Consider the following 71,225-nt stretch of genomic DNA (forward strand, 5'->3'; position numbering starts at 1 on the left):
GTCATCTTGAAATGCTATATTTCATAATTAGAATTTGCATGGTCATAATTGAATTGGTTGTTATATAACTTATATTTTCTTAGAACTATATTTTATGGGCCTTGTCGTGGCCGTTACCTCCTTGGTTCAAGGTTCTAAAAGACGCTAGGCACTAGTCGGGGGGCAGGCTGGGTCTTAATGCGTATTGCAATATATAAATTGCAAAATAAAATGACATATAGATTATAAAGTATTAAAACATAATGAAACCGTGGGGAACAAACGTATAATGATTGTTCATCCAAGTATTCAATAGGTCCCTTACATTTAAAAAAAAAAAAAAAAAAAAAAAAAAAAAAAAAAAAACAAGATATAAAATGCACAAAGAAATTTATCAATCTTTTGTCTAAATGAGAGTCGCGGCCTAGGAGGGTGCCTAGGTGAGCCTAGGTGGGTTAGGCGGACACCTAAGCAGGTCTAGGTGGGATAGGCAGCCGCCTAAGCAAGTCTAAGAAGGATTGGTAGACGCCTAAGAAGGTTTAGACGCCCTTTCTTAATTTTCAAACCCTTAGGGATTAATCGGGGTGGTGACCATTTGCCTAGCGCCTAAGAGGGGATTTTTAGAACAGTGCTTGGGTTAGGCTTGTTTGTTGGAATCAAACCAACTCCTTAAGAGGCAAGTTTTTGTTTGTAGCTTGGTCATCTTAGCCTTTGTAGACCTAGAAAAACTTAAGCAGTCCATTAGCATGATTAATAATTTGTTACCCATTTCACCAAGAATGACTCATGCTTGATCACTGAGCTTAGGTGTAACGAATGGTACGTCATAGAGGTTGAACCTTCCAAGATTAGGTTAGAGCAAGGCTAGAGCGAAGACGGCTCCCAAGAAATTCAGCAAGAAGATTTCAATGACTTGCACCGGACTGAAAAAATTTTTAGAGGATGGAACACGAATATGATGCCTGGAAAATCTCTCAAAATTAAGCCCTCCTCTTGAAATGCTATATTTCATGATTAGAACTTGCATGGTCATAATCTTAGGAAGACCTATTTTGTCAACCACCTCTAGTTTAGAGTTATCAACAACTTCAGTTATTCACTCATTTAATATTCACCCTATCATACACTAGGAAAGGAGTTGGAAATTTTTATAATGGAGGCAACATTAACCTCTTGTTATACTTGAGAAAGAAAAAAAATATACCACAACCCTATCTTTCATAATTTCATTGCCTTTTCTTTTTTTTATTGAAAAATAACATGAGAATTTGTATTGAAGCCGAATAAAATGGATTAGAGGCGAAGCTACAAAGGGACAATGAGGGGCGGTCGCCCTTCTCCTCGTTGACAATGAAGCCCATGACCGACAGTCCACTCCTCTACTCTCGTCGGAGAACCTGCAAGTCGTTAAGCCCCTTCCTAATCGGCCACAAAATCGAAAAGCACATTAGCACCTATCCAAGACTTGAGGAACTAGGCGAAGCTAGACAGGTATGGGCGGGGACCGGAAGGGCATACATGAAGACGTCGAAATCTGGAGAAAAAAAAAATTCACACTGACAGCCTCTCTCAAGGAAAAGGATGAGGTCACCGCCATCATTTTAATTGTACGATTTATTTAAGATGGTCCCACCATCTTTTTAATCCCTATGTGTTTTCATTTAAATAGACCGCCAATCTTCGTTTTCGTACTTCTTATATCCTTTATTTATTTTTTTTCTCTTAACCAAAATATAACTTATTAGAGAAAAAAATAGAGTTAATCTCAATTTACTACACTAAAGTTTCTTGGTTTTCAACATTTCATACATTTAAGTTTTTTTTCATTCTAGTCTGGTATATAAAGTCATAATTCTGAGACACTTTCATACATTGGTTAAGTTTTCCGTCATAACCTCTGTAAACTGATGACATGGCACCCACGTAAACAACGACTGCATGCCACGTGGATATTAAAAAATTATAAAAAAAATTAAAAAGTTTAAAAAAAAAAAATTATTTCATCTTCCCCGCACATCCTCCCTCTTTCCTCCTTCCCTCTGGACTCCCCCACCCTAGTCCTCACCAAAGCACTAAAATCTCCCCTTGATATTTATCTATAAAATTGCAGGAAAAAAAAAAAAAAAAACAAAAAAAACAATGCTCTTCACTATGATCATCCAAAATATCAAAACTGAACAGAAAGCGGAACAAAGTGAAAATATGGTCCTCTGTCCACAAACATAAACTCAACAACAAATCACGGAAACACCGAGTATGAAGTACGAAATTTACACTAAAAACGAACATCACATGGAATCAAATAGGGTGAGTAAAACCCCAAATCTTGAAATCCCAGCAACTAGTCTAAGAAGCCACATCACATCGAGTGTGTAAAACTAAAACTCATCATAAATCCATGGATATGCCTGCAAACAGAGTTACAGGCCAAGACCTAGATCCATTTAAAAAGGACGGCGGACGGAGGTGAGGTCCATGGCCTCGGTGGGGGAAGGGTGAACCCAGCAAGGTAGCGATGATGTGCGTGCGACAGAGTGGGTGTGATGGCATAGAAGCGACGACTTGCGTGCCACGGCGTAATCAATCAGTCTTCACGTCTTCACCCCACTCTCTCACCCCCTTCTCTGTGATCCAGCAATGGCGGCTTTAATTTCCAAGCTTTCCAATCCCACCCCAGCTTCGTCCTTGGCCTCCACCTTCAGCCCCAAAACGTCGCAACCCAAGTGTTCAATCCGCCTCTCCTCCAAGCTCTCCTTACGAAGCAAGTATTCTCTCCGTCTTCCCCTCTCTCTCACAATGTCTCCGGAGTTAAATTTTTATTTTTTTTGGATATGATGAGAAAAGAATTTTTCTAAATGTTTTTAATTTTTTATAAAAATAAAAAAAAATATTTTTTTTTATTTTTTTTTAATATCCATGTGGTATAAAGTCATTGTCCATGTGGCTGCCACATCATCAGTTAATGGAGGTTCAGACGAAAAATTTAACGAATGTATGAAAATGTTCCAAAATTATGACTTTAGGTACCAGACTAGGATAAAAAAAACTTGATGTATGAAATTTTGAAAACTAAGAAACTTCAGGATAGTAAACTGAGATTAACCCAAAAAATTTCTCTTAATCCCAGTATAACATTATTTTTTTTCTCTCTTAACCCCAATATCAATTTTTATTCATTATTTTTTTTCTCTCTTAACCCCAATATCAATTTTTATTCCTATAGGATCACACCGCATATTTTTATTTTGTACCTAAAACTCTCACTTTTTTTAAATATAACATATTATTTAGTTTAAATTTAATTAACTTGTATAATAGATAATAAATTTGCTTAAATCTGCCTAATTCGTCTAGAACCCGCCCAGGCACTAAGCCCTACCACCCGACTAGCGCCTAACATTGTTTAGAGCCTTGCCCACAGTCCCCTTCTCTAAATCTCTGCCTTGTGTGTGCCAATGATTGGCTGCAGCCTGAAACATTCAACCGACAATAACAGCCTTGCAGTTACGTACGTAATGGAATGATACTATAAGAAACCGTACTTAAATCCTTCTTCAAAATCTTCAAGTGGTTGGTTTAATACTTATGAGTCATTGGAATATAGTATGGCAATAGATGTTGCATTTTGCCGTTACTGCTATATTTTCAAATGTGATTTTGATAAATCGAGAAATGTTGGTAGCCTAGTAGTGATGTTTTCACTGAGAAAGGGTTTTCAAATATAACCTAAATGTATTGATAAATTAGGGCAACGTTATAAAAAGACTTAGCTATTGTCATTTTTTTTAACTTTGCACTCTTTTAAATTCTCTCTCCCTCAACAGTTCCTGGCTTCGCGGCTGGGAAGGATAAACCTGCCATCCCATGTGGTTGACATTTGAGTCAATATCTGTATGAAATTGTAAAACAACCAGATCAAAGATTTGCTATATTTGGAAACAGGAAAAAGATGGCTAATGGGGCCCCACTTGGGAAAAACCTTAGGTGCAATTATGAAGCCCCATATCGACTTCCCTCCCTAAAATTAAGGATCCATGCATGATCCATCCCATTGATTGGAACAAAGCAAAAGGTCCCAAAAGCCATTGCTAAATTTAGCAAAATCTTTATTCTCCACCCCATCTTCTTCCCCGCACAAAAATTAGCTCATGAAATTTTGGTCTTGGAAAGATGCCCCCATGAGATTTCTCACCACTTACCAGAAAATCGGTCAATTTCGGCTAAAAAGACCTACAGCCGTACAATACAAACATGGATTCGGGTGTGCGCTTTCCCGAATCATGACTCTCCATCCCTCCAAGCAAGGCAAAGAACACTATTATCCCTTGCTTTATAGGCTCAACAAGTTCCTTAGAAGGATTAAATTTTCCTTTTGCAGTAAAATGATTAACCAAAACAAGGGTGCGTGCTCTGCGATGTGGCCTTGGATGGACCTGTCAATTTCTATCAGTTTTCCCATTAGAAGTACTGCTATGTTAACCTCAGAGCTGTCCCAATGCACAGAGGTTAATTAAAAGATAAAAATGCAAAGGGGTCTTCCTACTTTAGTATCGTAATAATTTGTTTTTAATAAATTAATGAAATTAGAAAACTTTCCAATTCGATCTATTAATCAACTCACAACTGTATAAATTTGAGGCACATCATATAAGATTTAGGAGAAAAGAATTTGGTTCTTTTTTTGTTTCTCTTTTGCCCATAATATGAAGAATGAGAAATTTTTTAAGATAAATGTAAAATAAGGTTATGAAAAAGGATATGAGGCTTGGTTCAAAGTGAGGCTCCAGGCACATGTCTTGTTCGCCTTACCTCTTCGGGTCGACTCTGCTAACCTTTTGCTCATCCAGGCCAATAGAACCTGACCAATAATGAAAACATGTCCAAGTCTGTAGAAGGAAGCTATATTTGTGTACGTTGGACACATAGAGTGTTCACTACTTATATATTTTGTGTGACTGTTTGTACTTTCATTTTTTTCATTAGAAGCGCTTGACTCAGGAGTGTAAATTCCACGCTGGAAGTTAAAGTCTTACATCATAACATAAGTGATTTTTAGGTATTTTCACCTTTTACCACTTAGAGCATCTTCAATAATATAAGCATACTGCACACACATGTGGAGAGAGCAGGAACTAGGTTACCTACTAAATTTGACTGCAACGCCATGGAGCAAGATTTTGCTTATGTAGCTCATCAAACCATGTTTGCCTAGTCAACTGTTGTACCATAGATAATCATAGTACCAGAGCTAATGACCATCCTTGGTCTCACATAACACCATATATATATATATATATATATATATATATATATATATATTGTCCAAGTGTTTGAGTCAACGTGCTCTTAATTTGCAGCTAATAGATTTGGAATAAAAATTTAGAAGTGTTTATGGCTCTTTGAAGCCCTTTATGAAGAAGCATCTTTATATGTTCTCGAATCCATTGAAGCAGCTTTTCCAATAAAAATTTGAATTTTTAATAAAGTTTTCACGTTTTTATAATATTTTTTTTTAACCAAAACAGTATTTTTTTAGTGAAGCACGTTATGTCCCAAACAAAACCTGAATGACCAGCAATGGAAAACTTATTCATACTTGTTTTACATAGCTTTTTGAACAACCAGATATCTTCTAAAAACAGCTGCTTCTTTTTAGGGGTGGAAAAAAATACCAAAAATTCCAAACCGAACTAAAAAAATCCTGATCCTGAACCGAAAAAAATCTCAAACCGAAAATCCCAAAAATTTTGGTACCCAATACCGAACCGATCCCAAAATTTCGGTATGGGAATCGGTCTCACACTTTCATTCATTCGGTAATCCCAAACCGAACCGAAATAAAAAAAAAAAAATTATTTAATTTTAAATATATATTTGGAATTGTAACAGCCATCCGATTTAGTTGAGATTTAATCTCAACCATTGAATACAAATCAAAGTTCAAACCCTCAGAGAACTCAACTCAGTCACTTTATCTCTCCGTCTCTTCTCGACTCGACAACCTCACCACCCTCCTCGACCTCACCTCAAACAACCTCACCTTAGAATCCGGCCACACCCACATCACACAAATGACTCACCTCTCTCTCTCTCTCTCTCTCTCTCTCTCTCTCTCTCTCTCTCTACTTCTCATCCCTCAGACCTTCACTGTGGAGGAGCCTTCCTTCACGGCACATAGGCAGAGCCACGGCCACCGGCGCCACTCACCTCTCTAATCTCTTTCCCTCGACTTCTTCATCCAAATTCCAATGCACTATGCATCAATTCTCTCCCCCAAATTAGGTAAATTTTGGAATTAATTTAGAGTTTGAAATTTAGGGTTTGTGAAATTTAGATTAGGATTCATGAAATCTAGATTAGGGTTTGTGAAATTTAGCACTTGGAACTGATATGGAGGTAGAAGATATGTAATGGATGAACGATAGTATTAGAAATTTTAATGTTTCTACCCTCTGAGCATGTTCTTCTCACCAATGTTTTTATTGCTAGTTTTGGAAATTGATTTATTTAGTTTTTTCTCGTTTTTGAAAGAAATGAATTTGAGAATGGTTATTTGTGATTTGGGATTGACATTGGCCATGAAAATTGGAATTCAGCTCAGAAATGTGGTTTTATTTTGGGAAATTGAGTGATTGTTTGTGATTTCGACATTTTTGCTTAGTTTGGTTGATGAGAAATAGAAAAGTAATCGAATTGGAATTAGAAATTTTGGTGATTAATATGGCCTGTGTAGTTTTGTTTTGTGATGGTAACTTAATAAGTTTTTCATTTGTAGTAGTGGAAATTAGGGGAAAAGTTAGTGAAGTTCGTAAATTCTTTAGCAGTCGGGTTTTTTGTTTACTGCATCATGAAACGAAAGGTTGGTATTTGATTTTATCAGTTCCGAAGAAACTATGATTGCTCGAGAATGCTGATTGTTAATGCATATCATATGAGGTGGTTAAAGAACAAAAATAGAGGGTGGCAGGGACCGGGTGGTGGTTGCGGTTAATGGACATAATTGAATCCAAGTTCAAGTGGAACATATAATAAGAAAATCGGTTTTCTTCACTTTGAAGCATTTCAAACTCTCGTTCAATGTCCAAAGTTGGAATCTTTGTTTCTGTGAACTATGAACTATGGTTTTTACTAGCCATTGTGTACTTGCATGCTTCAGTTAATGTTGATTTTTTAGATCTTCCATCTCAGAGTTTTTTCATTCTGATGTTCAAAAGTCCAAAACTATTTCAGGATTCCCGAAAATTTGGTTTGGGATCAGTCTTGAAATTAAGATTCCCGAAAACTTCGGTTTGGAAATCGGGACATGATTTTCGGTTCAGTATCCCATATCGAATCAGCCCTACTTTTTTCTACAAGGTATGCAAAAAGTAATACAAAAAGGAAAAATAAAGAACGCTGGTGGCAGGAACATCAAAAATAATACAACACACACATACGCACTTGATGAAACTTGGCAAAATCTAATAGCAAGTCTGAAGGAAAAATTTTGTCCTAGCTAAGAACATGCATGAACATTTGAATACATAGGCATACTAATAACACTTTAAAGTAGGCATGCATTCAAAAACAATTCATAAAACCCATGACTTTCAAAGCCTAGTATATGGTGAACCATAAGACTCTTTAACAATATTAAAGAGAATAAGAATTTAGAGATTCTTTACCCTTGAAGCTCATCCTTGATTGCACAAGGGATTCACCCAAGTGGAGGGCCTTCAAGTCACCTCCTTGCTCCTTGGATCTTCCTTGTGATTTCCTCCCTTTTAGTGCTCCTTTTTCTTCTTTGAGGATTTGAGGATTTGTTCTCCAAAACACCAAAAGTTTGGTGTCTCTAAGTCTCCACACCAAAGATGTTGTGTGAAGATGAAATGGATGACTTAGGGAAGAAAGATTGCTAGATGTTCTTCCCCTAAGGTGGCCGGCCTCTATGTAGAAAATGAGAGAATAGGTTTCACCCAAATTCAATTAGAAAACCCTTAGGATGAAATGGTTATAAAGATGTCTTTATACCACCTCACAATGGAGTGGCAAACTTGCAATTAAGCCAAGTTCACTACCCTCCACCCTTATGGCCGGCCATATGTTGTTATTGGGCTTAATTGCCCATTTTGTTTTAGTTGTCATACAACTTAAACATAATGGGCCTTGTGGACCAAAACGTTTTTGCGCCCCGAAGCCCAAAACTAACTTAAACGCCTAATACGAACGTTTCGTATAATTAATTAACTATTTAATTAATCTTGACCATTCTTCAATTAAACCATTTAATTGCTTATCCATTTCATATAATTTCTTCACTTATATCCTTACTCGGTGTACGATCCATTAGGTTCCAATTAGCGAGGTAGTGGGCGATGTTACTCTTAACGATCGATTGTGAATTGAAACCACATTTCAATTCTCCCTTAAAATTAGTGTTTGCTAATCTTTAGGGCTTCCACAAACCATGGGTGACGCCTAGCAGCATGTCATGGTTACCCAAGCTAAGTAGAAGTGGTTGGAGAACCTATCCAGTTACAACTACAATGCAATACGGTCCTTCTCTAATACAATACTCTTAATCACATTGTTTAAGTGATAGTTTGTTTCATGTCTACTATCCAATGTGATATTTCTCTATATGATTCAATTGAATAAGATTTGGAACAACCTTCCTTAGTCATATTCATATGCTTTGGCCAAAGACTCTCGAATCATATCTTAGAGTATTCTCCTTCCACCATGGAAGGTTAGAGATCCCTTGTTGTGCATTCATATGCCTACATGACTAGATAGCTTGACCCCAACAATGCCGTGGACACTCCAATGGAATGCCGTTGACATAATCAAAGATCAAGGACCTAACCATTAGACATCAATGATGCCTCAGGTCAAAGGACTACTTTGCATATTGCAACTATTGAGTTCTCACATGACATGTATGTTCGAACTCTCGTTTGATCGTTGTTCAGTGTACTCGATTACTCTTTCGAGCACCTATGTGTTTGCCTTAGTGTCCAACACCAAATGACTTGAGACTAGTTCATACTCACGCTTGAGTCGACATAACACATACTAACCTTAGCGGATTGTCAATGCCCAATTGGCAATCCTATGGCTAGGAACGTTTTAGGAATGAACATAAGAGAAAGGTCTCGTTAATTTAACTAACTTAAATCACTTGTCTCTTAGATCAAATACATTCCTTGGATTCCCTTATTGCTTAAACACAAGATACTATAAATAGTGATTAACAATAAGCTTTTGCCCTCTATTAAACATATAAAAGTTTAACACAATAAGTATTCCAAAAAGCTATTACATCAAATGAGTGGCTTTGTGGGCATACTTCCAACAAAGTCCACCAGGAGTAGATTGCCCGACCCAGCACCCAATAGGCTGGCACCCAGCCCAAGCCAGGCAAGAGATCGGCCCAGAATCGACAGACCAACATGCCGGCGCCAGCTTTTCCCATAACCTACAACCTCCCGCCAGAGGACTTAAACACCTCACGGGTGACCTTGGTCCCGCTACGCACGATCAATGTGTTGTAGAGCGAGATCTTAGTGCATAGCTCCTCGGGGCTGAGGTTGATTCCCGGTTCTCCAATCTTCTTTGAGACGAGGACGGTGGCCTTGGCTTCAAGGTTCGCAGCAGACAGCACCACGACCAACCGCGGAGGAGCCCGGCGGCGCAAGGCGGTAGTTGCTGGGAAAACAGAAAGGGAGGGCTTGGAGGTGAGAGAGAGGGCAGGGTTTGGGAAAAATGGGGAGTGGATTTAGGATGGCGACGGTGGTGTTTTTGTATGTATAGGTGTGTGTGGGTGTAATTTATAATAATATTTTATAAAATATCAAATATTAATATTTTTTTTTTTAATAAAGTCAGAAATTAAAAATAAAATTTTTATTATTTTATTATTTTATAATAAAAAATAATAATATTTTAATAAAATTGACTAGGCTATTTTTTGTTAGAGGTGGAGATGCATTTGGCCTATTACTGTTCATTGGGGTCTATTAATGTTCACTGAGTGGATTAAATAGGTGGGTGCTGGGGCATTTTTTTAGAGGCGAATTCGATCTTTACTGATCTTTCTTTCCTTAACATTTTAATAATTTAACCCATTAATGTTGTTCATTGAAAAGAGAGAAAAAAAAAAAAAAAGGAAAAGGAAAAGGGAGACACCTAAATTTGATCAAATAGAAAAGAAAAAGAGATGTTATATTTGACTTTGTTTATATTAAAGTTAGTCCCGAATAATTTGCATAATTAATGGCTCCCATTAAAGAACATTCCTTATTTGAGGGCAACAAAGATTCAGCCACCATAGGACCATACCCCTTGATTAATTATGACATTGGTAAACAGCTACATTTATTTGGGCTCTGCAGAATATGTCCAACTTGTCCATTGCTAATTCAATCGTACGGCTGCTGTTACTCACACATCACATAATTGTACTTCATAGATAATAGTAATCATCTTGATTATCCAACCCATTAATTAGTTTCCTAATATATGTCTTGGTAATGCTATTCGAAAAGGTTAATATTCTAGGGCACAAACCCAACTAACAAGATGTGCGTAGTTGACCTAAATACATTTCTAATTAAAAAAGTCAACCCAAAATGTATTCTTGTTCTTCATGGAGGTACATAGACATATATTTATATAGTTGGGTTCTAAATTACATATACACAACCGATTCATTGAATTTGAGCGGTTGTTGCCCTATCATTATCGTAATAATTATTTTGTGCTTGTCAATTGTTGCAGCAAAGAATCATTACTCATGTTTGTTTGCATAAATGACGTATTCTTTCCGTATACCAATCCTTTCTAAAGCAAAGTACTTTGTAATCAGTTCGTTGGGACTTTGATTTATAAATGTTCTCAACTTTAACCAAAAATAAATAATTAATTAATTAATTAAAAAAAAAAAAAACTGCTATCACAACAAATGAATAAATATGCGAGTATATACTTAAATGAGAAACCAAACAGAATTATAATTGTACAATTAGTATATACAACATGTTAGAGAAGGAGTCTTTAAGCAACGTTTTTCTCCTAAAGTTTGGAATTAATGTTGTAATATAATTCTGATTGTATTTCTGAAATTTAGGAGATTACGTTAGATGAATAGTGGTGTCTTATATGGATTCAAAAGGGCAGCCCTTGTCGATGCTATTTGGTTTTGCAGATTAGAGATTTTTTTTTTCCTTAATGTTTTGAAGTAGTGGTTGCCTATACAGAACCATATTATATATGTATCTTCATTTGCTCGTTTGAAATAAAATTGAAACGAAACGGCTTATTCATCTATACAATTAGAGATTTTCTTTTTCCTCAATTATTTTTCTAACCACAAAAAATCTCCAATCAACTCTCTAATCACATAACGGTTCTCTAAGTCCCAGAAGTTAATTAAGATGTGAGAAAATGGTAATCTAACATTACCTTACCACTAAACAACCCACAAAAGGCTATTTTCTTTTAGAAAATTTGGTTTAAGTCGAAGAATTTCATATTATGGCAGATTCATATTCGTTAAACTTCAAACATAGCTCAATAGGAATAATCTCTCTCTTCCATGTCATAAAAGCAATTTTCACTTTTAACTAAGGTCAATACCGGTAGACTACCAAAATACTACTATTTTATTTCTATTTTTTGGTGTAAATCCATACTAACTATTTTTATTAAAAGTTCTCGGGAGACAATATATTTGTATGATATAAGTGTACCATCTAGATGTAGTAAGTGATGTATACATACTACGTCAATTAATAAGTTTATCTTATTAAATATTAATTGTAAGACTTATCTCATTATGTGATACGTTAATTTGGTATAATTATGTGATCTTCCTATCATTATTCTTTTTTAATACGACAACCAATATATATTGACCATTCAACGTCCTATTAAATTATTGCAACCAATCTTTCATTACCGCCAAATACAATTTATTATTGTATCTGTAATTACCCGGTAAATTGCTACTATAAAAAATAATTCAGTACACGTCAAATAATATAAAGCTAGCCTTCTTGGTAGATGTCCAGATTAATTAAGCAGTTTCATTATGCATGCCTTAAGTTTCCTCAACTACTAACTCGTACGTGCCGATGAATGTTATAGTCACATTGTCAACTTGAGGATTAATTACATATCTGGGAATTTCATACATAATTAAACTTATAAATTACTAAACAATAAGAGTCAATGGCATATGTGTCATGTCAAAATATCGATCATGAATGTTTCAAGTGTTGGCACACATGTTTCAATGAAAAGTAGGGTTCATTCGGCATTTTATGTCATTTTCAGGTTGGAAATGTCGACTCAGCCACTGAAAGGATTTGGTGGAAACCCTAGCTACTTGAATTAATTTAATTAATTATGGCCTTAAATAAGCAGAACGGTGTCTCAATCACATTGTATAATTAATTGATTAAAAGTGTTTACTAATCCTTGGATGTGATCTACCTAATCCAAAAAGTTTTGTATCTTTCCTTTTGATTTTTTTGGTTAAAAAAAAGTTTATAGGGAGTAGAGGCTATCCCATTTTAGGATCAAGGCATATCATAAGTTTCTTTAAGAATTTGCAAAGGGGATCTTAATCTGTTTTTTTTTTTTTTTTTTAACAAATCACCTGCTAAGAGGGATTGCCAATAGCAAAACACGAACCTATGCTTTAGTCTAGTAAAGAGAACAATCATTCCTAACTCAACTACCCCCATTATTGGCTTGTATCTTTCCTTTTTATTTTTATATAACTCATCATTCATCTAAGTTTTGTGTTTCGAAAGAAAGGGTTGAGGCATGGCCAGAAGAGATTAAAGAAGAGAAATTAGGGGTTACAGACAAATTTATAGTTAAATAAGGAGGATTCAAAAGTTATGTTTTATATGATAGGTCAAAGGGGCCGAGGCGGTTTTGTATATATTTTTTCATGTCCCTCTTTATTTATCGATGAGTAATGTCAAGTGAACTAAATTTGTAAATTAAATTTATAAACTAAATAATGTATCACTAATAAGAAATAAGCACGTTAATCAACATTTAATTAATAATCTAATCATTGACTTTCAAATTTAATTTTCAAAATTTAGTCTACAAATTTGATCTCCCTACAATTGATATGTAAATCCTAAAACGTCTTTGACAATTATAGTCTATATAATAGGAACAAATATTCAAAATCTACTTGCGCTTAATTATATATAGAAAAGGTCCCTCCTAAGAGGAATCCTTTTTATATAAGAAGAGCCGTAAATGGCTCCATTGTTAGGGCAACTTCACATTGATGGAGAAAGAATTTATACTTGTTCCAGTTTTGCATCCCCATATAACAATCATTCTTGTAAAATATCAACAAATTTGAAACCTGTTTAACCATGATTTGATTCACCGTGAACATTTCAATTTCTCGTAGTTAAATGACTAAATGATTTCTGATATTACTCATGTGCATTAGATGAATAGAACAAATGCTATTACGCACGTACTGCAACAGCACCAAAGGGAAAAGAATATTTTGGTGAGGTAATTACTGTAAATAGGTGATCTAATATTTAGCATGTTGCATGCAGTCATGATGTTAAAACATGTTTGTGCAACAAAAGGTGTCATGTACAATAGGGTACATCTAACACAAAATAATTAAGTTGAATAAGTTTCAATTAATTCATTAAACGTGAGCCAAACTTTCATACTAGCTAGAATATGTGATATCATGCTTCAAATGAGAGTGGACTTCATTAGATGATTGTTTGACTTTAGATAACGAGATTAGTCCTCCCTTGTTTATACATATATATGATGGTATATGATGGTATATGATGGTATGAAATAAGAAAGGTCCTTCAAGTTAATGAAAGAAATAGAGTGAGGCCCTCATGACTTTTAGGTCAAATGGGGCATGGATGGCATGAGGGTAAGGGTAGACCTTCAGGGATTTTATTTCCTTGTATTAAAAAAAAAAAAACACCAGAAAATTAGGAAACGAAGCTCCTAGGGCAACTAGTATAGTTAAAATGTCACATACGCCAGTTTTATATCATATTTCCAAATAGACAAATTAACTGAGCACGTAACTTTAGGCCCAAACACAAACAAATTGGGGTAAATACTCAAGTCGGAACAAATTAAAGCAAACTTAGCAAGCGCATGTGTTACAGGGCCTAAAATTGTAGTAACGTTATGAAATAGGTTCAAAAATAGTTGGGTGAATCTTTACTGCTAAGTAAACACGTAAAGGGCAATAAAGAGGAAATATCTTGACCATTACATTGTATTGATTCATAAATTTATCTTTCGTTGGTTGTATGTGAATTGAGTTAGGATATAGAATAGGTTATGAATTCAATCCATTCCCAAACTCAAACGAAAAAAGAGCATGTCATCCATTCCAAATTACTCGATCATTTCTTCTATTCTTCTAGTAAAAGAAAACCAAAAGTTTCCTTACCATGAAAATGTGAGGGCTCACTATATTTTACTCCATTCATGCATTGGCGATGTCTAAAATATGACACAATATTTAAATTTCTCACATTGCATCTCTAAGTTATAAATTGCATCAATCTTTGTTCTCATCTATTCGATTGTTTGATTTTCTATTAAATTAATGACGTGACAGATGTTAAACTTATTTTTGAAAAATATAGAAGCCACTCTTAAACCATTAAGATCATCGATTGAGGAGATGCGGAAGCTCCAAGATGACTATTTTTGGCCCATACCGGTGCTAGTGTAGCTTCCTTGTTTTATGATTTTAAAAACCCTAAACCCACATAAGGTCAAACAACCAAAGAGGCGTAAATGGATATGATTATATATACAGCTTACAATGTGAGAAAATGAAACCATGTGGTCCATTCTAAAAAACTATAAACCCTGTACAATGTAGAATATAGTTACAATAATTTCTTAGTTAGTTTTCAATTTTTTTTGGGTAAATTGACTTGTACATTCTACATAATCAAACTATAAGGCTTGCTTTATGTCTAGCTTTTGAAGTTGATTCGTAAATTGTTATATTCAAGGTATGTTGAAGAAAGAAATGAAAATTTTGTTTTCAACTGTAGAAGATTGATTACTCATTAAAGAAACTTATTCCTTCAAATCTCAGCAAAATGGTAGAAGGGATAAGACTTCTTCATGTATAATCTGTTAGAATATGAGTATGAAATTGACATTGTGTCCAGTTGTAGTGTATGAATTGATATGGAAAAGTCTAAGTTCACAGGCTGCAAGTAATCCTAATTCTTGTAGGATTGAGAGTACTTATGACAGTTTGAGTATTGGTGACTTGAACATGGATTGAGATTGTGCTTATACATATGGAATAGATAATTAAGTCCTATACTAATTGTAGTAGGAGAACAGTAAGGATTATAGTGAGTATATAAACACTAGCCACTGCTCTTACAATACGCGGCTCATATTGATCTTAGACCTATTCTCAGAGAACGTACTGGTTATTGTTAAAGTTAATTGTTAAGAGGCAATATGGCTTCATCATCTTCATCAGCAGCTACAGGTATGTTTCTTGTGATTCTGTCTTTATTAACTATAATTGTTGTTCTTGTTCTCGTGACTTAATGGCATGTCTATAATCTTTGGTTCATGGTGATTATATATTGCTTGCATGTGGTATTAGAGCCATGGGTGATTATAGTTGTTAAGACCGATTGTTTTGATCAAGTACTTAAGAGTTTGGGTGTGCATTAAGAACTATCGAAACCCAAAACCAGAAAACATCACTTTTATACCTTGTTGACTATAAAAATAAATAAAAAATAAAAAATAAAAATGACGTCGTTTATTATGCTAAAACTAAAAGTGAAATATGACCATTAGTATAGTCCCCTTTTGGGTCTTTTCCAAGGTTCCTCACACATCATCGCGATTCTTGCCATTGAACACAACAATCAATCACCTTCTGCTAACACACTAAAACTTGTTGTCGATACTGTAAAGGTATGTATATTGATTTGAATTGATCTGTTGTTTGCTGAGATTTTCCTTTTACAATTTAAAATAATTCTAGGGTTAGATAGCAAGATTAAAGGATTGTGGAATTTAGGAACACGATTATAAATTGTTGAAACTTGCTTAATGTTTTCGTACTCTATGATTACTTCCGCTGCTATTGATATATGGTATCAGGAAAATCTATACGATTGTATAAATTGAGCTGCTCCAAAAGGTCGCATACATGTGCTGCAGAATTCATTGGCATTCCTTTTGAATATGGACTTATCTACAAAAAGCACAATGGGTTGTTTATTCTATATATGTAAGATTCATAGTGCTGATTTCATTGATGATGTTGCAACTTCACTCAAATCAATTAACTTGGCTTTAGTGCCAATACTCACTGGTGGAAGCAACTACAAAAACTGGAGAAGAGAGATTGAGTTTCTTCTGACACTTAATGAGTATGACAATGCACTTGATACACCGCAACCTGCAACTCTTACTGATAAGAGCACTAAAGCAAAAAAGGTTGATTTTGAAAGGTGGACAAGGGGCAAATAAGGTTGCACTTTCAATGTTGGAAAGTACAATGACAGAGACTGTGCAAGGAGGTACAAAGAGATGTGACCTTGCATCTGATTATCTCAAGGCAATTAAAGGCAAGTTCAAAATCATAGAAGGGAAAGATTGCTCAATACATGACTCTTCTCACCACTTATAAATTTGAAGGGGGGGGATCAATTAGGGATCACATCATGAAGATGACTGATGCAGTCGAGAAACTCAATTCACTAGACATGAAAATTTGTGAGAATCAACTAGTTTTTATGATCCTGCAAGCCTTGCCATTGAAGTTCAGTCAACTGAAGGTCTTTTACAATACACAAGACAAGACTTGGACAGTGGATGAGCTTATAGCTCAATGTGTGCAAGAAGAAGATTGACAAAAGCAGGAGAAAAACCAAGAAGCATAATCGATTAACCTTCTGTAATCTATCAAGGGGAAGAACTTCAATTCTGGTAAAATCTCTAAATTCAAGTCTAATGATAAATCTGATGTGCCTGCTAAGAATTTCAATTCCCCTAAACCTAACAATTTTAAAGTGAAGACTAAAAACATAGAGAAAGTTAGATGTCATCACTACAAAACCAAGGGTCATTATAGAAAGGATTGTAAAATTTTTAAAGAATGGTTAAGGGCTAAAGGGAAGGTTGATGTGTATGTCTGTGAAGAGTCGAATCTTATTGAGATTCCTATTAATTCATGGTGGTTAGACACAGGTTCATCAGTGCACATCACAAATTCAATACATGGTTTTGAGAGACAAAAGGAAACTAATTGTTTCAATGTTTATGTTGGAGAAGAGACAAAGGTAGATGTAGAAGCTGTTGGGATGGTTAGACTAAAGCTAAACACAAGCTTCATAATGCAATTGGATAGTGTCTTGTATGTCCCCACCATGAGAAGAAGCCTAATATCTGCATCAAAATTGGTTAAACAAAAAGATGTGTTCATTGGTGATGACAAATGTATTAAGTTTTTCTTCAAAGGGTCTTTAATTGGTAAAGCATTCATGTTTGATCACCTATGGAGATTACAGTGCACATTAGAAGTGAGTCACCTACAAGTTTTACATGTCACAACCAAGATGATGCACGGTTTTGATCACTCTTTCATGCTTTGGCATAAAAGATTGGGGCACATTTCAAAAGATAGGATTTCTCAGTTGTCTAAGTCAAATTTGATCCCCATCATTGATTTTAAGAATGCACCTGAGTGTGTAGACTGCTAAAAAGGAAAAATGACCAATGTTAGGAAATTGGATGCAAAGAGAAGTCAAAGTTTACTTGAAATTATACATACTAATATCTATGGCCCTTTAATTTCATGTCAAAACCATATATAGGGATTCATATTTTGTGAGTTTCATGGATGATTTTTTCCAGACATTGCCATATTTTTCTTATAAGTGAAAAGTCATCTGCCCTTGACTGGTTCAAAATCTTTAAAAATGAGGTTGAGAGAGAACTAAATACTGTAATTAAAATTGTTAGATCATATAGGGATAGGGAATATTTTGGCAGGTACACAGAAGCAGGTCAACAGAAAGGACATTTTGCTCATTTTCTTAAGCAACAAGGCATTATGGCTCAATATACTATTCCTGGAACACCCCAACAAAATGGTGTAGCTAAAAGAAGGAATAGAACCTTGGTAGGAATGGTAAAAAGCATGTTTTCCAAGTCAAAGTTACCAAGTTTTCTTTGGGGTGAATCCTTGAAGACAACCAACTATATTCTAAATCGAGTTCCTACGAAAGCAGTGCCTAAAACACATTTTGAGATGTGGACAAGAAGGAAACCAAGCTTTGAACACTTTCATGTTTAAGGTTGCAAAGCTGAAGCAAGGTTTTATAATCTGAATTAGAGGAAACTTGATTCAAGCTCCAATTCATGTTTCTTCAGTAGCTATTTAGAGAAGTCAAAAGGTTTTAAGTTCTATTGTCCAGAAGCACACACCAGGGTGCAGGAAACACACAATGCAGTATTTCTCGAGGATGAGGATGTGTCAAACATAGTGCAAGACAATTTTGTTTTTGAAGAAATTGAGCAACAGATTAACAACTGATCATAAATAGATTATGAGTCAGTCCAAATATTGCCAAGGGTGCATGGATCTAACAGTGATTCAGATTATGGAATGGATGTGAATGTAATAATGCAAGATACTAAACAAATAGCAGGTTAATCAAACATTGAGAACATTCAAGTTCAAGATCAATGTCTAAATGAAACAAATCATCTATTGGTCCAACTGATATTGAGAAAACTAAAAAGAGTTAGAAAAACCTGTTATTTCACAAGATTATGTATATCTACAAGAAGCCGAGTTCGATTTGGGAGATATAGATGATCCCATGACCTTCAATCAAGCAATGCAGTGTGTTCAAGCAGACTTGTGGAAGAAGGCAATGGTAGAAGAATTGGATTCTATGAACAAAAACAATGTTTGGACATTGGTTAATGTAACAACCTAAAATTTCTAATTCAAAAGCTAATTACTAAGATAGGCCCCAAATTTATTTTCTTAGCTAAATTTCAAGAAAAGATTAATCTCGGTTATTTTATTATGGATGCATCTAACTTTCTCGTTAGACTGCCTACATACCCTACTAAGAGATCAAGACATTTGTAGTTCACATTACGCTTCTAGAACAACATACTAAAATTTCATTTCGATCCAATGATCAGATCTCCACCAATCACAACATTCGAGTGGCGATTGACGTTTTAATTTACTAACTTGCAAATCCAAATTCAAGAAGATCCATACGTCGGCTTCCTGATCCGTGAATTCCTAAGGTCCTCAATATTATGTACTATAATGTCTCAAAGTTTGGTGACGATCTAACTGTCGGATCGTCGATTCCTAAATTAATCAAGCACTGCATCGGAATGAAATTTAGGTTCATCCAATCAACCTACGTCATACGATTATCAAATTTAGACCCAATACATCTAATTTGGCTTAAAATAATGTTTATGGTCTGGCCACACACCGCCATGGGTGGCAGTCGGCTACCCCGACTCGTCGGATCTCAATGAGTAAAGCAAACTTTATACTTGTAGCCATGTCCAATTTGGCTGAAAAAGCTCCAATTTGTCTCAAAACCTGCTGGAACCCTAGAAATTTGGTGGCCTCTTTCCACCACCTCCGGTGCTCCGCCGCCCCATCCAAGTCTTGTGGCCTATTCCTGGTTCATGAGGAGTCGACCCATGGTGGTGGTCCACGGTGATGGCTGCACGAATGGTGGATCACCACCTTGACACCCACGAACTCACCCTCAGAACTTTCTCTTCATTTCAAGGCCAAATTCACTCAAATTTAAGGTGAAACTTGAAGAATAGAGGTCGTGGAGTTGTTTTTGGGTGGTGACAACTGTTGTTTCACCGGGAAAACGCTGGAATTGGCGTTGGAGTATCTCGAACACGAGTTGGGTCGACGAAAGGGGACCGGGTCATGAGGGATCCGGTGTTTCTCCTCCTTTTCCTTTTTCCTCCCCCCTCATTTTCTGATTGGCCAATGCCCATTTCTCTCTCCCATAACCCTCCACGTGGCACCTCAGAATTATCTAGAGAAATCCAAATTATGGTTAAATAACCATTTCACCCCTAATTTTGCTCATTTATAACTTCTTCGTTATAACTCTGTTTCACAAAAAGTTTGTTCCTACGTATTCATGAGATCAAGCTCTATCCAAATATGTCAAGAAACATGACAGAATATACGAGGATCAAATACGTTCACAAAAAATTTACATTTAGCCCCTAGTGCATTTTCGTCATTTCCACTTATCAAAAAAAAAAAATTTCCACACAATCACATATTCTAAATTTTCCAAGGTATTATAGTTAATGATCCATCACACATCAAGCCTATCAGGTGCAAGTGGGTTTATAAAACCAAAAGAGATGCTACTGGGAAAATTGAAAGAGACTAGTTGAAAAAGGCTTCACTTAGAGAGACTAAATAGATTACAATGATACTTTCTCACCTGTCTCTTCCAAGGATTCTATAAGGGTAATCATGTTAAGCGTATTTTGATTTGGAATTGCATCAAATGGATGTAAAGACTGCTTTTTTGAATGGTGAATTATTTGAAGGCATATATATGATTCAGTCTCCCGGATTTGTTGAAGGGGGGAAAGAGAGTATGATTTGTAAGTTTAATAAATCCATTTATGGACTCAAGCAAGCTTTAAGACAATGGTTCCTCTAATTTGGTCAAGTGATCACTGCACATGGTTTTACAGAAAATAAGTTAGATGATTGCATTATCTCAAGTTCAAGGACTCCAAGTTTATTTTCCTCATTTTGTATGTTGATGATATTCTATTAGCTAGTTTTGAAAAACAATTATTGCAAGAAACCAAGGCTGTTCTTAAAAAAAAATGTCGACATGAAGGACTTAGTTGAGGCTCACTATTTTCTAGGAATCGAAATTGTAAGGGATAGGAACAGAAAGCTCCTTGGTTTGTCTCAGAACGGTTATATTGAAAGAGTTTTAAACCGGTTTAACATGGAGAATTGTAATAAGTCAGATGTGCCTGTGAACAAGGGAGATAAGTTCTACAAAGACCAGTGTCCCAAGAATGAGCATGAGGCAAATTTAATGAAGTCAAAACCTTATGCTTCATTAATTGGTAGTCTCATGTATGCTAATATTTTCACCAGACCAGATTTGGCGTTTATTGTTGGTGTGTTAGGAAGGTTTCAATCAAATTCAGAAGAGGTTCACTAGGTTGCTACAAAGAAAGTTTTACGATATTTGCAGAGAACAAGGGGACATATGTTAATATATGGTAGAGAAAATTCATTGGAGTTAGTAGGATTCACAGACTCAGACCTTCCAGGTGATAGAGATGAAAGAAAGTCCACTAGTGGCTATGTATTTATGTTGAATAGAGCTATTGTTTCATGGAAAAATGCCAAGCAAGCCATTGTATCAACTTCTACAATGGAAGCCAAGTTTGTTGCTTGTTTTGAAGGGATAAAGCAAGCAGTTTGGCTCAAGAATTTTGTCACTGAGATGAGGATTGTAGATTCTGTGAAAAGACCTGTGAAGATGTTCTGTGACAATAATGCTGCTATGTTCTTTTCTAAGAATAATAAAAGGACTTCAGCCTCCAGATTGATAGATGTTAGATTTCTTAAGGTTAGAGAAGTTGTCAAGAAAAGAGAGATCGAAATTTTGTATTTGGCAACTAGTTTAATGATTGCAGATTCACGTACAAAATCACTGCCAAATAATGTGTTCAAAGGACATGTTATGAAGATGGGAGTTTTAGAATCTTTTCACAAGTGGGAGTGAACAAGTAATCAAAGCTTTGAGGACTGCATTTAGTGCTTCCTTGATTGTTCTTCGATGCTGAAGTTGCAATCCTTAATGTACAAGTTAGTTAGCTAGTATGACATGCTGGTATAATTTGTTTAGGTAGTGTTCCAACTTATTTATTTTCCTTCTTGTTATTTTGGTTTTCAATAAGGGTTCAATATTTCCATTATGGGTGATTGATTGTACCAGAAGATAAAATTTATGAATAATAGTTTGATTTGCTAGAAAATCGATTGAGGTTTTGTTGAGGCTTTTTTGGAACTAGTGGTTTGCATTTATTAGTTGAGGTTATTCAGTTTTGTTGATATCAGTGGGAGTCATATGATATAAATTTATATTATGCACATGTTTGCAAAATGCAAATTGAAGTATTTTTGTGATTCTTGAATTAATTTTGTGAATGTACAGATGAAGTTCTAGTTTCCTGTGCTTTGAAATGTATAAATAAATTTGAATGTGAAGATAGGCATCTTTGTTAAATTAAACTTAGTGATCATTTCCATAATTCAAAAAACTGGTTGTTGCATTTCATGCTCAAGTGGAAGAATGTTAGAATATGAGTATGAAATTGACATTGTGTCCAAATGTAGTGTATGAATTGATATGGAAAAGTCTAAGTTAACAGGCTGTAAGTAATCCTAATTCTTGTAGGATTGAGAGTACTTATGACAGTTTGAGTATTGGTGAATTGAACGTGGATTGAGATCGTGTTTATACATATGAAATAGATAATTGAGTCCTATACTGATTCTAATAAGAGAATAGTAAGGATTATACTGAGTATATAAACACTAGCCACGGCTCTTACAATACGCAGCTCATATTAATCTTAGACCTATTAGCAAAGAGTGTACTGGTTATTGTTAAAGAAGAGAAGGTTAATTGTTAAGAGGCCAATATGGCTTCATCATCTTCATCAGCAACTGCAGGTATGTTTCTTGTGATTTTGTCTTTATTAACTATAATTGTTGTTCTTGTTCTCGTGACTTAATGGCATGTCTATGATCCTTGGTTCATGGCGATTATATATTGCTTACATAATCACCTTCTAATTGTCACACAGTACTATGGTCTAGTGGTATTCATCTTCATTTATAAGTAGGAGGTCTTAGATTCAATTCTCGCCAAAGGCGAAACATTATCATGGCTAGCCCATTTTGAAGCTTAGCTTACTCTCATATCCTTTTAGTATAGATAATATCGTACAAAATAAAAATAAAAAACAACTTCTAATTCCTTAAAACAAAAAATCATTAACATTTACCTTTTTTGTATACCTAAGTTTTATGAGGTATCAAATTCAATTAATTCAAAATACCACTAGGAAATATACTTCCACTTCCTTTTAGATATTAACAAAAAAATAATTAGACAAAAGAGGAAAAGATGAAGGAAAATAGTTTTCCCACGAGGTGTCTACATCACAATCCAATACTATTTTTTCTCATAATCATATATTAGCAGACTGTCCTCATTGGTGGAGTTGTTGGGAAAAAAAAAAGAGTAAACAATCACAGGAAAGATGGGGGGCCGGTCTTGGTGGGTCCCCAGAGACCTACCTGCGGCCAAGACTTTAGGTCCACAAATCTTAGCCGTTAGATGCTTTCAACTTTCACCCGATTCGTGGGTCCCACACCCAAACAATCATACAAAAATTGAACTCAACCATGACACGTGTCTCCAGGTCAACGAACTAAGGTGCTTCATTGCTTGACATCTGGATTGTTACTAATTATACAAAAGGAAAAAGAAAAGTTACTTTTATAATATAATTTCCTAAAACAAACGATATTATCTACACTAAGGGGGTAAGAAAGTAGACTAAGTTTCACAACGGATTAGTAATAATGTGGTTCAAATCCGTCTTTGATGAGAATCGAACCTAAGACCTCTTATTTACAAATGACTAGAAATATCACTAAACCGTAATACTAGTAGTACAATTCCCATAATTTTTGTGAATAGAAAAATAAACTATTATTGGCACTTTAAAAATCTAATTATACACTCCCTTAAAAGTGTGCAATTAGAATTTCTAAGTGCCTATTACAATTTCTTTATAAAAACCTTGAGAAGACGAGATGAAATTTAAAAGGGAAGTACTTTTATAATTTAAAAGATTGGAAGCTAATACCTCATGTGAAAATGAATACCACTATATCTCTATTTATTTATTATTTTATTTTTAAGAGTAATGTAATTCTTTTCTTTTTTTATTTGTTTTTTTTAATGATATATTTACATTAAAGTGTATGAATTAGTTTTGAACTCGTTATTGTCAACAACACAAGCAATCTTGAAAAATAATCTTTTTTTAAACAAATATTGAAAAGGAATCTCTTTTTTTTTTTTAACAAATGATATTATATGCACTAAGGGAAAATGGGTGGGCTTAACCTCACACAATGAACTAGCGATAATATGGTTCAAATTCACATTTGCCGAGAATCGAACCTAAGACCTCTCAATTACAAGCGAAGAGAAATACCACTAGACCGTTGTACTAAGTGTCATCTTGAAAAAGAATCTAAGAACCAGAATAGTTGAGGAAGTCTGAAGTCAGGACTTTTAAGTTTGGCTTTCCATGTCAAATATTGTAATTGAACCTCACACATGCTCAATCTAGTTTTAGGATATACTCTGATTATGGGTTGTTGTTGCTAGAGTAAATGTTCAAGATGTGACACATTTCACCTCAAAAGGTTTGTTCATACATATGCATTTCATATTTATATTTGTGTTACTCTATGTCTAGTTTGATTGCCTAGTTAGATTGCCTAGTTAGTTTTGTGCACTGACTTCCAGCTATCTAGGCACACAAATTAAAACAGTCTACATCGGCTAACTAATACCTTTTTGCTGATGGTCAGTTTCTGGCCATTGATCTGTCTAGATCTCTTTTGCAGCCAACAAGTGTCCTTGGCACAAGTTGGATGATGGAAATCAGATTTCCTTGGGCATATTTGTTCCCTAGAGTTTCAGTTTGTTCTTGGGGGTTTATAAATTAATTTTAGAGTAAGAGAGTTGCATTAAAAGCTTTGAACTTGCCTCTTCTCCATTTATAAAACCCTAACTGTCAATCCTTCTTCATGCATTAAACACCAATCATTAGGAAGTCGGTTTGCATTATTTTCATGATCTTGCATTAAGTTTCAAATCTTTATATAGACCTATTTTTATGATGCTCATCAGTTCTTCCTTCAAATGTTTGACTAGAGAAACTGACTAGTCATTGAATCCAAATTTCACATACTATCATTGTCATATCATTTGCATTAGTTGTGTTGGTTCTCGGTGCCACAATGTGAGGAGCTCAAGAGGAGCTGCCACTTCGTGAAGACCGAAAGAGTTCATCTCATGTAAGGCAAGGTTGCACAAAGATAAAGCTCCTTTGTAAAGAGGGATTTAAGAATTATTGTGTGAGCTTTGTATGAACCTTGTTTACACTAGTGGATTGGAATCAGTGGTGAGTCCTTGGTTTTTTAACCTAGAGATGGGTTTTTTTCGGCCAAAAACTTCTTATATTGATTATTGTTATTCTTGTTCACATATCTTGTTAATTTGCATGTAACTCATTGACTCTAGGGTTTGTAAATAGATATGTGCTTTCAACTAAGTTTAACAAAGTTTAAATGTGCATTGAATTGGACGTTTGTTAACTAGGGTTAAGTTAGTAAGCCAAGTATAATTGTTTATTCTTGGTTTTGGTAAACTAACAAATCTGATCTTAGTTGACTGGTGATGCTGACTAGTCAATCAAGCATATATCGAATTTTAAATTAGAAGCTATTCTGCCTGATACCAATTTTAGGACGTAAGCGAGAGGGCTCTGAAAATGATTGTCTATATTTTCATTCAATGCTCATTTATTTCATATTATATAAATATATCACAAATATATCACTTACATTAAAATTTATCAAATGCTTTTCATATTCACAACACTTTTAAAAATACAATTTATCAAATGCTCAATTGCTTTATTGTACAATTAATTATCCAAAGCATAATAAAAATAGTTTTTTGAAAAAGCACATCAATCTCAAACTGACTCTTAATATCTTCTAAAAAAATATATAAAGTAATGTTACTATAGACTAAATATTGCGTTTACACATACAAATGCGATTATCAATAAATATGTTACCATCTAGCATTAGTTAGAAAAGAATAGCAAGATGAATGACACATTTGGTAATAACTTGATTATAAATACTTTTGCTCATCAATATTTTTATTAAAAGCACTTGTGTGTTTGGAAGTACTTTTAAAATTACTGAAAATGGTTTTGATGAAAGTTCTTTTTGAACCAATGCTTAATAAAAACGCAAGTAAATTTTAAAGAAGCACTTGTAATGCTACTTGCAAAAAGCACATAATTATGTGCTGGAACAATTTAAAGGCATAATGTGACATCCCACATCGCCCAAGGGAGTGATCCTTATATGTATATTCTCATCCCTACCTAGCACGAGGCCTTTTGGGAGCTCACTGGCTTCGAGTTCCGTAGGAACTCCGAAGTTAAGCGAGAAGGGGGCTAGAGCAATCCCATGATGGGTGACCCACTGGGAAGTTGCTCGTGAGTTCCCAAAAACAAAACCGTGAGGGAATGGTAAGCCCAAAGCGGACAATATCGTGCTACGGTGGTGGAGCAGGCCCGGGAAGTGATCCGCCCCAAGCCGGGATGTGAAAATTTGGTATCAGAGCCTAACCCTAGTCGCGAGTGCACCGACAAGGACGTCGGGCCCCTAAGGGGGGTGGATTGTGACATCCCACATCGCCCAGGGGAGTGATCCTTATATGTATATTCTCATCCCTACCTAGCACGAGGCCTTTTGGGAACTCACTGGCTTCAGGTTCCGTAGGAACTCTGAAGTTAAGCGAGAAGGGGGTTAGAGCAATCCCATGATGGGTGACCCACTCGGAAGTTGCTCGTGAGTTCCCAAAAATAAAACTGTGAGGGAATGGTAAGCCCAAAGCGAACAATATTGTGCTATGGTGGTGGAGCGGGCCCGGGAAGTGATCCACCCCGGGGCGGGATGTGAAACATAAAGCTTTTTTGGTGAAAGTTATAACTAATATCATAGCAAGTGTTTTTAAAATGACTAGTGTGTCTTTCAAAATGCACTTCAAATGCTTTTGCAACCCAAAATCACTTTCATCAAAAACGCTTTCAGTCATTTTAAGAGCACTTCTAAAAAATCTAGCTCTCTGAAAGAAGGTCTGTTTCTCCTTAAAACAATAAAAATAATTTTATAATCCATTTAAATACTTTTGAGCTAGTCTACTAAATGTTTCTAGGGTTTTGATTATTTGCAAGATGCTTTTAGCCGTCCTAGAAGTATTGTCAAACGAGCCATAACTTGCATGTCTAATAAAAATGATTCTCTGCACAGTGCCGTTTCTTTTCCGTTTCTTTCTTCTTTTTCGATTACAAACAAAAATTTCAGTAAGTCATCGATTTCAGTTACGTTGAAAACATAAATAATAAGGTAATACCGACAAAAGGTTATATAACTTCGGTTTAAAAAAAAATCAAAGAAAAAAGAAGAGAAACTATTATGTATATTATTCTAGTGGTTAGCGCTTGAGTGCTACAACACATATATTTTAAAAATAAAATAAAAATATTAAACTATTAGGAAACTGAAATTGTTTTAAGTATTAAAAAATTAAAAAATTTTAAAACTCTAAAAATCTTATTGCGCATTTCTCATAAATACATATTTATGCTCTTAAAAAGAACACAAGAATTGACTTCTAGTTGTGATGGGTCCATTTCATTGATTTTTGTTCCTCAAATGTATATAAAGTGTATTGCTATTTTTTCTTAAATAAAATAAATACGACAAAACTTTTCTATAAAAAAATTTCCTTCCGTTTGATATATATGAATCACTCTTAAAGCTTGAGAATGGTAATACTAATTAACCAATTATTGATGTTACACTATGAATTCCCCCCAAAAAAATCTCATTGTTAAATCATTTTGAGAGCACTTGTATAATCTGTGGGCTAAGTAGAAAACTAAATTTACATATTTTCCAATAAAAGAAAGTACCATCCATATCCATATTCTCCCACTCTTTGAATTATGAGGTGGTCATCAATTGATAACATCTCAAGCATGTATACTAACATTTACTTTTAGTCCAAATACAATAGTTAATCATTTGCTTGAATAAAATTAACTTCCTCATACCCATAAATTGTTCAACAAAATTAACATACTCATACTAGTTAAGTTATGTTCGAATTTACCCATGACCAATCTACGTTGATGTGTTTGCAACAAAAAGGTGAATAGTAAAAGTTGAAGATATGCATTGCGATCAAGACAGTTTGGTCATTTCACATGAGGCTGAACAGAATAAGCGAGAGAGTGGTTTTGGTCCGCTTGGACAAGGACGCCATTAGCAGTTTCCCAAATTAAAATAAACAAAAGTAAGCGGTTTCACCCCAGGTCTCTCTCTGGTCTTGAGAGAGAGAGAGAGAAGAGAGAGAGAGAGAGAGAGAGAGTTAGAGTGTATTTTTAAGAACCGCTTTATCTGAATATTTGGTTTACAGCAGAAAATAAAGTCGTCCATTTCTTAGAGAGAGAGGGCTGAGAGAAGGGAAAATAGAAAAGCCTTGTCTCTTTTGTTTCTTTACATTGAATTCCAATATTTTGTTCTCTCTTTAATTATCAACACAGCTAGCAAGCTCTCAACTCACAACCGATTTCTCTCTCTCCTCCTTCCCCTCTCTCTCTCTCTCTCTCTCTCTCTCTCTCTCCCCATGTGGATGATGTTCTTGGTAGGAGGAAACAGAAGGCGGTTTTGCCATTAATGGGGTTTTCAAGAGGTTTTGATTTTGGAGGAGGCGGAGGACAAGAAGAGGAAAATAAAAGAGATCACCTACTCTTAGAAACAAAGCTCTTAGCTTCTTCTGCAAGACCAACTTCTACATCTTCTTCTTTTCTCATGGCTTCAAGTATTCAAGGAAACAGCAATCAACTTGAACACCAACAACAACATCATCATCAAATACAAGATCAGCATCATCAGCATCATCAGCAGCAACAGCAGCAGATTCAATATGGGATGATGCAATCATCATCTGCCAATATTCCCGCTGGGAACTTCATGTAATTATATATTCATCATCATATAATCATCATCACCATCATCATCAAAGTGAAAAAGGCTAGCTAGCTAGAGATTAATTAAATCATTCATTTTGTCATCTTATAATTTTAGGTTAATTCTATTTTTTCCGAAATATAATATTTATTTATATTAATTGGTGTGTTGTGATGATATTCTTGTGTTAGCGTTTGTCTTTTATGTGTTTTAGCAGGTGATTATTCCTAATACCATTGATTTTTCATCTTTGTACATATGATCACCAGATCAAACAAAGACGGTGGAGCTGCTTATGATTTGGGGGAATTAGATCAAGCTCTTTTTCTCTACCTTGATGGACAGTCGCAGGACCATCACAACCCTTCAGCTAATCATGTTCACCATCAAGACCAACGATGTAAGCATCTCTGTCGTTTCATTTCCCCTTCTCTCTCTTTCTCTCTCTCTCTCTCTCTCTCTCTCTCTCTCTCTCTCTAGCTACATAATTCTTTCTTAACCTTGAGAGAAAGAGAGATATGGAGGTAGAGAGACAAGAGAATCAGAAGGGAATATATTTTTCCCCCTCTCAGTGGTCCTCAGTCCTTTCTGGGTCGGAAATGGAGTAGAGATTTTGTTTGGGCCACAGGAAAAGCGTGTTCAACAAAACTATTTCCATCTCTTCTCTCTCTCTCTCTCTCTCTCTCTCTCTCCCCCCAGTACTTTTTTTGACCGGATCCACAAAGCAAATACACACAAAGGAAAACTGTAAATTCACAAACTTACATGAAAAACCCCATGTCTCTCCTTTTTTGAATTTTTTCGTTTCTTCTTCTTTGAAGCTTGGTTGGACCCGGACACACATGCAACAAACCCTCAGATCATGACTTCCTTGCTAGATATATCCCCATCTGTCCTGAGAAATATTTATCATGACCATTTCCAATTCCTAGTTCTTATGGTTCCTCTTTTAATCATTTTTCTAGAGCTCCCTTGGTTAATTCATCTCTCTATTTTCTCTAATATATATATATATATATATATATATATATGATTTTCAATAGTTGTGAGAATTAATTAGTTTTTGTGTGCAGATCTTCATCAAAATAATTCGTCATCTGGAATGAGGCCTCCAACTTTGAATATTTTCCCATCTCAGCCGATGCATGTAGAGCCATCATCATCAACCAAAGTATCTCACTCTAACCGTTATTTAGTTGTATATATTATATATACTACCACTTATATTTTAATTCATTTCTTGTTGGTCGGTTCAAGTCTATTTTATTTTATTTTGTTTAATATAGAGCTAATTAGCACATTGAAATATTGAATTATAGTAGTAAAATGGGTTCGTTTGGGTTTGGTAATATAGGCAGCTGGAACGGGATTAGTTTCTCCTTCAAGTAGTGGTTCAAAGAGACCATCAGAACCGTCCATGGAGTTGGCCAACCCACGCAATGATTCTACTGCCCCTCCTCCTCCTCCTTCTGGACCTTCTCATGAACCTGCCAAAGCTATCAAGGTACGGATCATGGAAATTAAATCAATTATTTACTCTAAATTATTAACTAGAAAAACTAGATTAAAATTAAGATAAATTATATGAATTTGTTTATTTGTTATAAATGTTTTGCTTTGAATGTTTTGGCAGCGTGAGGGTAACCGAAAGGGACCAACTACATCAAGTTCAGAGCAAGAAGGACCCAAAACACCGGACCCTAAGGTGACTTTGGGTTCACTTTTTTTAGTAAAATATTTTCACTTCCTATTTCTTCTCTACAACAACAATTTCCAACGTTTGGTGTGATTATTCTTTCCAGACTTTGAGAAGGCTTGCTCAGAATAGAGAAGCAGCCAGGAAAAGCAGGCTTAGAAAAAAGGTACTCAACCCGTAGAAAATTTGCAAGTCATTAGCCTTTTTTTTTTTTTTTTGTTTACTTTTCCATTACAAATTAACAGTTAACCTCGGTTTTTGAAAAGTATTCTTAATCTAATCCTTAAACCTTTTTCTTTTTTCAGGCATATGTGCAGCAGTTAGAGACAAGTAGGATTAAGCTAACTCAACTGGAACAAGAGCTGCAAAGAGCCAGATCTCAAGTGAGTTTACTCTACTAGGTACCAATTTTTTTGGTTGATTTATTTCCTAAACATTTCTTTAAGATTGGGTTTTGGTTTTGTAGGGCATGTTCTTTGGAGGAGGACTTGTAGGAGGAGAGCAACAAAGCTTTCCTGTTGGTATCAACAACATTAGCCCAGGTAATAAAATTATATTTGTTCCATTTGCACTTTTTCTGTCTTAAGTTCAGCATCTCTCAGTATAAAACCCTATTTAAAACCCATTTTCATCTTTCTCTCATTATTTCATTAGACGCTGCCGTTTTTGACATGGAGTATGCAAGGTGGCTGGAGGAGCACCACCGTCTCATGTGCGAGCTTCGAGCTGCAGTACAAGAGCATTTGCCGGAGAATGAGCTGCGACTTTATGTGGACAACTGCTTGGCACATTATGATGAAGTGTTGAACCTCAAAGGCATGGTTGCCAAGACTGATGTATTTCACATTGTTTCTGGTATGTGGAAGACTCCGGCTGAACGTTGCTTCATGTGGATGGGTGGATTTCGGCCCTCTGAGGTCATCAAGGTTTGATATTCCTAGCTCATTAACCCCAGAAACTTACAAATACATATCTTCCTCATTAATTAGTTGTTCTTTCGTATTGGAACATATTTCTTTTTCTCAAAATCTTCAAATTCATGAAAGAAGTACAACAGTAAATGTGTGACAAGAAAATGACAAAAGGACACAACCAGATTTTATCTACTTGAATTAGCTTACACAACTAGTATGAGGCAAAATTATTGTTTCTACCATATTGGGAAACCAGGTTGAAAGCCTTCATCTTAGGTTAGATCATGCATGCAGCAGTACCATATTGAAAACCCAGATTTTTAAGCCCTTAATTAGGGTTAGCTTAAGTAGTAAGGGAGTCTAGGGCAATAGGTCAGGATCATGATTGGTCTATGTTCAATTACCTGCAAAATGTAAAATAGAAAACTCGGTTTTAGACTCAAGTAATTCTATGCTTAATTAATTAGCTGCAACGCAAACTCTAATTACACAAAAATGAAACAAGGTTAATTCGAAACCTTCCTCTGTAACAAAAATAACTTGAAACCCCTCCTCATCTATTTGTTTGGAGAGGGGAGGAAAATGATAATATCAATGAAACATGTGAATAGAATATGATGAGATATGATATTGTAGTACGACAGCGTACATATTATGATCAAAATGACAAGTAAGATATATGCATGGGTACATGTACATTAAAGTAGTTGTCGGTGGCAGTGGCAAAAGAATATGGATCCATCTCAATTCTCATTGTGTGAATATTATGAATGACGAAAGGTAACGTGAAGGTTTTCCTACTAAAAGGTAGAGTTAGGTGTCATTTCCCAAAAGTCATGTCTGTTAGTACTACAATTTTGATCTCTGAAAAATTGAACCAGCAGGAAAGAGAGTTATACGCGTGTCTTCTTTCTCTCTTGATTTCTTTCTCTCTTTGATGAATATATACAAAAATCTTGTATCTATCTTCATCTTTCTCTTTGGTTTCTAGCAAATAATTAAGCAAAAATAAATCATAGCCAAGAAAGTTTGGTTTTTGCCTATTTGCATGCATGATATTATTTACTATTAATGTCAATAAATCAAATTATTTGTGAAAGATAATTGACGTTGATTATAATTAGGATCCCTCGAGGATCTTCGGTGTAATTTCTTTTCAGTACGTTCAAAATAGAATTGACGTTGATTATTGGTTTTTGTTGTTGTTCTTGATGGATATTAGATTATTCTGAATCAAATCGAGCCTTTAACGGAGCAGCAACTATTGGGTATCTGTGGGTTACAACAATCCACACAGGAGACTGAAGAAGCTCTCTCTCAAGGTCTTGAAGCTCTCAATCAGTCTCTCTCAGAGACCATAACCTCTGATTCATTGAGCTGCCCTCCCAACATGGCCAACTACATGGGACAGATGGCTATAGCCATGAACAAGCTCTCCACGCTCGAGGGCTTCGTTAGACAGGTACGTATATGAATGACTAACCACATATATACAATTTTTTTATCCTAAAAGTTTGGTATCAAGTATTAATTTACAGTTTCTGATATATCAATATATAGTCCGACAAATATCCAAAATCAAAATATATTAGTGATCAGTACTCGTACTAGCCAATTAATGACTGACCTAATTGTTTTACAACTAATTATTAAAACTATATTATAGATTATTTTCTTAATGGCATGTTGATGAGGCATGAAGTTGTATCCGTTCGATCTTGATGGTGGTCCCCTACAATGATCTTGTGAATGGGACCTTCATTATTTTTGGTTGGAAAACCTACCCCAACACCATGAACCACTCCATGTCTCACTCTCATGACGTGGCTGGAGGGTACTTCGAATCTATTTATCTGCATGCTTCTTTCTTATAAGAGGTTGTCGCTCATGTATTATTTCTTGAAAGGGACTTTATGCATTCAACTCGTTCCTTCTACGTCTCCTTAAGTCCAATAAAACTAGCCCATACCATTAAGTTCAAAAGTTAGAAGCAAATATTTAATGCAACGTATGTCTTCAGAATAATACATTTCACTCAAAAGTGATTAGATCACTAATCACTTCTCTAATATAAGAGATCACCTCATATTGTCGTGAGACTTAATCCCATTAGAATCGTCTAACAAATACCATTTTTATATGTAACTTTGTGTAAATTTTTTTTTTTCCGGAGAGTAGACAACTAGTTAGTTGTTCTCATACATTTATACTCCATCAACAAAAACAAAAAAATATGTACGTCCCTGTCAACTAAGCTAATTAAGCAAGTGAGAGGCATAAAATGAAAGAGCTAGCAAACTATAGAAGTATAAGGTCGCGACCTGCCCTCTTTTTTTCCAACCGAACTATAGAAGTATAAAATGATAGAGCTAGCAAGTGACAGACCAAGATCACGGTTCGAACTAGATTAGAAAACCAGTAGCCAAAGTTTTCCTCTGCATCTTTAGTAGCTGATAAGCATCAAATCTGGTCACGTCCACTAATATACATCATCATCCAAAAGATCCCTAGAGCCATATCTTTGCATGATGTCATGGTCCTAACCGCTTGACTTACAAGCCAACGTAGTCCCTTTACCATAACTTCTTTTTGACCGACTGTTCTAGAACCCTAATAGGCTCTTATATTATATATAGCTAGCCAACACACACACGTATACATATATATATATATATATAGAGAGAGAGAGAGAGAGAGAGAGAGAGAGAGAGAGAGAGAGAGAGAGAGAGAGAGAGAGAGAGAGAGGGTAAAGGGGAAAAAATCCCTTCAAATCTCTTAAAATGAGAGTAATTTTCAAGCAGGTAGCGAAGTTCAATTCAATTTGAATATAGTGCTCACCTTTTTCAAAATCAAATTAATTAAGGTCCTATAGTTGTAATGATGATATGAGTTTGAATCAATTTATCATGTCGTTTTCAATAAAGATCATTTTCTTATATTCAACAATCTAGCCGCAGGTAGATTAAGAGAGTAATTATTATATGTTTAGGGCACACTAATCACTTTTTCAAGACTCATCCACCCAATTAGTAATTGACATCTTAACATGCTCTGTTGACTTAAATTATCTAGCTTACTAAATTCTTTCTTTTGTTTGAACAAATATAGAATTCAAGTCATTGCAAAAAGTGTGCTAAACTACTCAAGGAAGATAAGTCCATGTAATTATTTTCCCCTACGCAGCCCTTGTAGTCAAAATTCTTTGCAAAAGGTCGCCAAGTTTACCCCACGACCAATGATCACCAACAAAATTTCTCACCCCCAACATTTCATTAACTTCCTAACTAATGACTTTTATGCTTTATCTAGTTGACCGATTCGACAATCACTCTTATTGTATATCACAAAGTCAAACTTATCTGCTTGTACGTAAAGATATGAAATGTAAATGTCAAGGATTAATTTCATCTGGTCTAGGTTGATATTCTTGTACCATATGGACATTATAATATGTATTTATTTATTCAAATAAGTTGTGACAGGCAATTTGTGCACATATATTTGATGTTTATGATTATCTAATAGTTATTTAAGTGAAACTTACAGGCTGATAATCTGAGGCAGCAGACAATTCACCGGCTTCAACAAATTCTGACGACCCGTCAAGCAGCGAGGTGTTTGCTGGCAATCGCTGAGTACTTCCATCGTCTCCGAGCTCTCAGCTCTCTCTGGATGGGTCGTCCTCGACAAGATCAGTCATAAATTAGAATATTCGAAGCTACAAAATTCATATCAACTATCATGACTAGCTTCAATGCATGTCTCTCTTCTCTGTTAATTAGTTACAGTTTAATCAACTAATGTCATCTTAATATGATATGACATCGCTTTACCTCTTTCCTATCTAGATAGAGAGATCTATAGATAGACAATTAAAAGTAGATAAAACTCCAAGCAGTTGTAGAATTTACTCTCTCCCTCATAGATATTCCTCGTTAATTTTACTTGGATATGGAAATTAATTCAGAGGGGATATGGTTCTATTAGCAGCCAATGCTGACCAAGAAAATAGTGGCAAGAAAAAAGAAAATAATTAATTAAGAAAATTCGTACATTAATTTGACGACTGGAATCGAAGAAGATGGTCTGGTTGGTGCTTAGGTTTTTGTGAGTTCGTGTGAAGTAGACACAGAAGAGATGCCGAGTGTGTTGAAAGTTGAAACTCAAAACGTCCACGTGGTCTTAGTGTTGCTGCATGGATGCCTTATGGTCTTGGATCTTAGTCTGTTAGCTCATCTCCAATCAAAGGGGTTATGTTTAGCTCCCGTCTAGATTATAGCTCTGCAAGAATTTTTTTTAATGAATAGTAATAAACTATATTTATATATCATCTCCAACCGAAAGGGGCTATTTTTTAGCCGACTCAATATTTATTATTTGAAGTTTATTTTTTAATTTTATTGGTTAATTGAATTAAAGTATCATATTAAAAATAAGGTTTCAAGACATATTTTGAGTGTCACTTGTCGCTCAATGATAATAAGCCTCCGGACATATTTTGAGTGCCACTTGAAGACGTGGCCATTTGAAAAAGTTAAAGGAAAGATTATTGGAAGAGGTAAGAGAGAGGTGTGTATGAAAAGAGTGTTTGAAGTGAATAGAATGTGAAGAAATGAAATAAAATGAGGTAAGATAGTATGAAATAGTGAAAAAAATGTGAGAAATGATGTAGAAATATCTTAAGTACTTATAGGGAAAAAAAAATTGGAATTTTTTATTTTTTATTTTTAATATTGTCTTAAAAAAAATCTAGTTAAACCCAACTGAAAGAGTTGGCTGGTTGGCTAAATATGGCCAACCCACTGGTCACATAGCTGGATTTTGGCCTGGTGGGTCCCAATATTTTTTGGCCCAAACCTTTAGTGAAGATGAGTTTTGTGCCAAAAAGAATTGTCCCTTGGCCTATGGCTCTATAGCCAGCTTAGTTGGAGATGGTCTTAATTACTCTCTTGGGCCTTCCTTTGGATCCTAGCTAAGAGATTACGGTTTAGTAATATTACTTTTCACTTATAAGTGAAAAATTTACGTTTGAATCTCGTGAATGCAGAGTTCGATACCAATTGATCATTTATGCCCCCTTAGTGTCAAACAAGCGGGCTGACATGAGCACATATACGTGCATGACATATTTAAATAAGGCATGGCACGCCACAGTATAATTCATTAGATTGGGGGCGACTGACGATTTAGGCTATTATATTTAAATCAATACATAGTTAAATATTAAGGATATTTGGCCAAAGTTCAATAAAAACTTCACTAATTAGCCATATATCAATGGCCAATTTTATTTTTGGACATAATCGATGAAATACTTATAATAATTATCCATAGGTTAATGAAGCATGCCACATGAGTTTAAGCTAAGTATAAAATAACTATTATACCCTTCTCTCTTCACTTTATTTCATTCATTATCTCCTTCGCTTTCTCGTCCTTATTTACTTCATTCTCTCCCTGTGGAGCCAAAAATAATCACAAGATGACACGTGGATTTTTGAATAGAAGAGGACAAAAATACCCTTGAGACATACCGAGATTCCTACGCGCGAGCAGTGGGCAATCATCCCTCAACCAAGTCAAAAGTGCCCAAAGTAGGTAACAAATTCAAAACTATTTCATCCACCATCATCCTATATTCTTCACCAAGGTAATTATTCCATAACCCCCAAAACATTTCTTTTAAATTATGTTAATTAAATTAATGGATTTATTACCTAATTAATCTATTAATGGCTAATTAACTACAAATTACACCCAAAAAATACCACAAAGGGCCGGTCCCTATTCTCCTAATAGGGCTGGCCATATCCCTATAAATAGCTCTCCATTCTCTCAAAAAACTACTTCCAAGTCTCTTACAAAATTCTCCAAACACTTTTCCCTCAAGATTCTAACTTTGGCATTGGAGGTTTTTCAGCCAAAGCTCTCCCCCCCCTCCCCCCCGGGCAAATTCATCATGGGTGCGTGAGGCTTTTTGGCCTTGTCAAAATGTGTGATTTGTTTTGTAGGTGCAATTTTGTCCAAGAAGGAGAAGGTGGAAATTTGCATCCACACTCCCGATTTCCTATCATGTCTCTCTCTTCCCTTCTTTCTCTTCACTCTCTCATGTTTATCTCTCCTCTTCCTGCCTCTCTATTTTTCTTTCTCCTACATCAAACCCGAATAAATAGTTTGACTAATCCCTGTGCTCTAAAACTTTCCAATAGCAAACGCAATGTCAAGATATATATATATATATATATATATATATATATATATATATATATATATATATAATAATAATAAAAAAAATAAAAAAGGAATTCCATAGAAAACTACAACTATCAGCATGTAAGAACAAAAAGCAAGGCAAAAAAAAAGAGTGGATGTAATAGATATCTAGCAAACTTCCAAAGGCTTTGGTCGTGGAGATTCTCTTAAGGGTAGTGTCCATCAAAACCCACTTGAATTAAAGGTGCGTTTGCAAAGAGTTTACGGCCCATAATTAAGAATCAGGAAACAGACACATCGTGTGTTTTGAATCTAAATGTAAAAGGAGTTGGGCGAAGTGTGAAGCATAGAAGATGACGGAAAAAAAAAGACTCAGGAAACAGACACTGCAACATAATGTTTGAATCCAAATGTAAAAAAAGAAAAAAAAGAAAAGAAAAAAAAAAAGAAACGAACACTGCAATGTAGTGTCTAAATCAAAATATAAAAAACAGAACCAGGAAATGGACACTGCAGTGCAGTGTTTGTATCCAAATGTAAAAATAATGTAAAAAACAGAACTAGAAAACGGACATTGCATTGCAGTGTGTGAATCCAAATGCACAAATTAGGAGTTGCGTGATGTGTGAAGAATAAGAGGCATGTGAGTGATGGACAAAAAAAAAACAAAACCAGAAAACGGACATTGCAACGCAATTTTTGAATCCAATAAAACCAGAATCAGAAAATAAACATTGCAATGCAGTGTCTGAATTCGTATTGACCTATTTCAAAATATGAAAAATATGAGAAAATAGGTGTCATTTAAAGTGGATGCCAGCTGTAATGACATATTTTGCAATTTTTGTTTATCTTAAATGTATTTAAGTATCACAATACATGATTGACTTTTTTATAATTAGCATAAATATGATTGATATATTGTTAATATTGTAACTTTTTATTGATTTTATACAAAATCACCATAAATATTAGTATACTGTTCTTTCTTTTTTTACATAAAAAAATATTTTGGGACTAATAAGACTTAGTATTTGTGATATTTACTTAGAAAGGTAATGCTAAAGAGACTAAATTTGTAGATAAAATCTTATAAATTAAATGACATAGAAGTTGATGACTGGATTATTACTTAAGTGTTGACTAGGATGCTTATTTCTATTGGTGAGACATCATTTAGTTTATAAATTTAGTCTATCTAACATTACTCTTAATTAAAAGTAAGTTCAAATAATTTTTTAATATTTTAAAATAACTAAAGGTAGGTGAGCCAAAACTGCCCCATATAGGCCATCTCCAACAAAAAGGGCTAACTATAGCCTTGTCCAGAACTATCCTACATAAATATTATTTTTAAATGAACAATATCAGGCGATACTCATATACTATCTCAAACCGAAGGGGCTAAACATAGCCCCCTTAATAATTTACTAGTTTTAAATTTATACTTTAAATTTATGGTTGTTTAATTAAACTACCTTTGAATGTTTTCAAATCTAGCCGTTGAATTTGAATCAATTATTGTAACCGAGGAGCTAGACAAAAAAATGGCTAAGAGGTGATAAACCCCGATCTAGAATGTCCACCTAGACTCTGAATCGAACAGTGTTGGCCGACACCAAAAAGGAGACGAAGCCATAAAGTGTAATGATATGGAAACTGTGAGTAAATTTAAACCTAAAAGTGCCTAAATGCAAGAGTGCGCAAGTGAGCAAGATTGAACCCAATTCACATGTGATGTCAGAGTATAAGTAAAGTACAGTAAAAGTAGGATAAGAATTATACCATCGAAGGTAATCTCCTGTTCCAACTTTTGCCAAGAATCCTCGTCGACATAAAAGCTCAACTGCTAAAACCTAGAAAGGCAAAAAATAAGAGTGAGTGGGCCAGTTCATGGATTAGGTTTTGGGCCCTCTTTTTTTGTATCGGGTCGGGTCGGCCTATTTAGGCTCGTGGTTGAACCCGCCGGACCCAACAAAGAAGAAAGTTGGAATTTGTAAAGGGTGGCCAGAAAACTTCAAGGGGCTATAACGGGTTCAAAACTCAACCATTTTCTACGAATCAAAAGCCAAAATGAAGATAGGGAGATAAGGAACAAGTGTATACCAATATGGGGGCTGAGCCGTGGCCGGAGTTAGCCGAAAATGGCCTGCAAAGCTTTAGAATCTCGGCGAAAACTGGGGAAATTTTCCTCGAGCTATCTTTGCGTCTAAACAAAAAAACATCTCAAAAATATCCTAATCATACTCCTAAATACGATCTATAAAGATTTGAGGAGTTTTCGAAGCTTACCTTTGCCAGAAACAACGAGAAATCATCGAAGAAACTCTTGAATAGTGGCGTTGCCACTATGTAAAGAGAGAGAAGAGGGAGAGAGTGGCCACGTCCAAGGCTTTGGGGTGTGTGAGTCCGTCATTGGTCGTGGGGGAAGAGTTCTTGGAGGTGGTACTTGCTAGAATGGCGATGGTGGTGCTAGGAGTTTCCCCAAGAGGGAGGGTGAGTGAAAGAGCTAATAGAGAGCGAGACGAGAAAGACTACTAGAAGAGAGTTCAAGAGTGTAGGAGACAAGGTGCCATAGGGCAAGAGAGGAGAAGAGAGTTGAGGTGTAGGCCCCACAGACCACAAAAATCTCACCAAATAAAATATAATAATATAATAATTATTAGAAATATATATATATATATATATATATATATATATATATATGTGTGCGTGTATATATAAAATAATAATTTTTACAAAAGTATTTTTCAGATTCGTAGTTTTGTAAAACTTTATCGTAACTCCGATTTTGATTCCTTTTGCGTCTACGTGTTTGTACCGTCAAGTACATTGAGAATATTGTAAAATAATAACTCATACGCGTTACGAAATGATGGTCAACGAAAGTCAACCATCTCGCCTTTAGGGGCATTTTCACCAATTCACTCTTTTAAAATTAATAAAATTGTACGATTAGGGACAGGTTGGTCCAAGAAGGGGACTACATTTGGCTAGCCGGATGCCCATTTGGCCAAATAATGACCGAATGTTTTACATAATTAAATGGGCTGGGCTGGTAGGCCAATCCCATTTGTTAAGCGACTCTTGTTCGTTCTCCTTATGACTTGGGGGGCTAAAATCAAACTTGTCAAAGTTTGGGCCTTGTGAGATTGATACAGAGCCCACAAAATCTCTACATTCAATTAAGAGCCCAATTAAAAATAATTCTAAAACAAACAAAAAATAAAACCGCAGTTAGGGTTTTACTTCGACCCCGCACCCTCTCTCTCTCCCCCAACCGTAGGTTTCGGACAGAGACACTGTGAGATCTCGCAATGGCGGCTAAAGCAAGAAACCCGAGAAAGACCCGAAACCCAGATCTGGTTCGTGGGGTGGGTAAGTTTTCGAGGTCCAAGATGTACCATAAGCGTGGTCTCTGGGCTATCAAGGCCAAAAATGGCGGCGTTTTTCCAAGCCATGACCCGAAGCCGGCGGCCGAGATCGCATCCGAGAAGCCCCCGAAGTTCTACCCCGCCGATGACGTCAAGAAGCCGCTCGTCAACAAACGCAAGCCAAAACCCACCACGCTCAGGTTCCCTTTTTCTCATTTTTTAGTTACTTAAAAAAAATAGAAAATGGGTTTGATTTGTTGGTTAGTTTTTAAAATTTTTTGATTTTGTTGAGTGAATGTAGGGCGAGTATTACACCGGGGACGGTGTTGATTATATTGTCTGGGAGGTTTAAGGGCAAGAGAGTTGTTTTTCTTAAGCAGCTTCCATCTGGGTTGCTTCTTGTTACTGGTGAGTTTTGGCTTCCTTTTTTTCTTTTAACTGTTTATTTTTCGAGTTTTTTGTTTTCAGTTTTAGCTGAATGGTTGTATTCTTACTGTTAATTTTTTGTTTTGTTGTTACTAGTAATAGCATATTTCTTCATTTTTCTGAATGACAAGTTTGATAAACTCAATCTGAACTGATCCAATTAGTACATTTGAATTATCGAAACCCGGTCAATTTGAGCTTCTAATTGTGTAATAGCCTCCCATTCTGTTCGGACTGAATGCCACCAATGTTGATTTGTATAGCACCAGTAAGATTTGGTGCAAAAATGATGGTTCCCTTTGTTGTAAGTTATTGAAAAACTGTCCCCTCCCACGCACTCTGCGCTTGGGTGATTGCTCGTCTCCTGTTGAATGGGATATTTTAAAATGGGATATGTTCAAATAGGGTAGTTTTTACTGTGAGTGATCTGGTACTAGTTTTGTTCTTCTGAATCTGTATCTCACGGTGAATTATTCTTGGGAAACAATGATTGATGACATGAAATATCAATTTGCAACATGTCATCTGATACCTAATTTACATGGTTACTTTCTCTGATTATGTAGATATGTTCTCGAGAATGTGACATTTACACCTTGCATCACTTAATTGTGATTGTTATAAAGTCTAAACATATGAATTAGCTTCACTAAACCTTCTACAAATGGCTTTTTCCTTGATGTATGTAAAACTTTTATGCCTTCAACTTTTAGTATCATAGGGTTTCATTAATTGATCCAGTTATTCTTTCTTTGTTTCTTATTCAAGGATTTCTTATTTTTGTTTAAATTGACTGCTTTTGTGTATTTGCTAGGCTGTGTTTTGTTTTGGGGTGTGCTATACACACGCCCTTTTTTACTTCATACGCACCCTCTTAATTTCTGGTCAACTGAATTAAAGAAGATCAAGGGACAGAAATTAACAAGGGGTGTGTAAGAAGTAAAAAGGGGTGTGTGGATGGCACACCCCTTTCTTTTAATTGCATGTTGTGTTGGGAAGAGTGTGTTTCTAGTTTTTGACTCTTGCATGCTTCTGCACGAAACTTGTTAAGTGTCATTCTAACTTGAGTGCTCATTTTATTTCATTGCAGGGCCCTTTAAAATTAATGGTGTTCCTTTGAGACGCGTTAATCAGTCTTATGTGATTGGCACTTCAACCAAGGTTGACATTTCTGGGGTGAATGTAGAAAAGTTTGATGACAAATATTTTGCGAAGGAAGTTGAAAAGAAGAAGAAGAAGGGTGAGGGAGAGTTTTTTGAGGCAGAGAAAGAGGTTAGACTTATTGTTTTCTTCGTTTACTTACACTTTTGAGCAAAATTATAGATATCTTCCATTATTGCTACTGTCTTCATGGACTTTAAAGTTGTTCGATGTGGCAGTGCAATCACGGTCTTCTATTTTGCATATTATTTTTATCATGCAACATAATACCCTGAGATGATTTTTCCCTTTTGATTATATCTACCCGTCATTTTGCTACGAGGTTCATATCTTTTACATGTTAATCAGAAGCATGTAAATTATTGGGCAATAATGCTCACTGTGGTAGATTCCGTTGGAGTTTTTTCGATGTCTATTAATATTTTCCCGAACGACAAATTGTAGGAAAAGAGTGTGCTCCCACAAGGGAAGAAAGATGATCAGAAGAGTGTGGATGCTTCATTGATGAAGTCCATCGAGGCTGTCCCAGACTTGAAGACATACTTAGCAGCGAGATTCTCTCTTAAGGCGGGCATGAAGCCTCATGAGCTTATCTTTTAGACTATTATCTCGTATATTACTTTTTAGGATCATTTTGTGCTCCTCAACTAGTTTGTTTCAGACTACCAGCATACTTTGTATTTTCATTTTACCACCATGTCCAAAATTTTGCGTTGATAGGAGTTGCATTTTGATCTATGGCCATGGTAGACTTTGTTGATCTGTCAATGGATCTTTGAAATCGACGAATTTCTTCTGTTTCTTTGCACAAAAAACAAGTTTTTGTACCCGTGTAACAATCTAAAACGATCTTCCTATGAACGCAAAACTGGCCTTTGACAGTTTTACGAAAAAATTGATTGGGATTCGCTTAAAATTCTCCGTATCAACCCCCTTCCGAAGTTATTATTCACTCTGCAAATTGTAAGCACAAATGGGAAATCTACTGCAACTTCTACTGTATTTTTTTCTTTAATAAATAATATTATCCACACTAAAAGGCGGTGGAGTGGGTTAAGGCCTCACAATGATCTAGCAATAATATGATTTGAATTCGCTTTTGGTAAGAATCGAATTTAAAACATCTCACTTACAATTAAAATGGAATATCATTAGATCGTAGTTTTCTGGTGTGTTTGTAAAACAGATTTACGAGTCAATGGTGAAAAAACCCACACCTCTTGTGTGCAGAATGCCAAGTTTCATGCTGAATGTATGATGTCGTCATAATGACAAGTTCAATAAATTGACTTACATGCTTGTGACTTTCCCTTGGCCTATCTACTTCAAAACCTAAACCTAATTACCGAATTACAGGGCTGAAATTCCCCACCGTTGGACATCAAATGTCTCAGGGCTATCTTCCAAATAGTTTAATAATTCATGTGGGCCAAGAGCAATGAGCGAAAGCATACCTTAGCATATTCCAAATGTTTCATAACTTCCTCTGGCACAGATGAGTTCACAAACATTGGATACAGCAACTAGTCCTTCTTTGAGCCTCCAATGGAGACGCTAAATAGAGTCTCTGCATCTGTATGGTCCTTAAATATATGGACAAAGAACTTCAATGGGTTGGAATAGAAGTTCTCAAAATGTCCTAATATATAGGGACTCACTCGTACCTCAAAAGAATTTTTTAGGACTTGAATGAGTCGAAATAGAAGTCGTCAAAGTATCCTAATATAAGGACTCACTCATACCTCAAAGGAATTCTCAAATGTGAGGATTGTATAGGGACTCAAAGAGTGGGCTCTACTATTGATTTTGAGTGGGAACATTAGAAATTTATCGGTACCTCTTTTCTACGTTGTGTACTTGTGTTCAAGCGCTTCCCAAATTTCCTTTGGAGATTGAATATGAGTGTACAAGTCATACAAACGATCAGATAATGTGCTCAAGATGTGTCCTCTACATACAATTCATCTTTTTCACGCTTCCTTCAATCGACAATTATTTTGTCTGTGTCTTTGTCACTTGGTTCATGAATAGGCTGCAATTTGGCGTCCAACACATATATGACATTTAGAACAGTAAGCATGAAACGCATATTGTCCTTCCATTGGGTGAAGTTTGATCCATCAAATTTGTCTAGCTTGTAGACATCTTGATTGATAATCTTCAAAGTCATGTTATTTGACTTTTTTCTCCATGACGAAAATAACACTTTATGATTGTTGGAGTAAATGTAAAAATATAGAGAATAATTTGAAAAAAGATTGACTTTGAGGTACTCGTTTTCTTAAAGTGTTATTTGCCCCCACTATAATGAGTTTACTAAAGGGTTCTTAGCAAATCACTTCTCGGATACAACAAAATATGAAATATTTTATTAGCAAAATTGAATTATATTCCCTTAGAAATAACTAGAAAGAAATTGTATGACATTAAAGCAGTCATTTTGGTTGAAGATATACAACTTTTATTAAGAATGTTGACCCAAAAAGCATATATTCTATTTAGAGTTTCCAGAAAATACAGGTTACTTCTTTTAATTTTATCCTGCACTTTGAGTAAGAATCATGTCTTTTAATAAAAACTGCAACAATTCAACCAAAAGAGCTTGTAGTCATGCCTCCCTGAGCCTGAGGAAGGCGCAATGGCAGGATGTTAATATCATAGGCCCAAAGCACGCCAAGATATCTACCTAGTCCCGAAGGCTCAAGACCTACAGGGGCAGACATAGCTCTTAGAGCAACTCCATCTTTAAAAGCCCCAGGGCAAAAGTCAATTTAATCCACCAAATGAATAGTAATTGATTGTAATGAATATTATTTTTTTATTAAAATAATAAAAAAATTATTTTTCATTTCGGATAGGTTTTTTTAACCAATTTTGTCATGTCACGTGTTATTATCCGAAAATACAATTTTTGTGGATAGATGTTTAAGTAGAATTTTTACCATTCTGTAGCATCACATGTCATGATGTTGTCTGAATTTTATGGATAAATTTCCGATTAAATTTTAACCAATTACGACTCTTCAACTGATGAGCATGTCACGTCATCACCATCTGCATCTTTCTTTCCCCATTCCAATCCAATCCAAATCCAATCCAATCCAGACAGAGGTTCTGTATTAATACACTCTGTAATGCTACCTGTAATAACAAAATCCACCTAATCTTGAAACCCCAATGGATCATCATCAATCAGACATCAAAACCCACGGCCCTGGTTTATCCTCCACCTCCTCCTACTTCTCATGTACCAATCAGGCTACCACAACCACTTCCCCTCCGAAGCTCTCCCCCACGGACAGAGCAGCCCACTCCTCTGCCCGTACGGCCTCTACACCGAACAAATTTCCGGCACCTCCTTCACCTCCCCTCGCAAGCTCAACCTCTGACCATGGCTCTACCGCATCAAACCCTCCGTCACCCACGAGCCCTTCAAGCCACTCGAGCTGGTATACTAAATTTCATAAAACAAGTGAAGGGACACTAAAGAATTTACCCTTTGTCGACTTGTATTATGAGGTATGTCGGCATGTTTTTTAGATACATGAAAAAATCTCACCCTATATGATGTTGCATAACCTTTTTCTTACATATCTCCGTAAGACAATTAACATTCCCATTAAGTTTCAAGCTCATTCCCAAAGTTTGTAATCCGCTAAACAAGCAGACCTCCTCCATGCATTAACAGAGTAAAATGTTGCTTCAATTCAGACAAAACAAAAAATTACATAGTTACTAACAGCATTAGTGGCATTTGTCTCTCATTTAGAGGAGGTCTTAGTTTCAACTAACATAGATAAAAATGTTGATATACATTTACGGTAAGTTTGATGCTTAGTTGTGACTATTTTGAAAAGATCATGATGAAATAGATATCAAGAAAATCGCTGGGTACCCAAATTTTTTGCTCCAAATCCATGCAATTTTTTATTCATGATGGAAACTGAAAGTAATGATTGAATTACTACAAACATAAAATGATTGAATTTGTTCACCATTAATTCTTATCCAACTAATTAACTAATCCGCAGAATCCCAAATCATCCAGTAATCTAACTATAACCACGATCAAAATCTGAACAAAGCATAGAAAACATAGAAGAAAGAGTAGACTGTTCAATATTCACCATCTGAAGTAGCTAGAATCGTCAGGAATCTCTTCAAAGTACTTCTGGTAAAGTCTTGGATCAACATCTGAAAATGGATCTGAAATTTCCCATGAAAAGTTCCAAGGCTTCTTGGTCTGCTGGGAACCGGTGCTCTGGCTTTCTTTGGGTGTCGAAATCACTTCCTTATCACTTGCCGGAATCACAGTTTCAACTCCTCTCTTGACCCTTTGAGCCTCTTCCACTGAAACCTCACAACCCTTTTCTTCTTTGGTGTAGAAATCACTTCTGCTCTCGCTCTCGGGTGCGGAAATCACTTCCTCTTCACTTCCCGGAATCACATTTTGATCTCCTTTCTTGACCCTTCGAGACTCCTCCACCGAAACCTCACAACCCTTTCCTTCCTTGGTGTATAAATCACTTCCGCTTTCGCTCTCAGGTGCAGAAATCACTTCCTTGTCACTTCCCAGAATTACATTTCCATCGCTTTTCTTGACCCTTTGAACCTCTCCCCTTGACAACTCAAGATCATTTTCTTCTCTGGTGTGGAAATCACTTCCGCTTTCACTCTCGGGTGCAGAAATTATTAGCTTTTTTTGTACAATCAGTAATCCCCCTTATTGTGCCGGTATTCTTGAAACTTTAAATCCCTCAGGAGAGGAATTGGACCCGGAATTTCAAACGAGGGCTTTACATTACCATCAATCTGCTCCATCTTGGTGTTTTTGATTTGCTGTGGTTTGGAATTTTCGGTTTCCTTTGTTTCATCTCCAGTAGCTTCTTGATCTTTCTACCCCGTTCCATCAGTTTGATCATGATCTTGCTCAGCATCCGAAGCAGCATTAGATTGATCGTCTGGACTGGTTTCTTCACCCGCATTCTCTGCCATTACTGAAAGAGACCGAACACTCTGAAAAGGAAGAATGGATGCGAGAGAGAGAGAGAGAGAGAGAGAGAGAGAGAGAGAGAGAGAGAGAGAAAGAGAGGGAGAGGGAGGCAAATTTGGGGTTGGAATATGGTCTTTGGGCGTATATGTATATCTTTAGAGAGAGAGAGAGAGAGAGAGAGAGAGAGAGAGAGGTAGGCTGGTATTTCTGTTAGTGACGGTTGCAGAGGAAGTGGGAACAATCTTTTGACTGAAATTCAATTGGTTGCGACTTGTGGGACCTCCAGCTTTTTCGTAGTTGTCAGAGTTTTTTTTTATTAAAAATTGTTATTATTACTACTTCAAAAATCTCATTTGTATTCTAAACTTTCTATGATTAGAAAGAAATACATTTATGAGGAGTGTAGAATGAGATTTTTAGAGTGTTAAATAATAGTTCTCTTTTTTATTTTTGATAAAATAGGAATAGTATTAATGAAGTGTCAATTTGTAAATCTTGTAAAATGTAACATGTTAATTGAGAAATGAATTTATTGTTGATGATCTAACTCGCTTGAATTGATCTTACAATTTGTGTCGACATCTTTCTAGTTATTGATGTAGCAGAAGTTGCTTGGCCTTATGCCCCTTTGTAAACCAAAAACAAAAAATATCAACTTTTAATTGGAATAGGTATGTAAAGTAGGGGTGGACAAAAATACCGGAGGAACGAAACCAAACTTGGATTGAATTAGAAAAAATAACCGATTGGTTTGAATCAACTAGTATATTTCAAAATTGTTCTTAATTACTCTAGGGGGCGTTTGTTTGCCCTCACTAAGTTGGACTGGACTGGACTGGACTAGCTATTAGTCCAATACTGTGTTTGTTCCATGCTGGGACTAACATTAATGAGACTAAAAGGGACTAGCATGGACAAAACCCTTCACTAAGAGGTCTTAGCGAGACCCCCCAATAACCATGGGACTAGCTAAGACTATCCTCTCTTTCTCGTCCTCGTCATGCTTAACGACCACTCCCGACAGACTCCTCGTCATCTCCGGTCACCTAGATCAATCATTAACTTTCCGACTCTCTTTCAGATCCATTTCACAACCAACTTTCATATAAAATATACCAAATTGAAGCTGGGAGTGACAAGATTACGATTTTACCTGAATCGAGGTTAAAATGTGTCGAATGTGGGGAAAATGGCCTGGAAGTCTTGCCCTATTTGGGCTTCTTCAAATCCATGACAGATTCGAGCATTCAAAGCTAAGATCTCGGTCCAGGGATGGTGATGAATTTTTTGGCGGTGCTAACTTCATCCAATTTAATGAGGGTTGGCCGGAAAACACATCGGGAAACCTGCAACTCGTCGGGAAAATTGAAGCCGTGAGGTTCTGTTCGAACAACGCATAGCTAGAGAGGGAGGAAGGACAGAGAAATAGAGACTTGAATCAATAAGGAGTTTGACCAGGAATGAGAAAGAGACATGAATTGAGAGGTGAGGAAAAAAAGAGGGAGAGGGTGGGACGATGAGAGAAGAGGAAAAGAATAGGACGGAAATGGTAGGAAAAGATGGAGAAAAAGATAAGATCATAATAAAATATTAATAATTTATATATTAAATAATATAATATTAGAATTTGTTATTATCCAGCTTCTTAGTCCAATACTGCACCAAACGCTTCACTAAGTTAGTCCAGCTTAGTCTAGTCTAAGCCAGTCCAGCTTAGTCCTTGAAGCTAATCCAGTCCGAGATAGTCCGGCGCAACAAACGCCCCCTAAAAGAACAAATAATGGGATTAAGTCGGAAAAAAGAGAACCCCAACATGTTATCAATAAGAAAATACAAATCCAATAGTAAAAAGGAGCAAAAACAAGCAAAGAAAATTACATAAACAGACCTGGGAAGACCCAATAAAGATGCAGCGATGTCCAATCGGCAGGAGGTGAAATTTAGGAAAAGCGGAAGAGGCGGGAGAGGCAGGGAAAGGCAGCAGAAAAGTAAGCAAAATTGGGCTTTAAAAATACTTTGGAGTTGTTAGTGAGGTGTGTATATATATATAATGGGATTTGACGTGTATATATATATATATTTTTTTTTGGGATTCTAGTAGTCAAAAGAGGAGATAGTCATTAAATTAATAATTTTGGTAGACAGGGCCCACAGGGGATCTTTGCTCCATTTTGGGTGCGGGCTCTTAATCCCATCCCATCAGATTTATGCCTTATGATCCAGTTGTTTATCAGTTTCCATGTTTGACGTCTTGTCTCGCTGCTGTTGCAATCGGTAACATATATATATATATATATATATATATATATGTTAAATGCATAATACATTAAATGGTGATTAACAATAAACATTGTCGTTTCATTAAGTTAAATAACAGTTTAACAAAATTCTATTAGAAAAATGATACAAATGACGATACAAATAGATGATAAGTGTATCATTACTCTTACATCAAAAGAAGTATCCTAAACCCTATTACTTCTGGTCAACCCGATCCATTAGCTACCTAGCTAGTCAGCTACGTTCTCATGATATCTGCAATTAAAACAATAAATAAATAACTAACATGAAACAAAAATATTAAGTGAACTTAAGCAGCCACTAGACTTATGACCATATTAATTCATTTAGATTTGATTAATTATCGTTAAATGAGTTTGATTCATTTAACTACTACAAAAACTTAAAAATACAAACTCATTTTACAATATTAAAGGATTGTGAGTAAAAATACACAAATATATAACCAACTTTAATATAAATACATATACCGTGTAAACATATGGCTGGTGACGCCCTCCTGCCCCTACTCTTTTGATCTTCCCATGGCTCAGCAACCTGCATGAACACAGTATCTTCTATCAACCATTCTTGCATAACACATTCCGAGAGAGAGAGAGAGAGAGGGGCAATGCTAACTTTCTCAGTGCTTTGCTGGTGTCGGGATTGTCACCGAGATCCTCACGTATCTTGACTTCAGGGAGACAGCCGTCGCGTGACAAGAGATTCAGGATGGCTTCGGCTTTCTTGTCCATAACCAAACACCTCACCCGCAGTCGTTTGCTTCGACTTCGCCTGCTGGACCACTAATTAAGAAAATAATGATTAATTAAATTCAGATTAACTAATCAATATAAATTATCATCTACAAAAGTAAACAGATTAACTAATCAATATAAATTATCATCTACAAAAAAACAAAGTGCAAGTTAAAAAATTGGAAGAAAATTGAAGCTCTAAGTAAAATGATGAGAAAAATCTAATAAACAACAAATCGATTTGAAAACGGCAATCGAAGGAGAAAAATCTAACAAAGCCAACAAATTGATTAAGCACAAATTCAAAGCTTATATTTGACTACCAAACACCACGTAAAAATTCGAAAATGGATGAGAGAAGCTCGATCACCTCGACATTCATCGTATGAGCTTGAATCTCATCCTTTGAGACATCCCTGGTGGCGAGGAGATGCAGGGCCAAAGCAGCTGTGCGTTCGCTTTGAGACATCCCTTCTGCCTCACTCTAGCTCTCTTTCTGTATGTGTGTGTATGAACTTATCGAACGGGACCTATATATATATATATATATATATATATATATATATATATCCAGTGGTAAAGTAGAAGAGCAGTAGAAGGAGATCCTGTAGTGGTAAAAAGTAGAACTGTAGAAGGAGATCCTGTCGTTGGAATATATATACATATATATATATATATATATGTATGTATGTATATATACATGGAGAAGTTTACGTTGACATTTGGAATACATATGGTATATATATGGAGAAATTAGGTTCATATTCTTCATTTTGTTACTACATTGATTAAAATTCTATTCATTTTTAATTTTTGATCAAGGTCCTTGGGTATTAATAACATCATTAATTATTTGAATAATAAAATATTTTTATTTTTAAATATATTCCCTTAGTGTTAAAAATGTTACAATTAGTATATCTATATTTATGGCTAAATTTTTTATCATATATTTTTAGTTTTAGCTTGTACTTATTTCTAATTTGCAAACTTTTTTAATTTGTACAAATTTTCTTTTCATTTTTAATTTGTACCCATATATTAGTTTCTTTTGGTGCCCATAATTTTTTAAAGTTTTATTTGTATTTGTACCCATGTGTTTACCATCACGTGACATTATATATTTAGTCAATGATAGAAAAATTACATATGGTATATTTATGTTTTACAGTTAAACTTTGTATCATATATTTATATTTTTAGTTTGTACCCACTTTTAATTTGCAACATTTTTTTTTTTAATTTGTAGTATTTTCTTTTTAGTTTTAATTTGTACCCATATATTAATTTCTTTTAGCGCCCATATTTTTTAAAAATTCATTTGTATTCATAATTTTTTTAATCTTTTATTTGTACCCTAATTTATTTATAATGTACCCATCCTTCTTTATTAATATACCACTTTGTTATATGTGAAATGTATCATTTTTTTTTTTTGCAAAATGTACCATTTTTTTTTAACACTATGGATACATTCTTTTTGTGACAACCCATTCCAAATTTTACATTTTTATGTTATTTTAAAAGCGTGAATTTACGAAAATGCCATAAAGGCAAAGATTTTGACTTATGTTGACCATCGTCTAGAGAGACGTATGACTTATTCCTTTAACATATTCTCGTAGTACTCGTAGATGTGAATGCATAGGCGAAAGCCATTTGCGAGTCCGGATTATAACGGTATAGTTATGGACGTTTGAAAATGACTATTTAAAGTTTAGTTATAAATTATTTGAATTCTCACCTTATGGAAAAGTGGCCAATCTGATTTTAGGCACAAATAGGAAGGAACCAATTAAGTTAGAGGGAGAGGGTGAGACCCAATCAGAAAAAGAAAGAAGGCAAAAAATAAAAAAAATAAAAAAATAAAAAAAATAAAAAAGAAAAAAGAACTCCCAGCTTTCTTGTGGGTTTTTCCACTCACGACCACCTATTTTCCAAGGTCGATTCCAGCCAACTCCGGTGGATTTTTTCGATGCCACCACCACCATCTTGAAGCTCGCATTCCCCTCTACAAAACCCACCCAAGAACCACCTTGATTAACCATGGTATGTGTCGGTTTGAGGCCACGAAAGTCGATGAAAATCAACGGTGCTCCAGCCACTCTTTTTGATTTTTCGGCAAATCGGCAAAGTGATGGCCGATGCCACCACCTTGGATTTGTAGCCCATCATCCCAGGAGCAAAACCCAACCAACCTTGACCCCGTTGGACCACTGTAGAAGACGAATCGCCACCGGGAAGTTTTAGGCACCCGCCGGCTTTGTGGGCAAAATTGACCATCTTCCGTCCACTTTTGGACTTCTTGGCAGGTATGAAAGTTGCTCCACTCACTGAGATCTTCATTTCTCTGAACTTTGAGAATTTTTTGAAATAGTTGGATTTTCCGGCGAGTCGGGGTGGTCAACCGCCACCCGCGGCTGCGCGTGGCCAGTGAGCCGCCAATGCTATTTTTAGGGTATGTCGAATGTCTTGAATTCATTTTTGTCATTTGAATGACGTAGGTTGATCGTTGGAACCTAAATTCGTTACGATACGTTACTTGATAAAAATGTGAATCGACGATCCGACTGTTGGATCGTCACCAAAATTGGATACATTATAATACATAATATTTAAGGATCATAGGAATTTATGGATCGGGAATCCGACTTACGGATCTTCCTGAATTGGATTTGTAAGTTAGTAAAATAAATGTTCACGGCCACTTGTTTTAGGCAATTGGTGGAGATCTGACCGTTGGATCGTAATGAAATTTTAATATGTTATTCTAGAAACATATTGTGGATCATTGGGAGTTGCGGATTGGAAATTTGATATGCGGATCTTCCGGGTCAAGTTATACAGGGTTGTAGATCCTACCGTCGATCTTTGATCGACTGTTAATTTGTGGTCAATGGGTCTCAAACTATTTTAGAATGTCATTGAGGTTTTGTTTTATGTGAATTACGTATTCTATGAATAAGAGTTCTGAAATGTGATTTGATAATTGGTCACAGGGACCAATCATTCAGGACGCCTCAACGCGTGCACTAGAGAATCATAGCGTGGATTCCAGGTGAGTGGATCTTTTCCTTTTTATCGTACATATTATTGAGAGTTCTATCGGCACTTTTAAATTGATTAGGTATATTACCTTCATATAATTATTGTGAATGCTTGAAGTACCTATATGAACTACGAATGGCTTGATCCCTGTTTAGGGTACGTAGGCAGTCTAACGAGACGTTAGATGCAGCCATAATATATTTGAGACAAAAGCCTTATTTGGGAAATTGAGTAATGCGAAGGAAATTGGTAGATGCAAGTTTTAGTTTTGTGAATTAGTTAGTTAAATTAGTGTTAATTGGGTTGTCATGGATAATTATCCCTGAAAATAAGTAGTTCGGGAGTAAGGCGTTATTGATTGTACACTTCACATCGTATTGTTTATAATTGAAAATGCTACGACATGGTTGAGTATTAGATTGCATCATGGTATATCCATATGTATATTACTTGCATATAATTATTGTGAATGCTTTCAAGTGCAAATGTGAACGCAGGACACCCAGGTAAGTTCAGGTGAGTTTATGGTATTAGTTGAATCGATTGCGTTATAACATGACTACATTTATGTGTTAGGCAACTTCGACACTGTCGTACTGGTTGCCATGAGTTGCACATGTTATATTGAGATGCATTGAGAGCTCATAAACTTGCACCCCGGCGCAGTCCTTCACGTGATGTTCACCTCCCGCACCTTACGCTCACCTTGGATCCAAGGTAGGTGCACAGTTTTGTCGTATAGACCACTTTAGGTGGTTCCGACTCGTAGGTGACCCACAATTATTCGCCCAGCCTTCACGTGATCGTAGCACTTGAGCGTACTTATCATACACCCAGTCCTATCGTACAGACCACTTTAGGTGGTTCTGACTCGTGTGCAGGTATACTTATTGAACTATTGGCTAGCCATGATTGATGAGATATGGATAAGTCGTACAGGTCACTATAGGTGACTCCGACTTATATGCTAGCCATGATTGATGAGATATGTGAGATATGGATAAGTCGTACAGGTCACTATAAGTGACTCCGACTTATATGCTAGCCATGATTGATGAGATATGGATAAGTTGTACATGTCATTTTAGATGACTCTGACTGATATATTATTTTGTATTGATTAAGTTCATTTGGCCTACTTATTAATGTATGATGGATTGATGGCAAACCGTGATTTTGGTCATTTCTGAGTATGGTTTGGATATATGTATATATGTTGTACTGTCCTATAGAAAATGATAAGGGAATTACAGTGAGGGGTTATTACTGTTAGAAAGGTAATAGTTTTGGGAAGCTTGGTTTTACTGCTTACTCACACTTTCTGTTTTGTACCCCTTCAGGTTTTAACTGTTGAGTTCGTATCGACGAGGATATATAGCTAGTCTTAGTATTGGTGACTACTTTTAAGGGTATGATTCTTACCCACACTACTGTACCTTACTTATGCTCTGACATCGCGTGTGAAATGGGTTCGCTCCCACTCGTAGCGTACTCTGGTATTTAGACACTTTTAGATTCAAATTTATTCACTTTTTATACACTATCACACTTTATAGCTTCGTCACCTTCGAGGTGTCGGCCAACATAACTCGATTTAGGATCCTAGTGGACATTCCGGGTCGGGGTGTGTCACTTTTGCCATTCAATATTTCTTATTGTTACATAGTTTTTATCTATTTATTCAATCAAAATGTTTGAATTTTTTTATTGTAACCGTTTCTAATAGTATTATAATGAGGGACTTTAAATTTAAAGGATTATAAATCTCATAAAATATCAAACAATTAATGTCAAAACTACAAAAAAAAAAATATTAATAGTAACATAATGAGGTGCACAAAGTTAAGGGATTTTGATCAAATTTTGAAAACTATTAAAGTTTTAATCAAAGAATAGTAAAGATTAGGGACCGCATCTAAAGTATCCCTGTATATATATATATATAGCAGAAGTTCCTGTAGTTGAATATCTTCTACTTTACATTGGATATGACTATATAGAGGTCTGTCCTTTTAAAAATTAAGATATATATAAACATGTGTTACATTGTTGACTATACAACATGTTAATTTTTTTATATTGTCCAGTCGGCAACAAAGGAAGGAGATTGTGCTTCCCTTTTAAATTAATAATTTTCTGTGAAGCCAGCAAGCTTCTTTTACCCATAAATCACCAACCTACTTCTGCAGGTGCTGGTTCTCATTTCCTACTTAATTGTTTAAAAATCAGCTCTCAGCTTCGGCTCCAAACGTGTGGGCAGATAATGCAAAATTGCGTATCTACAGGCTTAAAAAATCATTTGTCCCTTAAAACAAAGCTTGCACTACATTGTGCACCTGAATAGTTGATATTTAACCTCCGCAGCTTGTTATGTTAATGTAAACTTAAGGACTAATTGATTATTAGTCTCCGTGGTAATAGAGTGGTCGGAAAATAGATCCTGTGATAAAAAGAAAATAGATATATGCCTTTTGATAAACTCCCCCGCATGTGAATGCTGCACAACAGCTTCTCTTTTTGGTTTTTTCCTTTTTCTTTAATCATTGGGAAACAAACGGCGGATATAGCTTTCTAAATTTTATCAATGGCAACAATACTCTAACAAAATGCACAACAACTTTTCAATATTTTAGTCCTTCAATTTAGGAATTATAGTGTTAGAATCCCCCATTGAAGACAATAATTCTTTAGGGACCTGAATGTTCTTTTGAAGTCCTTAAATGAATCCTCAAAGTGGTGGTGGGAGTTTGAGATGCTCTAATAAACTGAAAGATGAAGGAAATTTCTAAATTAAACTAAACGAAAATAGCTGAATTCAAATATAAGAATAGAAGAGTACGAAATACAATATGATGAATTTTTGTTGAATTTTTGTGTGTAGGGAAGACCATGGTAATTTTTCTACACTGTCGACTACAAGGAAAACATCTTCACCTTTATTATCACCATTGATGGAGTTAAACAGGTTCTTGACTCAATCAAGGATAAGAATTTTGACCCACTTTCTATTCCTATAGCACCATAGAAAGTTGGACCAGAAGATTGGAACAAAAGCTTTTGAAGAATGCTTGCCACAACATTGGGTGATCGAGTAACATGCAATGTTTTAGTGGGGTTGAACTGAAGAAATATACGCTTCAATATGCAACCAATATGATTAATATGTTGAGACACAACGAGAAACATGTTTTGTTATAGTATCCTCATTTCAGGTGCATGGGAAACGCTTTTAAGTACAAACTTTACCTGAAACTTGTATAAATAATCAATAGTAGACGTAAATAAGGGCAAGGGTTGCAGCTGTATACTGGTTTACTGCTACATCTTGTCGGTTTCATGTTGTAAATCACTTGTTCCGAAATAGGCATATTGCAGGCAGTAATGGTGTTCGAGAGCAGCATCTTGAACTTGACTTTGAGCTAGCATCTTCACCTTCTCTGTTAGATTTGTACGTTCCAGCAGGATTCTCGTTTTAGCGAGAAATTCGCGACCGAGAATTTGAGCTGTTCCGGGTTTATTGATGCTTAAGGTACAGTATCCTTAAATTCTGCTTCTCAGGTATTAAGAGCCACCTTGTACAATCAAGTCACATAATCCTGCATTTTCTTGTGTTCTAACTTTTTGAGCATCTGCCACCTCCACTACCAGTTTGGAATTGCCTTTTTGGTTGCTGTCATGTAAATTAAAAAGTAATTTGTTGTTATATTTCTTGGGATAAAGAATGATCAAGGCCTTGATTGAAAATGACTATAACATGGAGGAAGTGTGATACTGAAGGTATTTACTACTTAGAACCACTATTACGACGCTTTTAACAGCAAGTTCAAGTTCAAGCGAGATTGACACCCGTAATATTTCTTGTTTATTATCATATTGTGTTATAATGACCCAAAGCTGCAACATAAATTTTCAACTATATACATATGTTAATAAGTACCGTTTAAACTTGTTCTTAAGGGAGTCTGAATAGCGATCCTCTTTACTCTTTATATGCTTAGAATTTTGTAATGGACCAAATAATGCTACTGCTAAAAAACTGCAAAGAAAACAAGGAGAGCTTGATTAGTTGTCCAAAATTCTATATTTCTGGAATATATGAACCCTTAGGAATGAGAATGTTGTTTTTCTTCTCTAAGAAAAAAAATTGAGGATTTTTTAGTTAGTTACTGGTTAGGATAAGTTTTTGCATACAACAGGTGCATATATGCAACTTCTCTCTCATAGAAACTTCCTCATGTGCTAGTCGGAAGATAGCTTATTGTGATAAAGATGTTATATACACATTTTCCATACAAGAATTTCTCATCAGTTCAGTTTGGGAATTAATAATGCAGAACTGTTAGAAGAAGCATTTAGTCCCAAGCTAAGATTACGATAAACAATAAGATGATTTAAATGAATGAATCAGTGTATCTATATATATATATATATACATATACATACCTGCAGAAGCCATGAGAATTAATGCGAACACACTGAAAAGAAGTTAACAGAAAGTCTTCTACTCACACAGCCCTTATGTCCAATACTAGCGATAGTCTAGTGATCGAGTGAACTTATTTCTGGTGAGCAGGGACGTTCATATTTATAGGCTATATTCCTAACATGATCCCAGCTATCATGGGATCAGTTAATACCTATTATATTTTAAATCAAAATGGGATAAGATATAATACTCCCACAGTCCCTTAATTGCAGGAAACTTGTCTTCCACATTCCCTTAATTCCAGGAGATTAGTCTCCCACAATCCCTCAAATTCAGGAGACAATTTGTTGACATGGTCATGACTTCTAATTGATTCAATCCACGTTTTTAGGTATCCTTATCATGATACGGAAGTTCAAAACCTAACATTCTCCCACTTTTGAACTTCCGCTGATCATGTCCCTTGTCCAACGCATCAAACCAATCCCTTCAGTGATCACTTGAATCATTTCAACCATACAACAATTCATATCTGCCATGAAGAGTTTCAAAGAGTTGAACCCCAGAAAATTCGTACGTTATAATTTGTACTAACACTCTGAGATCACATCCCCCAAAACTGCTCATGCATGATATTCACAGAGCAAGCAGACATATTCATCATGTCATTCATTCACACTCCCACTGATCAAGCCAAACATCATTGTCAAGCTTTTATTTAGCTCCAACGATAAGCCTTTTATAATGACCAGCTCATTAAACATTGGTTTGATCAGTAATTCATCATTTCATAAAACTGCACATATATATTTGTACATATACACAGTAGTTGAAACAATCATATTGAATTCATTGTCATAAAATAAACCAACATATGAATACAATAACTCATGCTTATTAAGCTTTCATGAAAAAACAGAAAATGATGAGAGAAGTTAACCTTTATTCACGCATCACATAAGCATCAAAAGATTCCACAACACCCATGCACGTAACTTGATCTTTAAACACTCCAACTCCAAGAGGTTTTGTGAGAGAATCTGCCAGCATTTCCGATGTATTAATGTGCTCAATGGAAACTATCCCAGCCTTCACCTTTTCTTTCACTGACTGATATTTCACGTCCATCAACCTAGCTGCATAAGATTTTTTATTGTTTTTGGAGAAGAACACGGCTGCCTTATTGTCACAGAAAATGACAATTGGTCTTCTTATGCATTCAACAACCTGCATTCCAGTGATGAGATTCCTCAAGAAGCTAGCTTGTTGTGAGGCTTCAAAACATGAAATATACTCAGCTTGCATTGTTGAAGTGGCCAAGGTTTTTTGTTTTGCACTTCTCCAAGATATTGCACCACCAGCCAACAGGAAAATAAACCCACTCGTGGACCTCCTGTCATCCTCACAACCTGCGAAATCAGAATCACATTAGCCAACCAATTCTAATTTCTCAGATTTCCCATACACCAACATGTAATCTTTTGTCCTTTTCAGGTATCTCAGAACCTTTTTAGCTGCTGTCCAATGCTTTTCTCCTGGATTTGCTTGAAATCTTCCAAGCATACTTATGGCAAAGGCTAAATCCAGTCTAGTGCACACTTGAGCATACAATAGACTGCCAACGATAGACGCATATGGCCTGTTAGCCATCCCTCGCATTTCAATCTCATTACTGGGGCATTGAGACTTGTTTAATTTATCTCCTTTGCTCACTGGTGCTTCACCCTTTGAACAATCTTGCATGTTGTACCTCTTGAGCATTTTCTCAATATAGGTCTTCTGTGAAAGACCCAAAATGCATCTGCTTCTATCACGAATAATTTCTATACCCCAAACGAAGGAAGCCTCACCCATATCTTTCATCTCAAACGTTCGTGACAGTAGTTTCTTTGTTTCCAGCAAGAGATTAAGATCATTACTTGCTAATAAAATGTCGTCAACATACAGAATTAGAAAGATAAACTTCGAGCCACATACCTTGAGATACAAACAATCATCAATTTTGTTTTCAACAAAACCAAAACTGGTTATTTTCTCATCAAACTTTAAGAACCACTGCCTGGAAGCTTGTTTTAGCCCATAAATCGACTTTCTCAGTTTGCACACCATTTGTTCTTGCCCCATTTTAACAAAACCAGGTGGCTGGACCATGTAAATCTCCTCATCTAACACTCCATTTAGGAACGCAGTTTTCACGTCCATTTGGTGGAGTTCTAGATTGTAGTGAGCAACTATAGCAAGGATGATTCTGAGAGAATCCTTTGAAGAAACAGGTGAGAATGTCTCAGAGTAATCCAATCCTTCCCTTTGAGTATACCCCTTTGCAACTAGTCTTGCTTTATGCCTCTGAACCTTTCCTTTTAAGTCATTCTTGGTTTTGTATACCCATTTGCATCCAATGGGTTTTATGGACTCATTTGCTTCTGTCAAGACCCACACTCCATTCGAATACATGGAGTCCATTTCTTCTTGCATGGCTATCTTCCACTGCTCAGCCTTTTCACTTGTCATCGCTTGCTTGAAGGTGACTGGATCAATCTCTATGCCTTCCTCATGTTCAGTTCTATCTCCATTTGCTTGCTGAAAATCAAGTGAGTCATCGACAGTCTTCTCTAGTTTCTTAGCTTCTCCCACATAAACAAGAAAATCTCCTGAAATTGGAGACTTTCTTGTACGTTGAGGTTGCCTTCTTGTTGCAGGAACCATTACTGATTGCATGGTAGTTGTACCATGATTTTCATCTCCATTATATTGCATGTTGCAGACTTGTGTATTGCTGCTGCTTGATGCATGCTGGAAACCAGTAGCCCCACCAAAATCACTTTGATAAAAATCTTCATGGACTTGGTTTTGCGTGTCAAGAGTTGCAAAATCAATTTTGGTTGATGACATTGGGGAAATTATTGTCACAGCCTCTTCTTCTTCTTCAAAAATAAAATCACGAGCCTTATCTGCATTTGATTCTTCCGCTTCAATAAACCTTGCATTATTTGTTTCAAATATTCTTGTATGTAAGGTTGGAGCATAAAACCTGTACCCCTTTGATCTCTCGAGAAAACCAATAAAACTGCAGCTTACAGTCTTAGAGTCAAGTTTCTTTGCCTCTGGATTGTACATTTTTGCTTCTGCCTTACATCCCCATACATGAAGGTGATTCAAACTAGGTTTTCTTGAAGTCCATAGTTCAAATGGAGTCTTGAGCACGGATTTACTTGGGACTCTATTCGATATATAATTTGCCATTTTAAGAGCCTCACCCCATAGAAACATAGGAAGATCAGTCCTACTCATCATGCATCTCACCATTTCAATCAAGGTCCTATTCTTTCTCTCGGCTACACCATTTTGCTGTGGTGTTCCGGGAGTAGTATACTGAGCTTGAATCCCGTTTTCTTCTAAGAACATGGCCATTGGACCCTTTTGTTGACCTTTCTCTGTGTACCTGCCATAATACTCCCCTCCACGGTCCGATCTCAAGATTTTAATTTTCTTTTCTAGTTGTCTTTCCACTTCATTTTTGAAATTTTTAAAACAATCAAACACCTGATTTTTCTCGGATATAAGATATACATATGCATATCGAGAAAAATCATCAATGAAAGACACAAAATAGGCATTTTTGCAGATTGTTTGCGTGGAGAAAGGTCCACAAACATCTGAATGGACGACTTCTAAGAGGTTAAGACTTCTTGTGGAACCAATTTTCCTTGTGTTTGTTAATTTCCCTTTCCAACAGTCAATACAATTTTGCATATCATTAAAATCCAACGTTGGAAGCATTTGTTCTTTAACTAGAATTTCTAATCTTTGCTTGTTAATATGTCCAAGCCTTCTATGCCAAAGCATTGAAGACCCTTCATTAGTCAGAGACCTTTTCAAAGATAAATTTGATTCCACTGTCAAACATTTTGAATTTAACATTACTTGACAATTCATCCTCCAAAGATCATTGTTTAAGAAACAAATACCAAGCAAAAGATTCATATTACTTTTCTTATAAATCCGTACACTTTCATCATCCCCAACAAAAACATAACCGTCTTTTACAAGCTTTGAAGCAGAAATTAAACTTCTAGTTAACCTAGGAACATAAAGAACATCTTGCAACTGTAAAACGAAACCACTTGACAACTTGAGCTTTAGGGTGCCTATTGCCTCCACAGCAACTTTATTCCCATCCCCAACGTGGACATCATAGACCTCATTTCTTGAAATTTCCCTTCTTGTGAACCCCTGCAAAGAATTGGTAATATGCACCGAACAACCAGTGTCAAACCACCAAGAATTTGGAGGGATTTCAACAAGATTAACATTAACACAGACAAAAACATTTTCAATTTTATTACCTTTCTTAGGTGCCCATTTCTTTCGTTTTTCACAATCCCTCTTCAAGTGACCAAATTCTTTGCAGAAATAACATTTAATATTTTCTATGTTGCCTTTAAAACCTTGAGATCCCTTGGAGGATGATGGAGTATCATTTCCAGCAGCATGAGAATAGGAAAAAGGTTTATATGGCTTACCAGATGTCGAGATAGTTTTCCTCGTAGTCTCTGCCTTTATGAAATTCACTGTTTCATTTGACACCCTTTTGATCCTGCTTTCTTCTTGAACACACATGGAAATGAGATCATTCAGACTCCACTTCTCCTTTTGTGTGTTGTATGACGTCTTCAGTTGTTCATATGCATCTGGGAGGGAATTAAGGGCCATATGAACAACAAAAGCATCATCAATGGGAACCTCCAGGTCTGTGAGCTTCGCAGCAGCCTCCACTAGCTTCAGAATGTGTTCTCTGACAGTGCCTTTCCCATGATATTTCAGAGTTGTCAAGGTAGTCATGAGGTTTCCCATCTCTCCCTTCTCTGAAACCTTAAATTTTGCCTCAATTGCCTCCAGGAAATCCTTCGCTTTGTCAGTTGCAGGAATGCCTCCTCTAACAGCTTCACTAATGGATCGTTTGATCACCAATAGTGCCATGCGATTCGCTTTCTCCCATTTTTCAAATTTCAGCCTTTGTTCAACGGTGCTATTGTTATCCAGTGCTTGTGGTTCATCTTCCCTCAGTGCCAGATCGTAGTCCATTAGTCCAAGAATAATCTCTACATCCTGTCTCCATTTTTTGTAATTTCCTCCACTTAAAGGCTCAATAGAGGAAAAATTCATTGAAGTGGGATTCACTGCAGAAGCCATGAGGTTAGACATTATGAAAACAATGAAGTAGGGAAAACACAGTAAGATACAACACCTTTGGGTGAGGAACATTTACTGCAAGAACTTAATCCATGCATATCCATTTAGTTATTTGTTAAAAATATTTCAAAACTCAAGTCTTTAGACAAGAATCCGAAACACAGTTAACCATTCACCAAACTATGCCCTATTCCATTAATCGAACCATTCATACGTTGCCTTCTTTAGAAGATCTTATATGCATGTTATGATTAAATGAACTACGAATTCCCATACTTCTGATTTCTTAGTTTAACATTTCAATATGAACCCGTTTTGATGTAGTTCATACGATTAATTATACTAAGAAAACAAATCCACTCACGATCCTCCTTTATTCTGCAGTCACTGCAGAAGCAATATGAAGTACAGATACATATATACAAAAACTTGAATCTCAGTGAGACTAAAAAAGCTCTGATACCAATTGTTAGAAGAAGCATTTAGTCCCAAGCTAAGATTACGATAAACAATAAGATGATTTAAATGAATGAATCAGTGTATATATATATATATATATATATATATATATATATATATATATATATATATACATATACATATACATACCTGCAGAAGCCATGAGAATTAATGCGAACACACTGAAAAGAAGTTAACAGAAAGTCTTCTACTCACACATCCCTTATGTCCAATACTAGCGATAGTCTAGTGATCGAGTGAACTTATTTCTGGTGAGCAGGGACGTTCATATTTATAGGCTATATTCCTAACATGATCCCAGCTATCATGGGATCAGTTAATACCTATTATATTTTAAATCAAAATGGGATAAGATATAATACTCCCACAGTCCCTTAATTGCAGGAAACTTGTCTTCCACATTCCCTTAATTCCAGGAGATTAGTCTCCCACAATCCCTCAAATTCAGGAGACAATTTGTTGACATGGTCATGACTTCTAATTGATTCAATCCACGTTTTTAGGTATCCTTATCATGATACGGAAGTTCAAAACCTAACAAGAACCACACATGCCTTGTTTGGGAGAGCATTATAGCAATAGTCTTCATTTTCTGATGCCTTTAGTTTTTCCCCTCCCTTGGAAGAATAATGGATGTTTTTTTAGAGATTTTCTAGCATGTATTAGTGTATAAATTTTATGGCCGTTGGACGATCCTTGATTGAACACCAACACTCTATTTATTTGGTGCATGCCATACACCAAAGAATGGTAAAGCTTTTGATTCCTTCGAAACTAGACTACTAGAAGATACACCCGAAAGGAAAAAAAAAAAAACAAAAAGAAGAAAAAAAGGAGAAGACGATCCTTTTACGTAGGTCAGCTATTCTTCAAGAAAATGTAATGTACATTAGCTCTGCGGCTTAAGACTGACCATGAAGGATAAAAATGTACAATTATGTTACGAGTGCGCTATAGGAATAGGAATATGAGGATATAACGGTGAAGACTAAACAAAAAAAAATACAAGAATTTAGCCTCAAGATTATGCACAAACTAAGAGTTATAGCACCACAAACGAGAAAACTAGGGTTGCTTTAGATAGGCCAACAATTCATAATATAAAACAAATATATTGAAAAGACTTGTAGTTCAAGTAATTATAGACGTTTATCCCTACACTAAAAATCTCACGTTGAAGTCCTTTTTCTCACTCTCTTTTGTATAAATAATAATAATAATAATAATAAAGCAATCGAAGATCATCAAATGTTATGGGAGAGAATTTCTGGACATTATTATGTCGTCTATATGGCCCATAGCATTCAATTGGGTGCCAGTTTCTTTCTCTACTTCTTGGGCTTTGGATGACTGGGAGACGATGTAAGTTAGCCACAATTTTACGGGTCGACATTTGGTCTGAATCGATCGGATCAGTCCAATGGTTGATAAAAAATTTGAAGAGCTTTCGACATTCAACCATGCTACTTGTACGGTTATACTCGGTTCAATTTGTTCCTAACCAAGCCCACCGATTTTTACCCTTAATTAACTTTTCACATGTCTTTTTTTTAGTGAGTAATTTTATGATAGTTGTATAGTGAATCAATAATATAGTCTGGTGGTATTGCTGCACATTTGTAAGTTAAAGGTTTTAGGTTCAAATCTCATGGTTGACGAATTTAATTTCAAATTAGGTTGTCTATTGTGTAGTTTAGCCGAACCTCCCTCTACTTTAGTGTAAAATATCGATGTAATAAAAAAAAAGAAAAAAGTTGTCATAGTTGTATAGAATTGATTGCGCACATGTTCAATGGATTGCGTGGTTGGAAATACACTCTCTTGAAGTTGGTTTTTATGCTCCAAAGTACAATGGAAATAGTCAACTAGGGACGAGTACAGACAAAACCAAACCAACCAAATCGAACTTGAGTCAGTTTTGGTATGGTTGAATTGATATAGCAATTTTCTTTTACAAAATCAAATTGAATTGAACCTATCATTTATGCTTGATTTGTAGTTTCAAACAAAAACCGAGCCGAAAGACCGAATAGGACAGACTTTTGTATCCACATTGACAAGACCTGAATCAAATCGATTCCTTTTTTAATCTCTATACATGCAATTATCTCTACGTTAGAGGATATTTTCATGTTATTTTGCACATAATTTTTTATACAATATAAAATGAAAAAATTAGCAAAAAAAGCCCTCTTTTTATTTGTGGAGGCTAGATGATGACCTATAGAAAAAATTAACTAAATAAGTAAAAGCCTATTTAGCCAAAATGGTCATGAGATTGACATAACTCCTTACTTTGGTGTCTAAGATTTGAAATCGATAGAAGTAGTTCTTGAATTTGTCCACCATCAATCATTTTAATCATTTCGTGAAAATTTCTGTTAAATAAGGATAAAAGGCCAAACATACTTTCAATTTAATAAACAATAAGCTAAAATGATTTGACAAAACATAAAAGTATTTTTGTCATTTTATTTTTATTGAATGGAGCAGCAGCAGCTCTCTAATTATCTAAAATCTCCATATTTTAGTATGAATAATGTTGTATTAATAAGAACTCATAGGGCAATGAACAAACAAAGCAAATAGTGACATTGACTCGGCACAAGTTGATTGGGTTTAATTAAGACTCAATTCACCGCCATCAGTTGCCAATTGAGGAAGGGTGGAAGTCACTTGGTAAAGCACAACGTGGTGGAGGTTCATCTGCATTTGCCAGATCACAGCACGCAGACCACAAGGATTCAGCAGACACCCTTCATTTTTGACTTTTTCTTTTTCTTTTTATTTTTTTTCAAGTTGTCATAACAGTATAGAAGCGTGAAATTTTTGCAAATGTTGGATTAGAGCATCTCTAACAACGCTAGCAAAAATTTGGTTATTATATGATTTCAAATAAGGCAAATTATTTATAACAAATTACTCTTAACAATTCTACTTCATCGACACTCTAATTTGAATAAAGTTGAATCATTTAAGAGTGGCCAACAACTCTTCGCAAAAAATAAAATGACTTGCTACATAGCTAGTCGGCTAATCTTTGTTTACGAGGTTACGTCTGAATGAGAAATTTGTGGGTACCAATGAATTTCAATTAGTTAGAAATGCATTATAAAACAAATAACAATACTTGGCTACTCAAAGATGAGTAGGAGCTCCTACTAAGAACTCTTAGTGTTTTAATCACAGAGTTTTGTGTTTATGATCAAAACCGTTCATATTATAAATCACATTGTAAAGATTATCTCTGCAAAAAAATTAATTAAAACTAAGGTTGTTTAGTCAATATATTGAACAAACACATAGACGGTTTGTAATGCTTTTACTAATACCGTTCATTTGTTTTTAAACAGTTTGATGACTAAACGACCTTAGTTTTAATTGATTTTTTTGTAGAGGCAATCTTTATAGGATGATTTATAATATGAACTGTTCTGATTATAAACATGAATGTTTTGTAAATTGACAATGAATAGTTTTGAGAAATTTTGAGTATGAGTTCATACTCATCTTTAAGTAGCCAAGTATTGTTCTAAAACAAATTGATGGATGAATCTGAAAATGACTGCTTGACATGAGTCATTTGGAATTGTTTGTGTATCATTAATGATGATGTAGGACATTTCAATGTCTCTGTAACATGTTTGTTGCGTATGTCTAATTATTTTATTCTAAATCAGGTAGTACTTGCAAATCTCTCATCCAAAGATGGCTTAAGTCGATCAAAGGAGTTGGAGTAATCTTGAGAAACTTTTAGGTCCTCATCTCTATCAATCCACCTATGGCCGACCCAGGTTGCCAAACCGTGCTTCCTTTTTCCTCTCTTTAATTTTGTTTATTCCTATGGTTGTACTTTCCCAAACAACTCAGATGATCATGGGACCTAAAGCATTAGGCCTTGAGAAAATGAGACAATTTTTGGTATTAAACTAACAGGTATAATAAAATTTCTACGGCACTTTGGAATATACTCCAAATTTATAACCTATACATCTTGATTTTCATATTTTTAAATAAAAATCTATTAGTTAAAAAATGGGGTTTTTAGATCCAGATCCAAAAATGTAGAGTGTTTTTAGGAGTGAGTCCAGTTATCTAATTATATGTTTTTATTTCTTTTATACTCATTTTATATTTTCTAAAAATATTAAAAATCAATTAAAATCTTCTAATATTATGCATTTTCCAACTCCAAAAGAATATATTTAATATCTTATAACAAAAAAACTAATATACTAACATAAATTTATCTGCAAAACATTCTACCCTAACTCAAGTAACAAATATATGAATGTATATAATACCTATACGTGAGATATGAAACCTAATTAAAAGGTAAAAAAACATAACATACCTACAAGCAAGACACATTAATCTGTGACAGGTTGATTATAAAAAAAGAATCTGTCATATAGGTAGATAAATATAATTAACCTGTGACATAGGTTGATTATTAAAATTAAAAATAAAATCTATAAATGGGGTTTAAAGTAGGAGGAAGAACAAGAAATAACAAAAAGATAAATAAAAAGAAATAAGCAAAGAGATAATTGGAAAGAAATTTGATTTTTACAATAAATCTTATCAATGAACAAATAACTATTGATAATTAGATAATTAAATATAACAAATTGGATTTATTTTAATAAATTGGATTATTCCTACTATTGACTAAAAAAATTAGACTTATATCAAGCTTCCCCTTAAAAAATTCAGAATATCTCAAACTTCAAAGACCTAAAAGTTTCTTAAAGACACTAGATGTTTGAACGAAATAAGGAGCAGAGCATGCTACTTTTTTATGTCGATTTATTGTGCACAAGATCTTTGACTTGTCCAAACTTTCGTCGGTACATGCATCACCCATTATCCCAAAACACTTTTGACTTCGATGGCCGCATGCAATACCTATAAATCCCACACTTCTTTGAACCACAAATTCACATCTCTCAGGCTCTCAACCAAAACCAAAACAATGGAACTCAAGTTCTCCACCTTCCTCTCCCTAACCCTACTCTTCTCCTCCGTCCTAAACCCCGCTCTCTCCGATCTCTGCAACCCCGACGACAAAAAAGTCCTCCTACAAATCAAGAAAGCCTTCGGCGACCCCTACGTCTTGGCCTCATGGAAATCAGACACTGACTGCTGCGATTGGTACTGCGTCACCTGTGACTCCACCACAAACCGCATTAACTCCCTCACCATCTTTGCCGGCCAGGTGTCAGGCCAAATCCCCGCCCTAGTAGGAGACTTGCCATACCTTGAAACCCTTGAATTCCATAAGCAACCCAATCTCACTGGCCCAATCCAACCCGCCATTGCCAAGCTCAAAGGACTCAAGTCTCTCAGGCTCAGCTGGACCAACCTCTCAGGCTCTGTCCCTGACTTCCTCAGCCAACTCAAGAACCTCACATTCCTCGACCTCTCCTTCAACAACCTCACCGGTGCCATCCCCAGCTCGCTTTCTGAGCTCCCAAACCTCGGCGCTCTTCGTCTAGACCGCAATAAGCTCACAGGTCATATTCCGATATCGTTTGGGCAGTTCATTGGCAACGTTCCAGACCTGTATCTCTCCCACAACCAGCTTTCTGGTAACATTCCAACCTCATTCGCTCAGATGGACTTCACCAGCATAGACTTATCACGGAACAAGCTCGAAGGTGACGCATCCGTGATATTTGGGCTGAACAAGACAACCCAGATTGTGGACCTGTCCAGGAACTTGCTGGAATTTAATCTGTCAAAGGTGGAGTTTCCGACAAGCTTGACCTCGCTGGATATCAACCACAATAAGATCTACGGGAGTATCCCAGTGGAGTTTACGCAACTGAATTTCCAGTTCCTGAACGTGAGCTACAACAGGCTGTGTGGTCAGATTCCTGTGGGTGGAAAGTTGCAGAGCTTCGACGAGTATTCTTATTTCCATAACCGATGCTTGTGCGGTGCTCCACTCCCAAGCTGCAAGTAAAGGCCACAACTGCAGATTTGGCCAGCAATTTTCGAATAGTTGCTGTTTAAACAGGTGTGTTTGGTCATACAAATAAGCGACCAGTCATGGCAGCAGTGTAGCTCATTTAAAAGTAATTAATAAGATTTGTTCATGCATTTTACCACTGCATATAGAACACAGATTTATAGCGAATAATCCATGTAAAAGAAAAGATTATAGCGAATAAACTTGGCCAATAATTTACTTGTCGAAAACAGAAACGTAATAAACTTTGCCGATCTTTTTTCTATACAATGTTCCTAAACCAGCATACTCTTTGGTGAGTCGGAATTTAGAATACGACAGGAAATGGATGAATGAAAATAAATCAGGAATAATATTTCAAGGAGACCACCCATTATTTATGCGGGTGTTTCGGATATCAACTATATCCAGTTTTTAACAAGTTTGGTGTAAATTAGAGGCAAAGGATATCACATCAGAATAAGTGTAGGGTCTTCTTCACTTGTGTTGCCAATGTCACAATGGAGACTCCTTCCATGGCAATCTGTCAAGTCCGTCAATAGCCCTGCGGAACTCACTGTTGTGGAGAAGGAACGATGAGACATGCCCACCAGTGACCCATCTTACTTCTGAACCTGGCCGAGCTTTTTGAAGCTCCAGCACAGAGTGTTTTGGGATGTACCCATCATCCTGAAACATAATTGTGGTTAAAGGAAGAAACTTGGAAAGCTAGCTAGTCATAAAAACCAAAAAACAAGACTTTACATTCCATGACGACTTATTCGGAGTAGCATATAATGGTCAAGTTATTATCAAGAACAGGAAATATGACACATCCCGATCCAAAAATTGGGGCGTGTTGGCCGTCACGTGGAAGTGACGTAGTCAAGTGCGCAATGCGGAAGTAAAAGAGTGAAAATACGAGAAAAATAAAGTCAACAAAATAATTTACAATAAAAAGATCAATGACAAACATAGAAGGAAAAAGGCAAAGTAAAAGTTCAAGTATCCTAGGTGCAGTCCAGAAAAAAAAAATCAAACACTACACAAGGATAACTAGAAAGTCCTACATGGAGGGTGGTCTGTTAGAAATGCCTCAATGTCAGTGGGCAAAAACAGAAAACGTGAGTGGGCAAAAACAAAGTTTGTTTTTCAAACCATTTCAATATCAAGTAATAACCTCTCTCTGTAAAACCCGTATACTTTCCAGAAAATATTATACGTACTCGTATAACAAATCATGCTAAAAACGATAAAGCTCAAATATGCCATGCCAGAACATGCCGCGTCAAAATATCCAACAAATAGTATAAGCATCAAGCAGGTGAGATAAAACAAAAT

The 71,225-nt window shown here is 35.7% G+C and overlaps 5 protein-coding genes across 5 annotated transcripts; 3 read left to right on the forward strand and 2 right to left on the reverse strand.

Moving 5' to 3' along the window:
* The first annotated feature begins 28,429 nt into the window (after window positions 1-28,429).
* Window positions 28,430-35,466, forward strand: LOC137713665 (bZIP transcription factor TGA10-like). Its single transcript, XM_068452994.1, has 11 exons — window positions 28,430-28,974; window positions 29,239-29,369; window positions 30,043-30,140; window positions 30,324-30,473; window positions 30,603-30,674; window positions 30,772-30,831; window positions 30,971-31,048; window positions 31,132-31,207; window positions 31,320-31,591; window positions 32,802-33,041; window positions 35,126-35,466. Exons 1-11 carry the CDS (start codon window positions 28,676-28,678, stop codon window positions 35,279-35,281), a joined length of 1,632 nt encoding a protein of 543 aa, XP_068309095.1. The 5' UTR covers window positions 28,430-28,675; the 3' UTR covers window positions 35,282-35,466.
* A 5,563-nt stretch (window positions 35,467-41,029) lies between these two features.
* On the forward strand, window positions 41,030-43,491 carry LOC137713208 (large ribosomal subunit protein eL6-like). The gene is made up of 4 exons (XM_068452483.1): window positions 41,030-41,366; window positions 41,468-41,574; window positions 42,683-42,864; window positions 43,198-43,491. Exons 1-4 carry the CDS (start codon window positions 41,110-41,112, stop codon window positions 43,351-43,353), a joined length of 702 nt encoding a protein of 233 aa, XP_068308584.1. The 5' UTR covers window positions 41,030-41,109; the 3' UTR covers window positions 43,354-43,491.
* A 3,385-nt stretch (window positions 43,492-46,876) lies between these two features.
* On the reverse strand, window positions 46,877-47,748 carry LOC137712122 (protein Ycf2-like). The gene is made up of 2 exons (XM_068451266.1): window positions 47,654-47,748; window positions 46,877-47,399 (listed from the first exon to the last, which is right to left on the reverse strand). The coding sequence occupies exons 1-2, from the start codon at window positions 47,746-47,748 to the stop codon at window positions 46,877-46,879; spliced, it is 618 nt and encodes a 205-aa protein (XP_068307367.1).
* Window positions 47,749-50,272: 2,524 nt separating this feature from the next.
* Window positions 50,273-51,253, reverse strand: LOC137712123 (uncharacterized). Its single transcript, XM_068451267.1, has 4 exons — window positions 51,155-51,253; window positions 50,666-50,832; window positions 50,518-50,584; window positions 50,273-50,281 (listed from the first exon to the last, which is right to left on the reverse strand). The coding sequence occupies exons 1-4, from the start codon at window positions 51,251-51,253 to the stop codon at window positions 50,273-50,275; spliced, it is 342 nt and encodes a 113-aa protein (XP_068307368.1).
* A 17,607-nt stretch (window positions 51,254-68,860) lies between these two features.
* LOC137712796 (polygalacturonase inhibitor) lies at window positions 68,861-70,044 on the forward strand. The gene has a single exon (XM_068451958.1). It carries the CDS (start codon window positions 68,907-68,909, stop codon window positions 69,897-69,899), a length of 993 nt encoding a protein of 330 aa, XP_068308059.1. The 5' UTR covers window positions 68,861-68,906; the 3' UTR covers window positions 69,900-70,044.
* Window positions 70,045-71,225: the final 1,181 nt, after the last annotated feature.

This window comes from Pyrus communis, chromosome 13 (genome assembly GCF_963583255.1).
Source record: "Pyrus communis chromosome 13, drPyrComm1.1, whole genome shotgun sequence".
In the NCBI taxonomy this organism is placed as follows: Eukaryota; Viridiplantae; Streptophyta; class Magnoliopsida; order Rosales; family Rosaceae; genus Pyrus; species Pyrus communis.

What these genes read in the sequence shown, in the direction of transcription:
- LOC137713208 (XM_068452483.1), top strand. Translation starts at nt 41,110, where the DNA reads ATGGCGGCTAAAGCAAGAAACCCGAGAAAGACCCGAAACCCAGATCTG. An exon ending in TGGGTTGCTTCTTGTTACTG is followed by an intron (nt 41,575 to 42,682) that starts GTGAGTTTTGGC and finishes ATTTCATTGCAG; the next exon opens with GGCCCTTTAAAATTAATGGT. An exon ending in TTTTTGAGGCAGAGAAAGAG is followed by an intron (nt 42,865 to 43,197) that starts GTTAGACTTATT and finishes GACAAATTGTAG; the next exon opens with GAAAAGAGTGTGCTCCCACA.
- LOC137712796 (XM_068451958.1), top strand. Translation starts at nt 68,907, where the DNA reads ATGGAACTCAAGTTCTCCACCTTCCTCTCCCTAACCCTACTCTTCTCC.
- LOC137712123 (XM_068451267.1), bottom strand. Translation starts at nt 51,253, where the DNA reads ATGTCTCAAAGCGAACGCACAGCTGCTTTGGCCCTGCATCTCCTCGCC. An exon ending in CTCATACGATGAATGTCGAG is followed by an intron (nt 50,833 to 51,154) that starts GTGATCGAGCTT and finishes TTTCTTAATTAG; the next exon opens with TGGTCCAGCAGGCGAAGTCG. An exon ending in ACCAGCAAAGCACTGAGAAA is followed by an intron (nt 50,585 to 50,665) that starts GTTAGCATTGCC and finishes GTGTTCATGCAG; the next exon opens with GTTGCTGAGCCATGGGAAGA.
- LOC137713665 (XM_068452994.1), top strand. Translation starts at nt 28,676, where the DNA reads ATGGGGTTTTCAAGAGGTTTTGATTTTGGAGGAGGCGGAGGACAAGAA. An exon ending in CCAAAACACCGGACCCTAAG is followed by an intron (nt 30,675 to 30,771) that starts GTGACTTTGGGT and finishes TATTCTTTCCAG; the next exon opens with ACTTTGAGAAGGCTTGCTCA. An exon ending in AAAGCAGGCTTAGAAAAAAG is followed by an intron (nt 30,832 to 30,970) that starts GTACTCAACCCG and finishes TTCTTTTTTCAG; the next exon opens with GCATATGTGCAGCAGTTAGA.
- LOC137712122 (XM_068451266.1), bottom strand. Translation starts at nt 47,748, where the DNA reads ATGGCAGAGAATGCGGGTGAAGAAACCAGTCCAGACGATCAATCTAAT. An exon ending in GATCAAACTGATGGAACGGG is followed by an intron (nt 47,400 to 47,653) that starts GTAGAAAGATCA and finishes TTTCCACACCAG; the next exon opens with AGAAGAAAATGATCTTGAGT.